This window comes from Miniopterus schreibersii, assembly GCF_964146895.1.
Source record: "Miniopterus schreibersii genome assembly, chromosome: 11".
NCBI classification, from domain to species: domain Eukaryota; kingdom Metazoa; phylum Chordata; class Mammalia; order Chiroptera; family Miniopteridae; genus Miniopterus; species Miniopterus schreibersii.
The window spans coordinates 60,278,792-60,350,880 of NC_138111.1; positions in this window are offsets into that span (position 1 = coordinate 60,278,792).

Consider the following 72,089-nt stretch of genomic DNA (forward strand, 5'->3'; position numbering starts at 1 on the left):
TATTCTTTCTGATCGGTGTTTCAGGCTTCTTAGGATACATTCCTAGAAGTGGGATCGCTGGGTCCAATGGCAGTTAAAGCTGCATTTTGTCGTTTGCCTGGCATGCCCTCCCACTTTGCCACACTTCCTAAAAACGAAGAAAGGGCACTTCTTCAGGGTCGTGGTGTTGGCAGTGAGACAGGTTCCCCAACATTCCATTAGACCGGGTCAGGGTCATTCTCCACTGTCAGAACTGGTCCCAGAGCCGCCGCCGACTTGGCATTCTGTGTCAGTGAGGAATGACAGGTGGCTGCCACATTGGTAGGTCGCAGAGCCCAGCGGTGACACACCCCTGCCTGCACACCGCGAGTCCTGGCGCGTTTCAGAGGAGGCTTCCACCAACGGACAGTCAGAGGAGGTCTCCCAGCTCCCCCGCTCTGAGGCGTGGGGGATTCGCCCTGGGAGCTGTGCTACCTTGTCCCTCCCCACAGGGTGACTCGTGAATAAAATGCTAAACTTTTCTGTAGAAGCTGCAGCTGGGTCCTCGGAGGCTGTTAGGGGAACACTGTCCCTGCTCGGGGCTACACTTACGGCTCTGCGGTGGGAGGAGAGGGGCTGGAAGCAGCCCACGCTCCGCGTCCACACGGCTGCCTGGCGAGCGGCCACCGCACGTGGAGGGAGACGCAGCTTTGCCTTCCCCGCAGGGCCGACTGTGCCGAGCCAGCCTTACCCTTTCAGTGCTGCGACCCCTCTCCCTAGTTCAGATGTGCCTTAAAACCAGCCAGGGTGAGCCTCCTGTCAGTTAGGTTAGTGTCGCGTGGTGAAAAGAGCAGGGCTCGGGAGTCTCCAAAACCTTCAACTAAACCCCCCTGAGCCACTCACCTGACCTTGGGAAACTTCAGTACAGCCCTGAGTTTAAGTCTGCTCTTCTTTACTACTCATTTTTTCAATTCATTTTTATTTAAGTATAGTTTTTATGCTGACTTATATGGGTTATATTAGTTTCAGGTATACAATATAGTGATTCAACATTTCTGTACCTTGCAATGGGATCGCCCCGCTAACTCTGGTAATCATCTGTCGCCGTGTAAACTGATCACAGGGTTGTTGATTACATCCCCCTTCCCTTTTCACAGCCCGCCGCCCCCTCCCTTCTGGTGACCATCCCTGTGGTCTCTGTTTCTATGTGTCTGTTTTTGTTTTGTTCAGTTTTGTTTTTTTGATTCCACATCTAAGCAAAGCCTTATGGTATTTGTCTTCCTCTGCCTGACTTGTTTCACTTAGCATAATGCCCTCTAGATTCATCCGTGTTGTCATAAGTGGCAAGATTTCCTTATTTTTATTGCTGTGCAATATTCCATTGTATGTACATGCCACATCTTCTTTATACATTCATCTGTTTATGGACGGCTAGGTGGCTTCCATCTCTTGGCTATTGTAAATAATGCTGCAATGAACATATAGGTGCACATATCTTTTTAAATTACTGTTCTTGTTTTCTTCGGATAAACACACAGAAGTAGAATTGCTGGGTTGTATGGTATATCTATTTTTAATTTTTTGAGGAACCTCCATACTGTTTCCCATAGTGACTGCATCAGTCTGCAGTCCCACCAACCATGCACGAGGGTTCCCTGATCTCCACATCCTCACAAACACGTTATTTGTTGACTTTTTAATAATAGCCATTCTGACTGGTGTGAGGTTGTATTCATAGTAGTTTTGATTTGCATTTCCCTGATGATTAATGATCTTCAAAGTAGGGATAAAAATGCAAAACTTGCAAGATTGACATAAGGATTAAGTTAAACAAGTAAGTACATAATAGATGTTCAGAAAATTTAACTTTCCCTTTCTTTCCTCTTGTAGTCTTTGTGTCTTTTGTATTACAGTAATGAACATTTGTATAGTGAGTTTACCATTCAATGAATTTTTATATACGTATCTCATTTAATTCTCCATGAAGTGCATGGGAAAAAGGAGACAGAGAGGAGCTGAGGGTTTACTTAGGGTGTGACCAGAATCTGGGTCATTACCTTATAAATTCCAATCACTTCAGGTTGGGATTGTGAAAATTGTTATACCTTGTCATAAGATGACATAAGAGCAACTTCACTATAATCACAGCACGCACCTGCACACAACACTACTCACAGCTCCCCAGAGATATGCCATTTGGAATTCTTAAATCTCTGTTGATGAAATCAGATGTGTCATGATCTCCACCAAGACCTCTGTCTTGTAAAGAAAAAGAAAAAAATAATGCAGCCATGGAGGAGGTCACCCTCAGTGAGTGACAAGAATCAATATTGGAGCGGCAGAGAATAGGAAATGTGTTTCCAGGTGTTTTTATATATTCAAAAATTATTTATTGAACATCTACTACATCCTCAACACAGTTCTATACTTCCAGGATATAGCACTGAGTCCAGCAAGGCGAAATATCTGCTCTTACAGACCTTATATTCTAATGGGCATGATGAACAATTAACAAAGTGACAAATATATATCTGGAGGCAATAAATTCTCTTAATAAAAATAAAGTGAAAAAAGAGAAATATAAGACAATAGATCCTCAGTGGGGCAGGTAGTGTGCTGATACAGATAAGGAGATCTCCAATAAATAAACATTCACATTATACCCCAAAACAAAAGCACCGCTTTGTTTTCTTTTAAAGAAAGAAAGAAAGAAAAAACCCAATCCAAACCAAACAACAAGCAAGCTCAGAATCTGAGCCCTGCCTTTATGTTCATAATTCCCATCTCCTATTACACTTTGTCCCCTGTGAAATCCACTAGCACACAGCACCGAGGTTCCCAGAGAATGAGACTTTCTTCCAAACCTTTCCTTTGTCTGAATTTTCCCATCGGGCCAACAATTCCCAGCTATGATATAACAGACATAAGAGCACAGCTCTCTTTGAATGTGAAAATCTTTGGGGACATTAGAAAATTTCTGTCATATTCAATTCCTCAAGAATACATTGGACATACTTTTAAGCACACCTTGAAACTTAAAAACCTGCAGCAATGCATAAACAGTACTACAAGCAAGTCAGAAAAATCAATAGAGAAAGATTTAGGCACTTTAATTTGTTTCCTCTCTCCACAAGGATAGCTTTTATGATGCAGAACTCTACATTAAGTTTTTTAAGTATTGAGCTGGATAATACCCCAGACACTCCTGACTCAACCCCCTCATTGTATAAGTGAGCATCTGAGGTCCAGAACATTTAATAATAATAGCTGCTTATATTAATGGAGGCCTATGTGCCTGGAAGTATGCCAAATGCTTTATTCTCTATATTAGTAAAGGTTCTTTAGAGAAATACAACCAATAGTGTGTATGTGTGTGTGTGTGTGTGTGTATGTGTAGAATGTATATTTTGAGAGAGAGACAGAGAGAGAAAGAGAAAAGAAAAGAATTTTTAAGGAATTGAATCCCAAGGAACTGGAACTTACAGAGCGGGCTGACATGCTAAAAATTCAGTTAGGAGTTGATATTACAGTCTTGAGTGTGAAATCTGCAGGCTGCAAACTCAGTTGCAGTCTTGAAACAGAAGCACTTATTCTTTGGGAAATCTGTCTTTGCTCTTAGGATCCTTCACCTGATTGGATGAGGCCCACTCACATTACGGAGGGTAATCTGTTTTACTCAAAATCTACACATATTAAAAGTACCTTCCCAGCAATATCTAGTTGTTAGTGTTGGACCCAACTACTGGGCACCAGAGCCTAGTCATCTTCACACCTGAAATTAACCATCACACTTCCTGTGTCTTATTTAGTCCTATCAACTTCCTTATGAAATCGGCATTATTATTGCCCACATTTCACAAAGGAGAAAACTTAGTGCTCAGAGATCTCAGGGGCTTGTCTAGGTTTCACCATTAGGAAGCATCCATGTGGGCCAGCCTGCCACAGAGCCCACATTTTCAATTATATGCTCTCCTGCCAGAGGTCTCTCAGCACAGAGGTAGGTCCAGGATCCATGCTTTCTGACTCTTATGTCCATGAGACTACACTGTTAACTCTCATTTGATAAAGACCATGAAGGACACTCCTTATTAACTTGTTACAGTAAGGTGGCCATACTTGAAGAGGAACCATGCATGAAGAGGAACCATGGGGCATCTACCAGCTAAAGAAAAACAGATAGGACTATTATGGGATGGAAGGTAAGTAAAAAGGAAGCCATTGCTTTGATAGGCTCAAAGCCAAGCAGGACTGTGTATAGATGATTTACATGAGGCCTGGGTTCAATACTGGACTCGGTTCTATTTCTTTGGTTACGACAAGTTCATATAAATAATGATAACAATAATAATAATAACACTGACAGAATAATTTCTATATGCCAGGCATTGGGCCAACCATTCTCCCCACATCATTGCATTTAACCCCATCAGAAGAACCCCATGAGATAAATGCCAGTCCTGCATTTTATGCAGGCCATTCAAGATTAGTTGAATAATATGTCCAAGTTTATTCAGCTCAAAAGTGGTACAACCAGTCTTTGAACTCCATCTGGTTCTTACACCTTAACCTAGCACCTTAACCATAAATCTTTCTATGGAATTTTCAGGCTCATGTAAGCAGTAGTGACCATATCCTTCTTTGTGCCAACTCTGTATTTTTATGAAGCTGTTTTATGGTACTACCTTCAGGCTATTAATTACTTTTTTACATCCCTCCTCCATGACTTTGTGAGGTCTTGAGAGCAGGTGTTTACTTGATATCTATCCCCAGTCCCTAGAACTGTTACCTACACACAGTAGAAAGTCAGTAAATGTTTGTGGATGAATAAAACATTTGTAAAGGGCCCGCTATGTGAAATTCCGCACAAATCACTGTCAGATATGTTGTCTGAAAACGAGCTGTGAAGGTTCATGTCATACCCAGGCAACAAGGATATGTGTCATCAGGCATCCATGGTGGCCAGGGGAGGAACTGAGCAAGAGAGTGGTCAAGCTCCAACTTAAAGGCGGCAGCACCACTCTGCTGTTGAGGGGTGATCCTAACATCCCTTGTTTATTCTGCTCAAAATCCCCCAGCTGGGCTATGGCCAGGGCTGCCAGGAAAGGAGCTGCCCCTTTCCTAACAGCAGAGAGAGAGAGGGAGAGAAACGGAGAGAGAGTCAGTTGCCCTCCTGAAAGCTAATCCCCACTAACACAGGTCCTTCCACCCAGTCACTCCAAATCCCTGTAAAGAAACGGAAGCAGATAGAAACGAACAGAAAAAGAAGTGCATTGCTCCTGCAGTGCTCCCTTCAGGGGCCTTTCTTCCCTGGGTTATGGGTGCTTTGTCTTTCTGCTGGGCGTTTCCTGCTTTAATTTAGAGCTCTGGGTTCTGATTGGATTAACAGCCACGGTACTTTGGAAGAGCCCCTGCTCAGCAATATGCGTCTGTCGCTTACAGGGACACTGTATCCCCATATACCATGTCCTCTCCTGAGCTATCTATTGCTTCACAGCTTATCCTCTGCACTAAAATTGGCCTTGGGTTCACAGATCTCATTTTGCAGCAACTGTTGCATTAATAGCTAGAAAACTCAGTTCAGCCAAGGGCCAGACATTCACCAAACATTGTTCTCATGCAATAAATAACCAGGTGGCAAGGAGTTATCTTTGCAGATTACACTTTCCTGACATTACTAACTCCCAAATAGAAAGACTGTCTGGGAAAATACATTTTGTCTGTACATGGTAAAAGAATGGCATTCCTTCACTGACACAATTATACTGAACTTATTCTATAACATAAAAAGGGAAAAGTATGTTGAACAAAACTAGCAGAACATGGCAGTCTATTTGAAAGATGGCATGGGATTGTACCCTGTCTTTCATTGACAAGACATTTTATAAGGACAAGAAAAGTATCTTCAAGCGCCAACTTGTTTTAATCTAGACAGTGTCCTGCAGTAGAAAGGGAATAGCTTTGAAATCAGATGCATCTGAGCTTAAACTTTAGTGTTGCCCTTTAGCAGTGATGTAACCATTAAGCAAATGACTTCACATCTCTAAGCTCAGTCTCTTCCCCTGTGAAATAAAGATATTAACTGACTATCTTACAAGATTTTGAAGAAGTGAAGAAGACAAGTCATACAAACTTCCTAGTAGCATTCCTGGCATGAGGAAGGTGTTAGATTAATGGGAAACCCTTTACACAGGAGATAGCATGCAGGAAAGACCTGAGGCACGGCTTGTCTGCTTATCAGCCACACGTCCTGCTGTTCTGCTTTCTCCCCTGACCGTTCTCCCTCCCAACAACCCTGTAGCGTGAATGACCGGCTCAGGCTTGAGGTCCTCCACTCAGGCTTAGAATTTGCTAACAATCTCTGGGCATTAAAGCAGCCATAGACACCTTAGTTATATTGAAACCCTTAAAGGAAGATTTTTAATACAACTCCTCCCTTCTCTTTGCCAATTCAGAGCAAAGACTGAATTTCACCTCCATGCAAAATGGCTTGACTTACTGAGCTTGTGGATTTTTTTCATTTCTCTACAAATTACTTCCTGCCACACAACCTAGTCTGTATTTACATTATCTGATGCTATTTTTTATTATTTCTTACATGTAATTAGGGCAGAATGAAAGTGGTTAACCTGTGAGTGTTGTCAGCATTTACCATATGCCACTCATGAGATCTTGGACTTGGTCCTTTTCAATCTCTTCCCTATTCTCTTCATCCAAGAGGAGACACACTTGCAGACCAGCTATGAGGCTTTTGAGATGGATAATCAGAAATACGGGAGGAGAAATGAGGAGACATACAAGAGGAGTGTAGAGAGACACTTCTGGGAGCCGGAGGAGATTTTCAGGAGTGCTGAGGAGATGGGAGTGGGATCGGTTGTAATACGAAGGGATTGAAATGAAGGGAATTTTAAGAAGTATTTCTAGAGCGTCTGGGTGTACTTGATAGTATTCAAGGAATATAAGTAGACAACTTGAGTTACTTTTAAATTCCTTTTGATGGCAAGGATTGTGTTCTTTGGAGCTCAACTTTGCACTTAATTTGAACAATATGGGTTATGGCATAACAAGTCTTATTTCCCTCAGCTTGACTATCAGATTTATAAGGGCAAGACTTTATCTTTATTTTATTGTGTTCTTTAAGCACCTAGAATAGTGCAGCACATGCTTCAAGCCCTTAATAGCTCTTTGTTCTCTTGAATTGATTCATTTTGATATTGACCATCAAACCAAACAGGACCTCAATTTTCTATTTCCTTCTCACATAGACGATAGATATATCCTTAAATATGGGTGAGATGATTGAAAGGTGCTGCTTCCAATGAATCCTAGTCTCTTAGCCCAGGAGTGTGTCCCTCTCTACTCAGAGAACTTGTAGACATGGCTAAATCACTGTCAGTGAACTTGAGGAACCCTGCAGTGGAAAAGAGCTCCTGGAAAATTGGATACAGGCAAGTGTCATTTGGATTTATAACAGAGAAAGAATGTGTATTTGTGAACCACAGACCACTGAGCTTGACATCGATCAGAGGCAAGATCCTAGAATAATTTTTTTAAACAATGGCTTCTGAGCACTTAGAAGAGGAAGTGGTAAACTCAGCATGCGCTCCCTAAGAATAGTCCTGTCAGACTAGCCTCATTTCCCACTGACAGAGTTACTACACTGGGAAATCAGGGAAATCGAGTAGAAATAGCATATCTAGATTTCAGAAAAGCCTTTGACAAGTTCTCATGCTACCCTTGAGGGCAAGAAGTGGGGAAGCAACTTGGATGATATTACAACTGCATAAGCTTATAGTCAATGGAATAGTAGTACCAAAAGGGATTAATAAGTCATCGTAAATGCAAGAAAACATTTTCATTCAAGTAACATTTTTTTCCAGCCTCTTATGTTAACCATCATATCAAGGGCTAGTGCTTTGATTATATAGATAAAGAAGGGAGGAAACAAGACTTGATAGCAACAACCTTCAGATGCTCCATTTGTGTGATTTGACTTTCAAACATGTCAATGGAAACCTGAGATGATGTCAGATGAGTAGTGTCTAAAATGAGTGAGGCAAAGCTTCTGTTCCTCTCTACACAGATCGTGCTCACCTGGAGCTTCACACACTAAGAGATACGCTGGATCTTATCCTGAAAAGTGTGATCAGAACGGTGACAAGACATGATGAAAAGTATATTGAGAAGACAGAATGAAATGTTAAAAAGAGAGAACCCTCAGCTACCTCAATGCCTTCCAAGAAGTGGAAGTGAGAGACAGAGTAGGAAATCCAGATGGGCTACTGGAAAGGGGCTGCGGTTTTTATAAACAGAGTTGCTTAAGTGTGGACTGGAAATACATATAGATTGAGTGGTTGGAAACTTCACCCCATTACTTTAATCTTAAAGTGTTGTTTTTTTTCCCCTAATCATGGATCTGTAATCTCCCAAAATAAAGATTCCACAATCTCCCTTGTTTATCTATTTCATAATTTAACTGTAAGCTACCGTATTTTTTCACTTTATTTTAAATCATGAAATACATTGAACATAATTTTTAAAATACAGAGAAAACTAGAACCAACACTCATATACCCACTACCCAAATTTATTTTATTTGAACATTTTGCCATTTGGACATTAAATTATTTTTAAGGAATAAATCATTATAAATATAGCTGTGTCTTCTTCCCCACCCAGAGATAGCATTATCTTAAAGATGGTATGTGTGTCTATACCTTGCCCACATGTTTTACTTATATGCTCTGTGTTTATATCCATAAATAACTTGTATTTAATGTATGGAAACAAATACAAAGGAGTCCAGTTTACCGGAGGAGTTAAGAAAGTTTCACAAAGTGGAGGATGCCTAGTGTTGAAGGTGAGACTGAGTTATCCAGGTTTTGCGGGGGAAGGGGGGCATTCCAGGTAGAAGAAACAGCAGCCTCCAACTCACAGAAACTGGAAGAAGAGTTGGAACTTTAAAAACACACACAACACTGCAAGGGAGTCTGTATCGCTTGGAGAAAAGGGAAGTTGGGAGTGTGAGAAGATGAAAATTGAGAAATCAGCAAGGACCCGATTATGAAAGGCTTAGTCTCAGAGAGGGCCACTTAAGCATTGTCGTTACAGGAACAATATGATTCGTAGGCAGGCTGGACAGGTAAGCCTGGTGCCATGTGGTTGGAATGGGGTGGAGGCTATAAAGAAAGGCTGGGAGTCAAGTTAGTGAGATTAGGGAAGTCCAAGAAGAGGATAATGGAGCTTAAGATAAATCAGGATGGGGAGGGCAGATTAAAAATTTTTTTAATAGTGATGTGTATACAAGGGCATATTTTTAATAATGGTGAGAGATATTTAAAGAATTTAGTGACCCACTAGATTTGTAATTACATTTCAGGGAATAATTTGTAGCATGACATATCTGAATTATTATAAGAGTATGCTGGATTATTAATACCATTATTAAATAAAATATGATATAATATAGCATAGTGTTTATAAATATTATGAAAAACTGTCATATTACCATGAACAACTTTTGAGTTTTGGTTTTGAAGATACCCATATAATCTCTGAATAATTCTTTATGTAACAATTTACTATAGTTCTGTTTAGTTAGTTCTTATACATAAAAATAAGTATACATTCTTGTCAAAAAATAAATTCTATCATTTCAATTATAATGTAAAACTGTAATTAAAAACATCGCCTGTCTAGTTCAGCCCTTTTGTTTAGCTAATTTCCTTTTCTCCCATTTGCCTCCACTCCCATGGATAAAAGGTTATGGGCAAGAACATAGTGAATTCTATTCTTTTTGTATAAGGATAAGATGGAAATTTGACTCCCCAACAGCTCCTAGAAATAGCTCAAAAGAGAGCTCCAAAATATTGGGTACTAGACACAGATGTCCTCACATTCACAAACCAAATTAGATTTCCAGGAACACTCATTTGATTAATTTGGTCAATCCAGTCTATTTAGTTTTCAGAAGAAACAGGTTGTTGTTGCTGTTGTTGTTAATGATGTTGTTTCACACTGTGTAACTCCAAAGTAATTAGTTATTTGCCTTTTACCTTTAAACCATTTAAATGTGTGCTGGACAGACAGAGTATACGTAAGTAACATTTGTTAAAAATGGAAGCTATTTCATTTATTGGTGCAGTTTAGAGACACAGACAACAATGGGAGGTTTAGTTGACTTAATTATCAAGAGGTATCAATTATGTAACTGAGCCTGGTGGTAAGTAAGGCATATTTTCCTTACAAAATTTTTACTTCCTTTGAGACAGTGGCTATTAACTTGTGCGTGTATCAGAGTCACCCATAGGGCTTGTCACAAAACAAACAGAAGACCCATCCCTAGAGTTTTCAATTCAGTAGGTCTGGATGGGGCCTGAGAATTTTCATTTCTAGCAGGTTCTCAGGTGAAGGGCTGCTCTAGGAAGATCTCTGACTCCTGAGACCGGGGACTTTGGTCGTCTGTGCTCCTCCCTTCCTCTCTCTGTTATCCCTCCCCTAGGATTACCACTCTCAAGAATGATGGCTGACTGACACTTAACTCTTCTATTTGACCTTGAGCTATGAGAAACAAGCACACTTCTAATTTAGCACAGCACCTCCCAGGGCAAGACACAGGGCTGGCGAAGAGTAGTAGATGGTTAATAATTATGTGTTGAATGATACTTGATTGATCATTAAACAAGTGAAAATGTAAGTTTTGAGAAAGAGACAAAATGTGTGTGTGTGTATATAACTTTATCTGTGACTCGAAGTATTCAGACAGTGATAAGGAAAATGCTGTGCATTCAGGAAAGAAACGACCGTTAAAAAGGCAAGACATGTCTAACCAAAGAAAAAAATAAGAAATTAGAATCTGAAATTCACTTTAGCTACTATAGTATATGATGGGAATAAAATATTTTAGACAGATCCCAGTAATGAAAATGTACAAATGGTTTCAACTTTGTCAGATGAACTATTTGGCCCACAGATGCCTTCTAATACTCCATCCTGTGTAGCTGGTAAAACTGAGAATCACCCCAATTTACCTGCAGTGTAGCCAAGGGCACACCAACGGTTAGAGAAGTCACCCGCATCCTAAACAGAAAAAGAGAATTAGGAGGAGAAAAAAATGGAAAGGACCTAGTAGGTCATTCAGTCCTAGTCTCTTAAAGTAGTGGAAGATTAAATAAAGTAACATAGAAAAAATTATGGAAATATACTCAAGAAAACTTAAGACTCTCTGATCCTCTAATTTTTAGTGCCTCATGAAGTTCAAAGGTTTATTGTCAACTCATTGCTTAAACCCCTGTTCAAAAAGAAGAGCATTTCTTATAATCTGCATTAGAAATGGAAATAGGAAAGGCAATGTAAAAAGTTGATTTTTGTGGTATTAAATGACTCGCTTTTCCTGTGCTCATGAATTTCTGGTTTGTAACTCTACTTATCCAAAATATTAAAATGACCTTCAGGCCAACCCCTTTACTTATGAGTGAATGGGAAAGAGAACATTACTAGAAGTTGACCATTACAGAAATTACTTGCAAGGCATTTTTCTTTGATAGCTGCAGTTTCACTCATATTATCATCTTTTTCTGTTGACAAGTCTCTGAGATTTTAATCTTGGATTGGAAATGTTACCCTATCAGAAAGGGCTTATATTGTCAGGAGCAGTGCTGTCGTGGAATACGGAATCGTGCGAGAGAGAGCTTGTTGTATTGAAAAACACACCATTGCTGGGAAAGGCATTTAAATGTTTAGTCGGCTTGCTCATAAATCACTTTCAATGTGCCCAAGTTCTTAGACAACATATTGAAAGCTTTCTTATTTCTTTTATTATAGCAGTGTCATTTGCATTGCTGAACTTGGGGTTATGTTGGCAATTCCAGATAAGCCCATGCTTGGAGGGTTTATAACTCCGATTAAATTTCACCCTGGCTTGGAATTCAAAGGTACAATTTTTGTGAGTTATTTTTTTAACCTAAAGTATATATATCTCATATTTTAAGAAATGGTCAGATTGACACTTTGGGTTTACAAAAGGAAGCAAGTAGCCTAAAGCACACAACACTGACGTGGGCATTGGGTAACCTGGGCACGCTTACCCAAAGTCACAGATTCGCTGGGTTGTTTTAGAAAAACATATTCAAAGCACTTTTAAAATTTCTAACTATTAACTTTACTGGAAATTGTTACTGTTCTTTTTCTTTTCTAATTTTTTAATTGTATGAATATCTTTCCCAGTCCCTTTAAGTCAAAATATTTGAAATTTATTCAAATATGTATGTAACCTTGAGCACACACACACTCAGTGCTTCCATTTCCGTTGCCTTATACAAAGCTAACACCAGTATCTCTGTCTTGCACCTACCACCTGGAGTTGTTCTAGAAATGAAACAAAACATCAATTAGCTAAGATTGAGAAAAAGAGAGAGAGAGAGTGAAGTCAGAGTACGTTGAAAGGACGCCTTTGAATTGAGCATGAAGCTGAGTTAGAAATATAAAAGATTTCTGAGATGCAGAATTTGAAGGAGTTTCAGAATAACAAAAAAGGAAAAAAAGATTAATCAAATTTTACTGAGTTTGAAAGGTAATCCTCGGCTTCTTCTAGATTAGAGAATGGGAGTAGTTAGGTCAGAGCAGCTAGGGGAAGGTGGTCTCTTAGAGATTTCTAGGAGTTACCCTCCAGTTCGCTCTATCCTTTTGAAAAACAGAAGCAAAAGACAACACAGACTTACTTGTTTTGAAGGGAAATGAGTCAGTAGTATATTAAACCTAAAGAGTATTCTACAGCCGAGAGAAATGCTTCTTGCATAAAAGGATGTGTTTCTTCTGTAACATAAAGGAGGGAAATTCTTGTTCCTGAGGATGCTCAACTCTGTGTGTTGGCTCATACCCACAGGAACTGTAGTTATAATCAGATTGGCTTATGTATTTGCAACTTAATGCAGGGCAAAGGTTTGAGCAGCAGTGAAGACCTGCAAACACCAGGCCATGTATGTGTAGGCTTGTGAAAACCACAGGGCCAGCCCAGAATTCCAGTGGACATAGAGACCACGAGGCAGACTGAGATGTTTCCAGGAACTTTCTCCAACAGACACACGGATGCCAACATCAGGTGCCAGTTGCAGGAGGAGACACCACCCTCCAGTAACAGCTCCACTCCAGTGATGTAAACAGACCTCTAATGTGATCTGATTTATTTACATTTTGGAAAGAGTGCTCCTGGAGGCAGTGTGCACCATTTGAGGCTAAGGCCTACTGGAAACAGATCAGTTAGGAGGCTGTTGTAGAAACTCAGGAGACACCACAAGAGCCTATGTAAGAGAGGACTTGGAAGTGAAAAGAAGTTATAATTTGAGAGATATTTAAGGGAAAGAATTGTCAGGAACTGATGACTGATGGGATGTGGGTTGGGAAACAGGGAAAAGAGAAAATTAAGGAAGCTCTAACCTTAAAGTATCAGGGTTATCAGTTTGTGTAAACAGAGCAAACACACAGGTAAAGTAAGGATCATCTCACAGTGATATACCTAGATTGGTGAAAATAAACCTGAAAGAGAAATGGAACTTAAGTTATACAGAGTTTATAGGGAAAGCATGACCCCAAAATGAAGGCAGGGTCATAAAGTCCTGCTAACACACGCGACCAGACTTCTCTCGGATAACCCACTTCTCTGCATGTGCTGGGAAACTGAGCATGGATCAGAAAAATAGGCCGCGCCAGTATTTATCAACAGGCACAGGAAGCACAATCACAGGGGGGAAAGAGGAAGGGGAGGCCTAGAGCTCACAGGCCTAACGGCTTCTGAGAAGCCCAGCAGCCTCTTCGGTGAGCTGTGGTCAGCATGGCTGTGCCACGTCGCCTGGAGACAGGGAAACACACCGAGCTGCACCTTTCCAATGGCAATCTACTCTCAAAACCCCCCAAGGAAATGATCGGTAAATGAAAGAAAAGTCCTATTGCTAACATAAGGCGTCTAGTTTAATGACTGGCTAGTCGGAGGTACCCAGAGCAAGAGGAGGAGACAGGAAGAGACGCAGAAGCAGCCGGAGGGGCGTTGGGTTTGGAGCATCTCTAATTGTCCATCAGGGGAGGGGGCGCGTGGGAAGGGAGCTGGGGGAGCGAAGAGGTCTGAGAACAGAGACCTCTCCCCTGCTCGTATGGAGAACCTCGCAAAGCGTTGGCATACTTTTGATACATGATATGTTTACAAAAATGCATCTCTTTCCTCTGTCTTTTAAAAAGCCAAAGACTTCTTCTCCCACCTGGGGGAATGAAAATGACAATAAAGAGCTGGGTGACTATTCCATCCTGCCGCTCTAAGAAGTCGAGGAGAAAGCACTCCGAAGAGGAACAAAGAGCAGCTGTTTCCAGCAGATTCTCAGGCTAGATGCCCTGATGGATTCTGACACTGAAAAAAAAAAAAAAAAACAGCTAACAATACTGGAGAAATAGAAATAATATGTACTAGCGAGCTGGTAACAAATTAAGACATTCTCAGGGGCGAAGGTGAAGTGCAAGAGGCAATGCAGGTAAGGAGAGCCCTGGCCGGCTCTCACCCGAGGGTGAGATGAGCGGGAGAAAGCTCTTTGCTGTGTTACTGTTCCTCACATTCCACACTTACTTTGTACACCTGCATTCATCGTTACTCTGCTGGATATTTCCAACGCGTCACGTCAGTTGCTCTACCTTTGTCAGCAATACTCTGTGCCCTGGGGAGGCTGGTCTTTGTGGACGGCGTCAAATTGCTGCCTTTCCTGTGGCTTCTGATGGCCTTCGGCCAAGGCAGCGGCTAGAGAGTGAGGGGAGGGGAACGGGGTGGACCATGCGCTCCCCTAGGTCTTTCCCCACCAGGGAGTCATGGGGTTGGCCCGGCTCCTCTGCCGAAGGCCCCAGCCCGTGTCAGGAGACCTCCTCTTTCAGCTGGGCAACGTCTAAAGGATGCCCTTCCCTGCCCCTTCAGACCTTCCTGTGGCAGAAGGGCAGGCTCAAGGACTTTGCAGCCCCCCTGAGCTTCACCATCCTTTGCTGTTTTCTCTAAACCCTGCTCACACTTTGTAAAGAGTCTCCCGTTAGCCCTCCTTAGTCACCCTACTGGGCAGTGCCATCTGTTTCCTGACAGGCCCTGACCAATGCAGCCACACAATGTTTAGTGGAGAAAATAATTCTCAGAGCAGGACCAGCGGCTAAAAGCGCAAATACTGCCGAGGTTGTGTGAGTCTGGGGCCATGGCAGTAAGCAGGTAACCGGGGACCTTGGCAAGCAGAGCGAGTTTCTGCGGTGGGGTCGGAAGCCCCTCTAGAGGAGGGGCTGGGGCGTGAGCAAGTGGAGTCGGGACAGGCAGACGGGTCTTTTAAGACGTTTGTCAGGGACAGGAGGGTAAATGGTTGACTAGTGATTTATGGGTGGGAGAGTCAGTATGTACTCACACACGCGCACACGCATGCATGCATACATGCACACACACACACACACACACTTGCATGCACACTTTTTAGTTGTAGGTTAGATAGAGAGAGGCAGAGATCGAGCCAGAGAAGAATTACACATCCAACTGTCAAGAACTGGTGGGTGCAGGCCTGAGAGCAGGGAGAGACAGGGTGATGGGGAAGCAGGAGCCTTTCTCCTCTGGAAAGAAGAAAAAAATAAACCAAAAATAAATAACTGTAAGAACACGCCTGGAGGTGAGAGGGATGGAAGTTTCAGGCATTTGCTCTTGCCCGTGGTTCTCCCCTTTGCAGCCGGAGCAACAAGGTTTCCTTCTGAGGCAGGGAGCACAGCGGGGCTCGAGCAAACCAGCAGGTTTCGGAAGAGCTCCTGTGGGCACTAGAAGAGGTTGTTCTACTTTTTATAAATCATCTTTTGACTCACTGTAGCCAACCCACCTTCAATGGGGGGAGTCGGGGACAGCTATCAAAGTGCCCCACACACGGGCTTCCTTAGCTTTCTGGGAGGACGGGTGGATGAATTTCAGTCGGCTTCCACTGCCGTGCAGCTCACAAAGCAACCGGGGCTCTTGCTGATCTGACACAAGGATTCCAAATATTCGTCAGGCACCCAACAGAGGACATGCGGCAGGAGCAAAACACGAGGGAGCAAATGAGAGGCAGCAACAGGAGGGGGAAAACCTAGCAACCAGCAAATCACAGCATCCAATTCATGGGGCGGCCACTGGTTTAACAGGGAAGCAAAGAAACCTAGGTCTGACGGGCCTTTGTGGCCTCCTAAAATGTCTTTGAGGACTGAGGAAACAATGCGCACAGGGTGTGTTGCATTCCTGCATCATCAAAGGCGCGGGGTTAATGGAAGCAGCTCTTCTTGCTCACGTATGCCAATGTATTCGTCACTATTTGCTTATATTCTGAGACCCAAGAAGACGGCCTTCGTCCCGTTGCCCTGCCAACCAGCCTCAAGTTCGAGGAGCGTTCGGCACCACTCGGTGTTTGATTGCTAGACGTCCTACTGAAGCTGACCTCGGTAGGAAAGCTCCCCGCTAATGACAGGAAACGTCAACAACGCGCACAACTCAGAAATGAGGAACAGGCTCTGACAGTCAAGCCCTAGATGCAAGTGACGCGGGCCTCAGACTTCGTGGTGAGCGGTGTTTGTGAGTAAATCTCATTTTCGACATGCCCGTGGTATGCCAGGCGCACTGCATGGAAGCTCCGTCAGCACAGTGGGCAGAGGCAGGGGGTCGCATGCAGAGCTCAGGCCCCTTCTCCCTGCCTGTCCCTCCCCGGCGAGGGCAGGTGGGCTTTCACATGTGCAAATAGGGTCTTCGGGCGAGACTGTGTTGGAGCAAAGGCTTTTCTAACTGAAATTTTTGAAAATCGCAACACTGAAGGAACGAACAATTTAAAGGAATCCTTTGGCAAATCTTCCCCTAAACCAAAGAGCTGTTCATTCCTCGTGCAAACATTTATTGGGTATCTTCTGGGTATGAAACTCTGCTCTTTGTGCTCTGATGGCATAAAGAGGGTAAAGGTAGAGGAGAGAAGGGGGGGCGCAGAACAGAGAGCAGTTCATTGATTTGAGCGTGGGCCTTGAGCAGGGCGAGCTGGAGGAGCAAAGCCTTGTCTACCACAATGAGAGGAAAGACACAAATGGTTGAGGGGCAGCGTTGACTAGCGAGGGGAAAAGCCCAAGACACGAGGAAATTGCTGCCGATGGGCGTTATTTCCTTTATGAATAGTTCTGCTGCATTCCTCCCACACTCACCAACCACCTACTATGTGCAGACATCATGCTAAGTGAAGGGTATGGAGATGCATAGATGCAGGCCTGCCCCTCGGGAGCTTGCAATCGAGCAGAAGGAGTGAAACAAGTAGGTGCATGGCTATAATTAAGACAGAATATGAGAAAAGTGGGGTAGAAAATAGGTAGCCTGTGCAGACAGAAGAGGCCACTTTTGACATAGGTGACCAGAGAAAATCAAGACAGATGAGGTTCACCTCCAGCTTTTGAGGATGATTATTAGGTTTTTAAGAGATAGAGACAGTGAGAGCTGATTGATATAGAAGAGTTCTGCTTAGTAACATGGTGATGATTGTGTAACACATACCACATACCAATGCAGCCTGTGCTTCTTAAAATAAGGTACAGCTGTCTGCCTAATACATTATCTCATTTCATCACCTCAATAAAAGTGCAAGTGAGATGCTATTGTCACCATTTAACAGGTGAAGAAAACATCTCAAGGAAGGAAAATAACTTGGCCAATGGCACATCCCTGTCCTGATAAAGGGCAGAGCCAGGACTTCAATTTAAAACTGAGCCCAAAGTCCCTGGTCTGTCCTCAGCACCAGACTGACTCTTCTCATACATCCCTTCCATCACACTTTTCCTGCTCTGCCTTCCCTGAATCTCAGCTCATCTGCACACGATCGGCAATCAAAATGCCTTTTGAAGAATAATTACATGCTGCTAAGGGACCTTTATCACCACAGCAAATGTGCACTGAAGGAACATACATTCTTTTGCACACTTCAATGGGTTCTCATTTATCATGACCCGACACCACCAGTTCTTTAACTGAAAAGCTCACTCTAGAGCCAAGTTCTCAGCAGGGCTGTGGTGTGGTTCTGAGCACCTTCAGGAGTCCATGCCTTACTCATTTGTGGATCTTTAGGACTTAACACAGTGCCTGACACAGAAGAAGAATCTAGCTAATGCTAACTGAGATGAGAGGAGTGAAAAGTGGAATATTCCCATTTGCTTTGAATAACTGGTCTGATGAAATTAAGTGGAGGAAGGTATCCTGTCTGGTCAACTCTCCATGAGTAAACCCATCAACCAATAACGTAACTCCAGAATACTAAAAACAGGAAGTATTTATTTGTCTCTATATATTGATCCTTGTGTTTCATGCTCCAACTCAAGACTCCTTTTTCCCATTTCCATTCAAATTGGTGTTTATTTCATTCTAATGACCACCTGTGCGTTCAGATGCATTCATCCTCATTTTGCAGCTGAAGAAACAGAGGCTCAGAGATCTTTTTGTGATTCCCATCAATTCACTCAACTATTAAGTGGTAGAGACAAGATTTTACCCCAGAATGTTTGATTCTGAGTCTGCAAACAATTTCCAAAGAAATCTTAGAAGAAACTTATTCCAAGGAGAACTAACCAACCTCGTCTTCCTAAGAGAAGAGTCTACGCCCACATGCCCTGCAGAGAACTTTGCTCTTGGCTTTGTCCATGGGACATAAGAAGAAGATTTTGTCACAAAGATAGTCTCTGTGAAGGAAGCTGGAAGACCCATGAGAACTGAGAAAATAAAACACCCAGGTTTAATTTCCTACCAATACATCTATCATTAATCTTTTAAATGGATTTTATAAGAACTTTATTACACATAACTCTAGTCCTGAAATCTCAGATTTACAGAAGGTAAAATGTCCATAAAATATAAAATGTGAATAATTTAGATTACATTCTACTGCACAATAAATATAAATCCCAGGCAGGAAGAGATGTATAACCTCATTTTCTTCCTGACATTCGCAGAGCACCTTTCCCTGGCCAAAAGCTTGCTGACTCCAGCAATTCGGCTGGAATTCTAGCAAAGCAAAGGGTAGGTCTCTGGCTAAAATGCCTTTCTCACCAAACTAGTTTAGAGAGCAGGCTCTAAAGTCAGGCAGGCTGGTTTTAAATTCCACATCTGCTGCTTATAATCTGTGTGACCCTGGACAATTTAGGGAACCTCTCTGTGTCTGTTTCCTCCTCTGTAAATTGGCCTAGGATTGTTATGAGACTCAAATGAAAATAATGTATACAAATTAATTAGCTTCTTTCTAGGCACATAGCAAGCGCCTAATAAATGTTAGTTATCATCATCATTTTAAATATATATTAGCATATCTTCATGTCTCCCAAAGCCTGCACCACATTTTCTACCTGTCCTTTCATTCTACTAGGTCAGTGGCAGGTGAGGCTCCATTTAAAGCAATGGCCTCCACATTGATGATCCTTAGAATCAGAGGCAAGAATTCAGAGGACTGGAAATCCTAACATATATTTTCAGTTCTCTAAACAAAAGCAGCTCCACAGCAAAGTTGCAAAATTAAAAGACACAGGTGTTTTAAAGTTACCATTTATTGGGTATTCACCATGTAACGAGTGCTTTGTATATATTATTGCAATCTATGTCCACAATCCTGAAATTCAAAATAAATTTCACAACTGAGGAAATGGATTCTCTAGGAAGTCATATTGATATTAGATGTTAGGAGGTAGAAGACCAGCTTAGGCCAGTCTCACTATAAATCCATGTAATTTCATTCCATCATCACATGGCATGAGTTACTCAACCCCTCTGCTGTGCCTGTCCTGCCATTGATAGCACCACTGTCCCGGAACCGTCTCCATCATGTAGTCTCATGGCTAACTTGAGACTCTGTCCCTCCAGCAGTGATCTGGACTTGACTTGCCTCCATTACAACTCCTCTCAACTCACCTGCACAGTGTCCTCTCTTCCCTTCTACACCCTTTTGTGAGAAGAGAGTAAATTCATTTTTGCTGGGATGTTAACAGACATGAATAACCTAATAGTAACTCTCTCGGAATAATGAGAATGATAGCTAACATGTCCTTGTATTTAAAGTGTGCTGAGCATATTCTCAAATCCTCTTACATGTGATCTCAGTTCTCACAAAGCCATTTTACCTAAGATGAAACTAAAATTACTTATCTTACTGAGTCTCACAAACTTAGTGACTGGCAGTTCTGAGGTTGCCTGGGACTGCCTGATTTCAAAGACCAACTTCCCAGAGTACTTTAAATTGTTGAGGCACCCATCAAAACTTGGGCAGGGGCCAGTGTGTTTGGCATGTGGGGATGTCAGAGGTGATTTCTTGGCCCATATTTAAGTTTACACAGCAGTTTGGGCAGTTTTTAAGTTAAACGGGTTTTATCATGAGCATAATTCAAGTTTTGTTGGGACATTTCCTTCCTGTTCTCAAATATTAACTCAAGCACTGAGCTCCCAAAACATACACTCTGTAAGATGAGGACACACCTGAAAACCAAGAGGAGAGTCAACACCCCCAGCACTCTGACAATTCCCAACGTCTAGGGCATAGTTTAAAGAGAGCCAATGTCCTTGGAATGATGGGAGGACATTGGGTGAATGTTGAACGATGAAATCTCACAGAATTTGTCTGATTTGTTTTTGTTTTCCAATTCTTTACCTAAATATAGAAAATAATATGGAGCAATTAAAAAAACAAACTGACACTACACGAAAGGGGTTAGAACCTTAAATCAACAGTGCAAACTGAGCAAGTCCCCAAAGACTCAGTGACAGTTTGGGCAGGATTCTGTCAGTGAACAAGAGCCACCTTTGGGGCTCTCTGAGGCAAAAGGATACAGCTGATGATGCTCAGGGGTTTATTTGCGCAAGGCATGGCACCTACTTGGGATAAGCCTACAAAGATGTTTTGATAAGCAACAAATTTTGTATTACAAAGTTGGATCCAGTGTGAAAAAACAAAAGCAATCCTGAATTTGTAAAACTTAAGAATCTTCTCCTCACTCTACAGCTACCTGCAGTAGGAACTCAGTCTCCATTTCTTCACGTGTCCCTATCTCACAGGTGGCTGAGAGCATCAAACAAGATGATGTATCCGAGAGTGCTTTACAAACTCTGAAACACCACACAAATGTAAGGAGTTATTGTTGTTGTTGTTGTTATAACAGCTACTATAGAGTCTTCCTAGGCAGGACCTTCAGAAGTCAGAGATACAGAATACAGGTTTTTATTAATTCATTTGGGCTTTGTGCCAATTGAATTCTAAGTCTAGAATTATTTCCTGCTATTATGATTGAGCAGTGCCAGAAACAAATATAGCTATCAAGTTCAACCACTTGTACAGAGAACAAATTAGTTCATAAAACGTATTGGATTTTATCTCCAAATTGAAAATTTGGCCCAAGTCAGTAACAGACACTAAGTCATTTGATGTTTTTCTCAGCAGGGCAATTTTGGCTAGCTGGCATTTTCAGAGGAAAAGTAGCCATTAAGAGTAAGGTAACATAATTATAAGGAAAATATATTCTTATATAGTATCAAAAAAAGAATCCATTTAAGGAATTAACATTTCCATCTGTTTTCTAAAGACTGTAATTCTATCTGGTTACTGGTACCAGTGACTCCAATACTTTAGCTTGTCAGAGAATCACCAAGCCTTACATCATACAGTTTTATTCTTTCGTCCAGGGCAGGGAACCAGGAGTTCTCCATTTCTAATAAGAATCATAAGTACTTTTGATGCAGGAAGCCTTCAGAATCGCTGTTAGAGATCAGAGGTTTGCAAACTCAAACAAGGCTCCTGTCGAGACCAGGGTAAGGCATGTGTCAGAAATGAATGAAGCAAGCTTGGTGGGGACCAAGTGAACAAAGGAAGCCAAACCTCTCCCTCGGGGTGCACTATGCACTTAGCATAAGTCAGTTTTTGCCCCAAAGAATGTATACACAGTTTTAAGGTATTTCAATATTTTAAGAGACTCCAAAAGCCTGAATTTTTGTGTGTGCAAAATACTATCATTTTTTAAATGTTAGCTCAACATTTAAAATACTGTGTGGATTAAAAAGCACATTTGCAAGCTACACTTACTGAGCGAGAGGCTTTCGTAGCTCTATTTTAGGCTAGACTTCCTTGCAGGTTACAGAGTATGGGCCATAGTCACGAGTAAATGAATGAATGAATGAATGACATGCTAACTCATCAGGATTGCTGACCTTATCACGCTGCTAAAACAAAGTCTATTGTAACACTTGAAGTAATTAAAAATGGCCATCCCATTGTTTTCCTTGAAGGGGACTGTCCAATAACACAGCTGTACACTTGCTCATTGTGGACACGTCCTTCCCTCCACAGTAACATTTTATTTTGTTTCGGGTGCCACTGTCTACCTATCTTTCATGGTGCAGCTCATTGCATTTTTAAAAGATGTTTCTTCCAGGAGCTAATTGAGCTTTATCTATGTGAGTGAGCTGGAATCTGTCACTGACAGCCTGCAGAAGGCCATTTCTTCAATTGCTTGAAAGAACTAAAGAGTCAGACATGACAAACTGCAGCTCGGAGTACCTGGCAGCAAGCCCATTAGTGCTGCTGTGCCAAGATGCTCTAATAAATTACTTAGAGAACACAGACTCACTTTATTTCCGTCATGAAACTCGCCACCCTAAAACCAAAGAAAAAGATTTGATGGGTGTGTTTTTTCTATCATAGTTTGTCAGAGGCTTTCGGAAACAGAATGCATTATTTATTTTTTACAAAACATAATTGCTGGCAAAAGCACTCCAGTCTGTGGAAACAGCTTTCTTTTGTTTCTTGTATGACTTGAGAAACAAACCTTAGGCTTTCTTTATATCTCTTATTGTCTGCCAAGAAGCAACTGTGAACATAGTAGCAACTGTAGCAAACAAAAAAATCGAACCCTGCATTTCTTTCCATTCTTGTTTTGTAAACAGCATCCTATCCCTTCAGGTTTCCTTGTACCCTGTAAGACAATTAACTTTTTTCCTACGGGGTGGAGCAAGAGTACCCATTTTACCAGAATGTTCTTATCAACCTCGGATTTAAAGGATTAAGAATAAGTTATGAAAGGTGTCTGCCAGTATCCTGGGGATTTGCTCTATTTAGTTTGGATCAAATCCTTCCATAGGCCAAGCAGGCCAGATAGGATTCTGGGTCTTAAATTGATGAGTTCCTCCCTAGATAACTTTCTGAATGGACTGATTCTGCTGTGCTCATCCCAGATCTAACGTTCACGTCTGATGAGATAGCGCTTTACCACCCCAGAGAATTTGGTGTTTATCTCTGTGTGGTCCTCGTTGTTGCTACGGCCCTGGCAGCGCTGAATTGCTGTGGCCAGGGGAAGGGAATTCTCTTATTGGCCAGCCAGGTGGGGGAGCCTTTTGAGGGACTATGTGAAATGGGGAACGAGTGGTATCCTAAACGAAAAGTAGGTTGTTATTGCCAGACGGTAGGAGATGAAATGCAAGCAGTGAACAGTCATCAATTCAAGTTCACAGATATTTTTGAGCAATGGAAGCCTCACAGGAATGGGTGTAGATTCCCAAGAGATCTTTGGCACGAGTAAGAATATTCATTTGGAGGTAAAATTTCTTTTAACAGTTGGAAACTGTAAATATTATCCGGTAAATATTGTCAAGCTGACAGAGATGGATGGGCTGTCAGAGGACTTGACGCTCCTCCGGAGCATCACTGGTCACTCCTGTGATGTAGTCCTTCAAGAAAATGAGCTGGACAATGAAGGAAGCAGCTGCTCCGCTAACGGCCTGAATCACAGGGACAGGCGTGAAGATTCGCTGGGCGTTCCTGTGCCCCCCACTTACCGCACTGCCCGAGCCCCTCGGAGTCATGCAACGTGTGCCCACCACCTCGGGCTGGGCCACGGTGAAGTCATGATTAGCAAGTTCCGTCTCTGTGTTTTGAGCTGCTCTGGGTTCAGGCTGGAATGGGAAGAAAGAAGTGAGGAAACACGATCCTGGTGCTCCTGCCTTTTGACACACTCAGAGGTCTCCTCATTTATTTGCGTCCTGCCCAGGCCCCTTCAGATCGCCTCGCTGCAGCCTTGAGAGGAAGGGCAGATGGGCCCACTCTCCGGGCAGGGCTGCGCACGCCCGTTCCCAATAAGCAGAGGCCTTCGCTCCTGGCTCCTCGGCCGTGTTCTCCACCTGGGGTCCCTCCTGCGAGAAACGCCTGCTTCCCGGTGCCACTTGCAGGCCTGTGAATCGGCAGCCACAGGACTGCAGCCTGAGCCTGGTATCGTGTGCGGGGCAGCCCCTCTCTGCTCGGGCGCGCCCTCTCCTAATGCGTCATGAATGTTTCCCTAAATGAGCAGCTCTAGACACTGTTAGCCTCCTAGCCATGAGTTCTGGGTGGGCGGCCTTTCCTACAGAAAACTTCCAGTTTGAACCTTCTTTGCATCATCGGACCCACACTGAGCATTGAGAATAAACAATGTGTTATTTAACTCAACCAACGTGTATGTGCCGGGGCCAGTTTCAATATCCTAGATTTCTCAGGAAATCTTTCCGAGAGGGAAATAGACAAACCAGAAGACACCACGACAGAGAAAGCAGAGTGACACTATGCCGAGCGCAGTGTGTTTGGGGATCACGGGATGGGTGCAGGAGCCGAGCAGGCCCGGAGGCGGCCACGGGCAAGAGGCATATTTCTTTCACTCGGGCTGAGTGAAATTCATGTTGCGGCCGTTTTTCCAGCGTCTGTCTGGAGAGGAAGGGGACATTTCATACCGGGGTGCTCTGGGGAGAGGGCTCCATCTGGTGCTACACACACATCTGATCACCCGGGTCCTCTTCGACCTCACAGCACCTTCCCTTTCACCCCCAGCCAAGTCAGCGCCTACGGTGAGGCGGGTTCCCGGGCCTCTCTCCTGCATCACCTTCAGGCTGACAAAATAAAAATAAAATAAAATAATCGCTTCTGTTGTTTTCATAAAACTAGTTGAAGTAAAACATGGAAAATGTCAAAATCTCGTCGCATCTGCCCCTGCGACTAGGATGCGTAGCTCATTCTGTGAGAGACTTACCGTGGAGAGTTTGCTCCCCTGGCTTTGAGATTTAACGCGCAGGGTTCTGCTGCATGAGAGGTCGGTGCAAGCGGGAGCCCGCTCTTTGTGAATTGCTTATGGTTTCCTGGTCTCCCGGGGACTGAGCCATCGCCAGATGGAGCTCCCGCTACCTCCACACAGCCCAGGAGCCTCAGAGCCACACCGGGGAATATGCCCTTGCAAACTTAGCGGTTTATCCTTGGGGTGCATCTCTGTGCTACCTGGGCAGTCTCGGGCCAGTGGATGAAATCTCTCAGGTTTAGTTTCTCTCCTATAAAATGTGAATTGCAGTGAGTTGAACGTGGCCCCCCAAAACGTATGTCCTTGCTCTAATCTCCACTACCTGTAAATATTTCCTTATATGGAAAAAGATGTGACTACATTAAGAATCTTGAGAGGGGGAGTTTATCCAGTATAGTCTGGGTGGGGCCTACATGTAATGATGTGCATTCTTATAAGAGAGGGGCAGAGGGAGTTTGGGGGACAGACACACAGAGGAGAAGACACAGGAAGAGGAGCAGTCAATGTAACCACAGAGGCACAGATTGGAGAGATGTGGCCAGAAGCCAAAAAACTCCTGGATTAGCCAGAAACTAGAAGAAGCATGGAATAGACTCTCCCCTAGAGTCCAGAGGGAGGGTGGCCCTGTGGGCCCCTTGATTTTAAGCGGCCAGAACTGTAAGAGAATACATTTCTGTCATTTTCAGCCACCAAGCTTGTGGCAATTTGTGACAGCAACCACAGGAAATGAGTGCAGGGACCATGGCCATTTTGAGAATCTATGAGACTGCAGGTGCCTGGAACAATATGGTCACTCCATAAATAGTAACTATTATTATTATTATTATTTCCTAACCATGAGGTACACATTCAAATGTCTAAGTTTTAAATATTGACAAAATAGGCCTAATTTTTTTTCATGCTTCCAAGATATGACTAATCAGCAAATGACCCCGATTCACCTGTCCAACTTCACCTCCTACGACACGCCTTACACTTTGGATAACTACATGTCCGGTTCGCCTGACATGCCTTGGTTTATGCCTGTTATCCCACTGTAATTATAGACAGTTCCCCTTTTCACTCTCAAAGGGGCTGAGTAGGACAATAAATACTATGGTCAGCCTATCTACATACCAAGCATGCTGGAATAACAATTGTCAACAATCAATGCATGTGTGCCACCATCCAAGAACCATTCTAAACAATAGTAGGAGTGCTATGTTTTCAAATCAGTTTTTAAATAAATTAGAGCAGATTCAAGATTATCTCTGCAATTACACAGCACTCACTTACCTGAGATTTGAGTGATAAGAGAAAGGAGGGAAGAGCTGCAGTGACGATGCACATACCCATAGTAATATGTGGTGCGTGGGACCAGGACCGAATCATGTCAGTTTCAGTGAGGAAAAAGGCTGTATATATTCATTTAATTATCACAAAGTTCTATGGATAAAAACACTAGCTTCATCCCTACTATGCCCAAGGGCACATAAATAGTGGGCAGCAGAGTTAATGTTGGTACTCAGACAGTCAGAATTTAGACCTAGACTACTCATAACCACTCTGCTTTACTGCCACTTTATTTCTTGATAACGCTCCACAAGGTATTCATTCTCACACCACTTTGCATTTACTGATGGGTTCTCAGCTGCAGGGCGAAGTCATTGCTACATATTCCAATCAATTATGAGAAATCTCATATGCTGTCTATTACTGACAATAGTATGAGTGCTATGTTTTCAAATTAGTTTTTAAATAAATTAGAGCAGATTCAAGATCATCTCTGCAATTGCACAGCACTCACTTACTTGAGATCCTCCGAGTAATAAGAGAAAGGAGGGAAGAGCTGCAGCGATGATGCACATACCCATAGTAATATGTGGTGCGTGGGACCACGACCGAACCATGTCAGTTTCAGTGAGAAAAAAGGCTGAGAAGTTTCCTCATCCTGCTCCCTTTATTGGACACATCTTCCATCAATCTCCTGCTGGATGTCTACTTTTTTCTCCAGTCTCAATTCGTTTGGCCATAATCACATCCCCAATCACCTATGAAGGACAAGCCATTCCCTCTTCAGAGTGCTCATTGTTGATAAGTCAATAAGTCACTTTTTGCCGTGCATCATACCATGCTATGTGTAGTGATCTAGGTGCTCGTCTGTCTCCCTAGCTTTGCTATATGACCCTGTGAGCAGAGATTTTATCTTTCTTTCTTCTGCACCTCAAACTTCAATCACAATTCTTTGCACATCGGACAGGCTCCCAAGATGTTAGTTTGTGAATGGGACTGAGTCCCTCTGCACCAGGAGCATTTCTTTAGCCTAGGCTTCCATTCCATAAACACTTTGTCCACTAAGCGAACAATCAGGGTTCATTTGGTGAGAGTGTGTTGAGCATCCCCTCTGTTCCAGGTAGAGAACTAGAAGCTGAGAATACGGACATGAACGTTACTGTTTCATCGCACTAGATGGGGAGTCATCCAGCGATTCCTGGAGGAGGTGATACCTGTGTTCAGTGTGCCAATTTAGAAGGACTTATCTACATCTATGATACTCGAGATGTGGTCTTCAGGTCAGCAGCAGCAGCAGCCACACTACCACCAGGGAGCTTGTTAGAAATGCAGAATGTCAGACCTCACCACAGACCTACGGAATCAGACTCTGCAATTTAACCAGGCCCCCGGGTGTTTCACAGCCCTTAAAGCTTGGTGAACACTGATGGAGACAGGGAGACAGAAAAGGCAAGAACGAACTACACGTAGCTTTCAGTTGGGCACCATAAGTTGTTCCACGAAGCTGGAGAGAGGAGGACAAATTCCAGAGTGGGGAAGGTAAGGCTGGAAAGACAGGCAAGGTCAGGTCTCGAGGGGCGCTATGTCATCCTGAGAGTTTGCATTTTATTGTGAAAGTCGTGAGGGTTCGCGGAGGATTGTACACAGGAGAGTAACGTGATCGTATATGACGTGGAGAGATCACTGATGGCTCAGTGGAGAGTGGTTTGAAGGGGGCAGTCTACAGGCAAAGATTAATTAGAAAGCGGTTATAAATTAGATTAACAATTGAAATTGGAGGGGCTGCAAAAAAGAAGAAAAGTTTTAATATATATAAAAAGAGTTGAGTTTTTATATTCATATTGGATGGTTCTTTAGGCTTAAACATTTTAATTTTATAGCCTTCATTTTGATTGTCACTATAATTTGAACTGTCCTAATTCTGGGTTTACAAAAATAGAGAAGCCATAACGCAAGCCCTGGAAAGTTTACAGACTCATAGAGGAGAAGGTAGACAAAGAGATCATTAGCAGACCATTGGTTAGGCAAGAACAAGTACTGCAGAATCACAGAGGCAGGCCAGAATTACTCAGTCCTGACTGAGCCAATACGGGAAAGCTTCAGGGAGGTGGTTATATATGGGCAACTGAATAAAACATGCTAAGAGGGAGGCAAAATACCAGTCAAGGTTCAGAACATGCATTCTGGAGTCAGACTGCTCAGGTCTAAATAAGCTGGTTCTACCATTTCTATGTACCTGCCCTATATGACCTTATGCAAAGTACTTAACCTTTCTTTGTTTCATCCTTAGAATGAGGATAATAATAAAAGTTTCACCTCTTAGGGTTGTCATGAGACCTAAATGAGATGTGTCAAGTTTATAGCACAGTGCCTAGAATCTGGTAGCACTCAAAACAGTGCTACCTATTATTACTACAATATATGAGCTGAATTTCGAGTGATAATAAGACATTTTCCAGAGAGAGAAAAGCTGAAAATAGTGTGAAATGTCTTATGCACAAGCATGGAGACATAAAAAGAGATCATTGAGCCCGGCTAGCGTGGCTCAGTGGTGAGCATTGACCTATGATCTGGGAGATCACAGTTCGATTCCTGGTCAGGGCTCATTCCCGGGTTTTGGGCTCGATCCCCAGTGGGGGGCATGCAGGAAGCAAACAGCTCTCATCATTGATGTTTCTCTCTCTCTCTCTCTCTCTCTCTCTCCCCCCTTCCTCTCTCTGAAATGAATAAAGACATTTTTAAATAATGAACAAAAGGGGATCATTGAGACTAGAGAATGGATAAGACATCCACAGGAGCTGGAGTGGATGGAGGGTGACCAGAGAAAGATGCTAGAGTGGGAAGTTTGGGGAATCTGGCAAAAGACCTAGAATGACATTCTCGGAAGCTTCCATTTTATTTTGAAGACAACGGAGATGTGGATACAAAAGATGATGGTGCTGATTTATCGGGAAGTACTGGAGATGGAATGAAACAAGAAGAACCTGAAAGCAGAGGGAACTATTAAGAATGTGCTGCAGAGAATCCAAGATAGCAGCAGAGTAAGTGGAAGCTACACTCACCTCCTCCCAGGACCGAACTGGAATTACAGCTAAACTATAGAACAATCATCCTGAATAACCTACTAAAGACTAGCTAAAGAGAAATCTTATAAGCAAGGGTTTTCAGAACAAGTCACATCTAGACTGCTAGGAAGGGTGGAAATGCAAGAAGAGCGGGCTCCAAGCCCGTGGGTGGCAGTGAGGTTCTAAGGGATATCTCAGCTGCAGGAGGTTCCTCCAGAGAAATGTGGGGTCTCAACCCCAAACCAGGCTCCCCAACCCAGAGCATTAGAGTCAGGAAGAGGCACCCACATAATACCTGGCTGTGAAAACCAGTGGGGTTTCTGTCCATCAGGAAAAGACAGGACACTGCTAGAAACACCGGTGCCCTATTAAAGGGCCAATGAACTAAAATTTCATCCACAGCCACTCAACAGGGGCTCAAGTGGAGGGAGAGTGGCGTGGACTACAGCTGCATGAGGAGAGTCTGAGGTTTGTGATTCTTGAGAGAGAGCTGAAGGGACAGCCACCAGAATCCCTGTGCTGAGTAACTCTCCCATACCACAGATGCCATTTTTCTTGAGTGAAGCACTCCCCCCAGGGTGACATCAGCCTGGAGAAAAGCAATCGCCCCACCCTCTGAGCTCCCTCTCATTCCACCCTGCAGAGCTTTCACCTTGCTGAGGAGTCTGCTGCCTTGGCCAGGGTGTAGAGGTCTGGGCAGACTCAGAGGGTGTCAGTGAATAAATTGTGTGGCTTTGAGATAGGGACCATTCCTCCCACTTTCCTATAAACCTGACTGGTGCTTCCCCCTCATGGGAGATCTGTTAGCCCCATCCCCCTACCTCCTGGTGGCACCATCCTGCTGAGATCTGTCTCCTCCCATCAGAATCTGAAATACACTGAGTTGTGTGACTCTAGAACAGAGGCCATTTTTCCTTCTCACACCTGATCAGGGCAGAGTCTTCCCTTTACATGGCCAAATCTTGCTCTGTTAGGGCCTGATAAACTCTGCTGGCCTCACTTGAAGGTTCCCTGAGACTCTCCCTCAATACAAGGTGAGCAAGCATCTAGCAGATGGCAGCTGGACTTAATATACGTGGGGACATTTGCTGAGAGGCCTCAGATCCAGCACTGACACCAAGTTTGAATCTATATCATTCTGGTGAACACCACTCGCCCTTTCCTGGTGACTAACCAAGAACCTACCTCATGCAACTCCAGTACCATCAGAGGCTCTTTCAGTGATTGAACCTAACAGGCAGCTGGCAGGCCGAGGCAAATCTTGGGGTGCCTTGGTGTTGTACACAGGCCCAGCAGAGGAAGCCACAAACTGTGGATTGCTTCTAGCTCTAAACAGGTTGCCAAGGCCAGTCACAGATGGCATCTGATGTTGGCCTGCACCAGATTCCCTCCCAAGAAGCCCAGAAAAAAACACACCCAGTGGCCAGCTTCAGACAACATCAGAACAGGATCCAATAAGCTTCACAAGTGGAATATCCAAAGAGAGATCACTGCATTCACCGTACCTGCTGAGGCAAAATCCACTTCATATGCTCAGCACCTGCAAAGCAGCTTGCACATCATGGTTGTATTGAGCCTCACAGCCAACCAGCCTGAGGGTCAATCCTAAGCACCAACAGGCCAATAGCAATGAAGACTCAATTACAGCAGGAGGGCCCACATAACCTACACAATGGACGTTCTTGGAGCACCCAACTCAGGTGATAAAAGAGACTGCACCACTGGATTCCATAGGACATCAACTACATAAGGCAGCCCCACAAGGACTGGGAGTCATAACAGATCTATATCATACATAGAACAAACACAAAGAGGCAGCCAAAATAGGGAAGCAAAAAATATGCCCCCAAATAAAAGAACAGGAGAGATCTCCAGAAAAATAGCTATATGCAATGGAGGCAAACAAGTTATCATGTATAGAGTTTGAAATAATGGTCATAAGGATGCTCAGCAGCATAAAAAAGAACATAGAAACCATAAAATAGCCCTAGCCAGTTTGGCTCAGTAGTTAGAGCATTGGCCCACAGCTTGAAGGGTCTTGGGGTCGATTCTGGTCAAGGGCACGTACCTCGGTTGCAGGCTCTATCCCCAGTCTCAGTCAGGGCACATGTGTGAGGCAACCAATCGATATGTCTCTCTCACATTGATGTTTCTCTCTCTCTCTCTCTCTTCCACTCTCTCTGAAAAGCAATGGAAGAAATATCCTCAGATGAGGATTAATAAAAAAACACCATAAAATAAAACCAGCCAGAAATGAAGAATAAAATATGTGAAATGAAGAATACACTGGAAGGAATAAATAGTAGGCTGAATGAAGCAGGGGTTCAAATCAGCAATTTGGAAAACAAAGTAAAAAAAAAAAAAAATCAGAGCAACAGAAAGAAAAAAGAATTAAATAAAATGAGGATAGTATAAGGGACCTTTGGGACAATATGAAGTGTAACAACATTCATATCATAGGGATGCCAGAAGGAGAAGACAGAGAGCAAGGTATCAAGAACCTATTTGAAGAAATAATGACCAAAGATTTCCCTAACCACATGAAGGAAAAAGACACACAAGTCCAGAAAGCACAGAGAGCCCCAAACAAAATAAACCCAAAGTGGTCCACACCAAGATACATAATAATTAAAATTTCAAGGCTTAAAGACAAGAGAATCTTAAAAGCAGCAAAAGAAAGCTAGTTACCTACAAAGAAGCTCCCATAGATTGTCTGCTGATTTCTCAAAAGAAGCACTTCAGAAGACATTGGCATGAAATATTCAAAGTAATGAAAAGCAAAGACCTACAACCAAGCCTACTTTATCCACAAGGCTGTCATTTAAAATTGAAAGAGAAATAAAGAGCTTCCTAGACAAGAAAAAGCTAAAGGAGTTTTTTACCACCAAACCAGTATTACAAGAAATGTTAAAGACCCTGCTTTAAGAAGGAGGAGGAGGAGGAGGAGGAACAGAGAAACATAGTTAAAAGAATAAAATGGCAATAAATACATAACTATCAAAAATCACTTTAAATGCAAATGGCTTAAATGCTCCAATAAAAAGACATAAGATAGGTGAATGGGTAAGAAAGCAAGACATACACATATGCTGTCTACGAGAGACTCACCTGAGAAATAAAAATACACAGAGACTAAAAGAAAAGGGATGGAAAATATATTTTATGTAAATGGAAAGAAAAAAAGCTGAGGTAGAAATACTTATATCTGACAAAATAGGCTTTAAAACAAAGACCATAGTAAGAGAAAGAAAGACACTACATAATGATAAAGGAAGCAATCCAACAAGAGGATATAACCTTTGTAAACATTTATGCACCCAACATAGGAGAACCTAATATGTGAAGCAAATCTTGATGAGCATAAAGGAAGAGATTGACAGTAATACACTCTTTGTAGGGTATTTTAATACCTATTACATCAATAGATAGATTATCCACAAAGAATATCAACAAATAAATGGTAGCCTTAAATGACACAATAAATCAGATGAATTTAATTGATATCTTCAGAGTATTTTTTCCCAATGCAGCAGAATATACATTCTTTTCAAGTGCACATGGAACATTTTCTAAGATAGTAATCAAAATGTACTTTAAAACAAATGAAAATGAGAACACAACCACCAAAAACTTATGAGACACAGCAAAAGCAGTTCAAAGAGGAAAATTCATAGCATTATAGGCCTATCTCAAGAAACAAGAAAAATCTCAAATGAACAGTCTAATTTTAAACTTAAAGGAACTAGAAAAATAACAGGAAAAAGACAAACAAAGCCCACAGTGAGTAAAAGAAAGGAATAAGAAATTTAAAAAATAAGACCAAAAATAGGAAAAGGCAGATGACATGATACTGTATATAGAGAACCCTAAAGATTCCATAAAAAAATTACTAGAACTGATCACTGAAGTCAATAAAGTAGCAGGATATAAAATAAATATCCAGAAATCAGTTCATTTTTATACACCAATAATAATAACTATCAGAAAGGGAAACTCAAAAAACAACCCCATCTATAGTCGAATCAAAATACCTAGGAATAAATTTAACCAAGAAGGTAAAAGACCTGTACTTGGAAAATTATAAGACACTGAAGAAAAAATTAGAAGATACAAATAAGTAGAAGGATATATTGTGTTCATGGATAGAAGAATTAACATTAAAATGTCCATAACACCCAAAGAAATCTATAGATTCAATACAATTCCTATCAAGATACCAATGGCATATTTCACAGAAGTAGAACAAATGTTTCAAAAATTTATATGGAACATATAAGATCCTGAATAGCAACAGTGATCTTGAGAGAGAAGAACAAAGTTAGAGGAATTATGCTACCTAATATCAAAGTATACTACAAGGCCATAGTAATCAAAACAGCATGGTACTGGCATAAAAACAGACACATAGATCAATGGAAAAAAATAAAAAGCCAGAAATAAACCCACCCATTTATGGTCAATTAGTTTTTGACAAAAGAGGCAAAACATACACTGGGGTAAAGATAGCCTATTTAATAAATGGTGTTGGGAAAATTGAACAGATACATGCAAAAACATAAACTAGACCACCTTCTTACACCATACACAAGAATAAACTAAAAATGAATTAAAGACTTAAATATTAGCCTCAAAACCATAAAAATCCTAGAAGAAAAGATAGGCAGCAAAATTTCGGACATTTCTCACAGTAATATTTTTTCTGATCTATCTTCTCAAACAAGGGAAACAAACAAAATTCAAAAAAATGGGACTACATCAAACTAAAAAGTTGTTGCACAGCAAAGGAAACCATCAACAAAATGAAAAGACAACTCACTGAATGGGAGAACATATTTGCCAATGATACATCTGATAAGGGCTTAATATTCAAAATTTATAAAGAACTCATACAACTAAACACCAAAAAACAAACAATCCAATTAAAAAATGACAAAGGACTTGAATAGACACTTCCGCAAAGAGGACACAGATGGAGAATAGATACATGAAAAGATGTTTAATGCAACTAATTATCAGAGAAATGCAGATTAAAACCACAATGAGATATCGCTTCACACCTGTCAGAATGGCTGCCATCAGTAAATCAACAAACAAGTGCTGCTGGAGATGTGGAGAAAAGGGAACCCTCCTGCGCTGTTGGTGGGAATGCAGACGGGTGCAGCCCCTGTAAGCAGTATGGAGTTTTCTCAAAAAATTAAAAATGGAACTGCCTTATGACCCAGGGATTCCACTTCTGGGACTTTATCAGAAGAAACCTGAACACTAATTGGAAAGAATATACGCACCCCTATGTTCACAGCGGTGTTATTTACAATAGCCAATATTTGGAAGCAGCCCAAGTGTCCATCAGTTGATGAGTGGGTAAATTAGCTGTGGGACATTGACACAATGGAATACCATTCAGCCATAAAAAAAACAAGGAAATTTTACCCTTTGCAACAGCATCGAATGACCTGGAGAACATGCTAAATGAAATAAGCCACTCAGAGAAAGACAAGCACCATATGATTTCACTCCTATGTTGAATCTAATGAACAAACTGAACTAACAAGCGAAGTAGTGAGGTCATTGCTCGATGTAGTGAGGTCACTGCTCCAGTCAGAGGAGATCCTCAGGGTAGGGGACCCAGGCAGTGACCTCACTTCCTACGATGGAGCCCAGCAGAACTTGGAACCCTGGTAACCAGGCAACCACATTCTAAAACTGCCCCTCCTCAGCTCATTTGACTAGAGACTTTCACACTAAAGGTATGTTCCGGTGCTGTTTGCCAGCGTCCCGGGGCCGAGCCCCGAAAAGAGCTAGCCGTGAGAGTCTGTCCCGCCGTAGCCGCCGCTGGGTCCAGTCTCAGTGCAGATGCCTGTGGCCTTTTTCAAGGCGGCACACAGAGGTAACACAGCGAGGCCCAGGGTAGTTTTGTTCAGGCCAGGCCACCACTCTGATCCCACCTGAGCAGCCCTATGTCCCCTCCGTGTGTGTGTGTGTGTGTGTGTGTGTGTGTGTGTAAGTGGGTCACATGGGGAGGGCCTGCCCTGAACAGTAATAGGCTGAAGGGGGGTCTGAAGTCCGGTGGGCCTGTCATGCTCACACCCCAGGTCAAGACTGGCTGGGTGGATGTGGACTGTGGGTGGCCCTATCTGCCTGAGGTTTATCCCGAGCCCTGGAGGTGAATCTCATTTCCCCTGGGAGGAGGTCTGTGCAGACACAGGGCTGGGCCTGATCCAGGACCAGAAGGTCCAGTGGGCAGAAGCAGCAGCAACTGGGGCCTAGCACGGCTTGAGGCCTCACTGACCTGCTACCGGTCACTGTCATTGCAGAACTCAACCAAGGACATGGAGGAGCAGCAGGTGGTCAGCAAAGACCCCCGCCCCATGTCCACCAGTGAGGGGCCTGTGAGCCACACCACCGAGGGCCAGAGCAGGCCTGAAGTGAGTGTGGCCACCTGGGGGTCCGGGGAACCGGGGCCTGAGGATGGCCAGAGAAGGGCTCCTCCCCTACAGCCGTCCAGGCTCCACAGGGAGCTCATGATGTCCGTCTCCATCCTGGAGCTCCGTGCCCAGATTAAAAAAATCCAGCCCGAGGACCTGGAGCTCAAGGAGGCAGAGCCCAAGGGTGAGGCTCTGGTGGGGGAAGTGGGGGCAGGATGTGGGGGGAGGTACATTCGAGCTTATGGGGAGGGGTTGGTGCCAGACACACAGGGAACACCCCCAGAGGCTGGCCAGCGCAAGGACCGGCCTCAGACCACCCGTCTGCTGGACTGCCAGCGGGAGGGCGTCCTGTGGTGGGTCCTGGCTGCGGCTTCCCTGGAAGGTTCTGGCTGTGATCTGTCTTTGGGGGGGGGGGCGGGGGGCACATGGAAACGCAGGCATGTGGATGATCTCTCCTCTCGCAACTCCAGCGCCAGCCCAGGAGGCAGAGCGGGTTCCTGCCGCAGCGCCCGTCATACAAGCTGAGGAGGCCCGTGGAGGGGCCGACCTGGGAGCTGCTCCGGACCTGGAGGGGGGTCCACCCCCAGCGGCCCCGCCCCCTCCAGCAGCCGCTCCAGCTGCAGCCCTGGAGCCGGGGCCCGCCTGTGTGGCCGCTCCTGACCCACCTGAGGCCCCAGCGCCTCTGCCTGAGGAGCCCTGTCCCCAGCCTGCCCTGGATCCTGACACAGAGGAGGAGCTGCCTCTGGGAGACGGACCAGCTCCAGAGCCGCCTGTCTTAGCTGCTCGCCCTCTCCCACCCGAAGAATTTGACATTTTTCTTTTATCTTTTTTAATTATGATGACCTTCTTTACCCCAGTGCGTGGTGGTTCGGTTTTTAACTTTTTAATTTTTATCATTAGGGTTTTTCCTGGGGGGCTTCTTCTTCTTTTCTTTTCTTGTTTTTTGTATTTATATAGCATGATTCGTCTTAAGTAATAAACACAAGTTTCTGTTTGCATTTAAATGCTGTCATTTCTGAGCATGAAGTACATTCACGATGCTGGGCAACCAACGCCACTGTCTAGTCGCAGAATGACCCATCACCCCAAAGGAAACCCTGGGCCAGCAGCGCCCACTCCCCACTCCTCCTGCCCCTGGCAACCCCGGGTCTGCCTTCTGTCTCTGCTCCTTCACCGATTCTGGACGTTTCCTATAAATGAAACCTTATAATAGGTGCCTTTTGTGTTTGCTCACATACTTTTTTTTTTCTGAGATAGCATGTTTGTTATTTCCAAGGGAAATCCCAGATGGTTTAGAGATCAGATGTAAGAAAAGAAGCCCCTTTAGTAAGTGTGGGCATTCTCTCCCAGTAGAGACATTGTGCTATGTGTGACCCCAGGGCCAGAAGCCAGTGAGGCAGTGGCTGGCTCTTCCTGTGCCCAAATAAAAACAAGAAAAATGCAGAAAGCTGGAAAGACAAACCACAAGCTGGAAAGCCTTCCTCACAGCCCAAGGCCAGAGAGAGGTGCCACATCCCTGTGGTGCGGAAAACTCTCCAAAGTCAGTGTTTCCCAAGGGGACAGAAGGCAAACACCTGCACTTCCAAGGAGAGGCAGTGCACAGGCCAGTACATGTCAGAGATGCCCGACCTCCCTGATGGGGACACACGCACTGTCAACACCGGGGGGAGAGCACCGTAGCCATCAGACTGGCAGGCTTCTGGTCTGGGGGTGACCAGTCCTGGGGACAAAGTGAGGAAGCGGAGGCCCCAGCAGATCCCCTGCAGAGAAGTGGGAAAGGCCCCCCTCTGGGAGAACGGAGCAGGGCCCGTCAAAGTGCCACAGGTGCCCCCTTCACCTGGCAGGGCTCACCCTAGAAGGTCACCCCACAGGAGTTCTTACAAACACTTCAAAGCTGCATTTTCAAGTCTACCCCTCAGAGCACTGACGAAATGGCAGGAACTGGGAAGAACACTAATGTCCATAGAGAGGGGATGGGACCCACCAATTCTGGTCCACATGGATGGGAGAAGCTGAGCAGCTGCTAAAGTGGGTGCAGGGGTTTCTATGTGCCAACAGACAAAGATCTCAGGGGTCCTCTCATGTGAGACATGGGGACCAACTGTCTGCATCCAGGATCCAAGCTGTTAGACACCATATATGTGATTTCAGCAGGCAGACACGCAGATGTGACAATGTGTGTGTCTGTGACAGAGACAGACAGAATGAGAGAGGCGGAGCTGAGAGGTACCCATCAGGCCAGTCATGACGGTCCCCTTGGGGTGGGACTTGCAAAACTCTATCTTCTCCTTGAGGGGATGTCTGAATTCTTTATATGCATGACCTTGATAGTTCTAAGCATACTGAAGTCATGTGTTCAATGTTATCCATGTATCACTCATCTGTTTTTATATTCATCACATCATTCAGTTTTTATATTTAAAGGGTTTAGGGCAAAAGAATAAATAAAGTTTATTGTAGCACCATAATGAATGCTAAAGGAATTCAGAACCAAGTAAAGAACAAAGTCCTTCCAGGGAGGAGAGCCCTGACAGGGGTGTTCACCGTTCCAATCCTTTCCATGTGTGTGCACATAGTGTTGGCCTGTGCACGTGTGCGCACCTGTGTTCCCATGCTCACACGTGCATGTGGGGGTGCCAGTGAGTGTTCACATGTGTGCATGTGTGTGTACACTTCTGGGTGATGGGTGGGGAAGATTCCCAGACCTGTGCCCTTCTGGAACCTCATTTCCCCTGGGGGTGGGCACTGCCAGTCAGTCTTCTTCCTCCTTGGCATTTTCTGTGTCCCCACATCAGAATTTCTGAAGCCCTACTGTGAAATAAGGGGCCATTTCTGATTTTTTACTCCCATCATTGTGCTGAAGGGAACATTTGCACCCATAAATCTTTATTTATTTAGGACAGGTCTCTAGAAGTGGAGATTCTTGGTCTAATGTAAACATGATTTTAAGGATCTCTTACCCTTTGCAACAGCTTGGATGGACCTGGAGAGCGTTATGCTAAGTAGAATAAGCCAGTCAGAGAAAGACAAATATCACATGATTTCAATTATATGTGGAATCTAATGAACAAAATAAACCAACAAAATAGGAACAGAGTCATAGATAGAGAACAGACTGACAGCTCTCAGAGGGGAGGGGGCTCTGGGGCTGGGTGAAAAAGGTGAAAGAATTAAGCAAAGACAAACAAAAAAACCTCATAGATACAGATAACAGTATGGCGATTACCAAAGGGAAAGGTGGGGGGGGGGGTGGAAAAGGGAATGGGGGGATAAATGATGATGGAAGGAGACTTCACGTGGGGTAGCGAACACACAATGCAAGATACAGATGACGTATTATAGAATTGTACCCCTGAAACCTGCATAATTTTATTAACCAATGTCACCCCAATAAATTAAATTAACACGTAAAAGAAAAAGAGTGTGCTACAACAATCTTGGTAAGAGACATTGGTCAAAATAATAATGTTAGTGATAAAGAGGCGTATGGCCAGATTCAAGAGACATCTCTGAATTAGAACTCCTGGGTTTCAGTGAGCAAGTAGGTAACAGGGTGACTATGAGTTTCCTGTTCAGCATGACAATAATGATGACGGTGAAGCACCTCACCCCTTGTGTCAGTTAGGCTTAGGGGGCAGCTACAAACAACAGGAAATCAAAACCAGGAGGAATTAGCAACATAGAAGTTTATATCTCTCTCCAGTAGTAGTCCAGAGCCAGGCAATTCAGGACTGATAAGATGCCCCTCGGTATCAGGGACCAAGGCTCCTTTTACTTTGTGGATCCTATGCAAGGACTCCCTTCTCAAGGTCACCTCATGATTCAAGTTGCTGCACCATCTCAGCTTCAGCCATCATGTGCTTCCCTCCAGCCATCAGGAGGGAAGAAATGAAGTGCTGCCGAGTGAAGTCATTTAAAGAAGGTTCCCGGAGCTGCTACAGAACCGTTTCACTTACATCTCATTAGAAAGACTAACAAGGGAGAAGCAAAAGGTAGGCAGATAGAGCCCTGGCTGGTGTGGCTCTGTTGATAGGAGCATCGTCCTGTACATGGAAAGATTTCAGGTTCAATTCCCAATCAGGGCACATAGGTTGCGGGTTTGATTGCAGGCCCCAGTTGGGGCGCCTGCAGGAGGCAACCTATCAATGTTTCTCTCTCACACTGATGTTCCTTTCTTCCCCCATCCCCTAAAAAGCAATGAAAATATCCTGAGGTGAGGATTTTAAAAAGGTAGGTAGATAGATATTATTTTGGGTGGCCATTTGCCCACTTAATAGTTAGAGATTCTATTACTATGTTGGAAGATACAGTAGATCCTGGGAAATGAGAAGCAATCTCTGCCACGACCAAATAGGAAATGGGAAAGGGAAAGCAAATTTAACTCGGGGGAAAATAAATTTTGACATTAAGGTACTTACAGGAACATTCAATGAGAAACTGAGAAACACCCAGGAGACAGTTGGAGGCATCTCTAGAAGTGAGGAGAGAGGTGTGAAGACGTCTATAGGAAACTTCCTTTCCTTTCCTCCTGCTACCAGTTGTCGTGAAATAAACCTTCGAGGCTCTGCAAGTAGCCTCGTTATCGATCCACAGAGAAATTTCGTTGGCATGACAATAAACTTATAACAGAAATTATTACATTATGATTGTCAAAACATAAAGTAATTCACAAGGTTCGCAGGTAAGAACCTTCTCCCAGGGTTGCTTAATAGCTCTGTTACTGATGCCTATGGGCTGGTCATATTTTTCCCAGGTCAGGTTTTGGAGCTGACATTTTGCTTCATGATTTTCAGGCAGTGAACATTCAAAATCCCTTATAGCAACTTCTTTCAAACAAATTTCATATCCCAGAGCTTATGTTTTGTCAGGAATAACATTTATTTTCATGACTCTATAAAATTATAGGGTTTCTTTTGAGAGACAGAACTCTTCCTGGATTTCATGGTACCTGGAAAGCATGGGTTCCCCCAGCCTGTCCCCTGGTGTGACACTGTCAACAATGTCCTCAAGTTGACCTTGTATTCTTAAGGGATTCATTGTATTTCTGTGAGTTAAAATTTAGGACCCCAGCAATAAATCCATATATTCTTTCAAGGAGGGAAAATAATAGATTTCCAGAGTTGATTAGTCATAAGTTAAAGAGACATTGGCAACTGGAGAAAGTCCAGAGAGTAATTTATATGACAGAGGGTCTGAAAACCAAGTGCATGTGGAACAGTTTGAGGAATCTTGAGGAGAGGGAAGCTTAGCAGAATTGTGAATTTCAAATATCAGAAACATGAACAAGAAACACACTTATCTATGAAATGGGACCAAAGGAAGCAGATGGAGCCTCAAATTAGGCAGCCTTCCTAACACTTGAAAATGATCTATGGAGACAATGTTTTAGTAAAGCAGGAAAACAGGAAACATGTTTGATGTAGTAACGGCTACAGGACATCAATCAACATCTTATTTAGCAATACACACGAGGGGCATTGCCATTCAAATCAGAAATAAACAATGATAATTATTATTGATACTATTGTGTGACATTATTCTATAAATTGTAGAGACTGAAATGTGACAATAAAAAATAAGATGTATAACCACTGGAAAGGAGGTGATAAGAAGTCATTATTTGCAGATGATATGATTTATATCTTTACCCAGAAATCCCAAGCAAATAAACTGAAAAGCTATTTAAGCTAATAAGAGTTTAGGAAGATAGCCAAGTATTAAAAAAATGTTAAAAATCAAGAGCTTGTCTATATATGAGTAGCAATGAATTAGGATATATAATGAAAAATGACCCCATTAGTAGTAAAATGGCAGATGCCAATTTCCTATAACATACCTAACAACTTGCTGTGCTAAGTGCAAGGGCACATAAGCAGAGTGAGAAGAATCCACCTGACTCCCAGCTTTCATTATCCCAATGAGAGCCATGCTTAGGCTGGGCTGGGCTGGGCTCCAGGAGAGAGGCCCTGGCCTGGTACCACTTCATTTATTTATATGGAGGAGGAGCGGGTGGGGGAAACCAACTGACTGTGCAATGATGTGATCTATATGTGCTCACATATAGAAAGAGTCTTATTACAAAAGGTAGCAAATTGAGGTGTCCTGAGCTCAGCCAGGAGATCTTGAAAGTCAACACTGTCTTTATTGGCCAGAGATATTGCTGTCCTACTGTTGAGCAGCCCAGGCCTACTGATAGCTCATAGCAAAGCCACCAGAAAGAAGCAGAGGCTGCCTCCACGGCCACATAAGGGACAAAACTTCTGTTCGTCTTCACAAGTAAATTGCAAGACCTCAGCGAAAAAGAACATTTTTTTCTATGAGGAGTTAAAGAATATTTTAATAAATATATTCATGCCACTTACTCATTCACTGAAAGGTATTTTTTGAGAATCTATTCTACAGGCCACTGTCACAAGTGCTAAGTATTCAATGGAGAACTCTCAGGGAGCTTGCAGTGTAGTGGGTAAAAGAGTCAATAGACAAGTAATCAAATAAATAAATCTATAATTAAAATGATGTCAAGCACTAGAAATCAGGTAAATGGAGGGCAGTGCTAAAGAATCATCAGGGGATGGGGCAAGGAGGTGGACTCTGTTAGGTAGGCTGGTCAAGCAAAGACTGAGAAAAGGCCGCATTTGTGGTGGGGCTTGAAGTATCCAAAGAACGAGGAGCTCTTTGGATGATACTTCAGGAAGAGACAACATGAGCAGAGTTCCTGATTTCAAACAGAGCTAGAAGTGTTCCAAGAACACACAAAAAAAAGGCCAAGTTCATTAGAGTCCAGTGGGCAAGGCAGATAGTGGTACAAAACAAAAGTGGAGACATAAAAGAGTGTGGCCTTGGAGGCCACATAAAGGAGTTTGGATTGTATTTAAAATGCAATGGGAAGTCAGCGGTGGGTAATAGACAAAAGAGTTACATTATCAGACTTATGTTTGTAAAAATATTACATTGGCTTCTGCACGCATGATGGGGTGCAGACCATTAAGGACAGCGTCAATAAAGTACAGGAAAGGCATAATTGTCACCTAAAGAGAAGGGCTAGCCATGGGGATTGAGAGGTTGAATTCAAGTAACATGTAAGAAATAGAATAAAAAGAAATTCTTCAGGATTATATGTGCAAGGTGAAAGAGAAAAACATCAAGGAAGACTTCCAGGTTTCTGGCTCAAACAACACAGGTCTTGTGGAAGTGGCTAAGACTAAACAGGGAAGCGTGTAGGGAAAGGGAGCCCAAGAGTTCAGTTTTGAACACAGTATATTTAAGGAGGCTGTGAGGTAGCTAAGAAGAGCCGTCAGCTGTAAGAGCCTGAACTCCAAGGAGAGGTTTAAGTTAAAGCTATAAATGGAACTGTCTGCAAGCCAGCTCTTCAAGCCAGGAAATGAATGAAATCGCCAAGGACAGTGGTTCTAATCTGAGTCATGACATTTGCCATATCTGTGTAGAGCTTCTAGAAATCAACTAAAAATGTGCACTGAAATCCCCACTTTAATCTCTTTCAAAGCTAGAGTGTCTGTGAAATCTCCTGTTTAACATGATAGATATATTCTAGTTTAACAAGCATCTAAAATCAACTTTGATTCCTTCAGAAGAATGAATATCATAATTCGGGAAATGCTGACATTAAGAAGAGGAAATACTGAAAGAGAATATAAGAGAACCTGGGACTGGGCACAGGAACTTGAACACTTAGAGTTGGGGAGAAAAACCTGCAAAGTATTGCAACAAGCGCACAGACCGAGAGGAAGCAGGTAAGCCAGGGGAGCGGGGTGTGGTGGGAGCTGCAGGGTGCCACCCAGAGCCCCCTTCGGGACTGTAGGACTTATTCTTTCCACCCAGGAGATTGCCCAGGGCTGCTCTTTTCTAGTTGGGGGGCAGAAATTTAAAAGGCTACTGGAACCAGGCGGGAAGCGTAAGTGAATGAAACAGGCCAACACTGAGAATGGAAAGCACCTCCCAAGTGTCTGTCGATGAGGCGGCTACAGTTCAAACCCATGAGTCTTCCCAGTTTCTAAAGAAGCTGGATGCAAAGACTGGTTTCCTGTGAAATGACTCACTCTGTAAAGTTAGCAACTAATTCACTAAATACACAAATACACATATATGTACCCATGCACACACACATTCATGCACACACACACACTGCAATGTACAAACAACAAAACTCACCTGTGGGCTCTTCTCTGGGGCTAACCCATTCTCTGCACACCTGAGGGCAGGCCAGGTTGTGTGGTTTAGCTTTAGATCAGTGATTTTTAACCGGTGGTCTTTAAATCTAGGGCTGCTGTTGTATGTTTATGTCTTATGTTTGTTAAAAGAAATTAACCGTAAAAAATAAGTTTGTATCAGTTTGATTTTTGATATTAGGATTAAAAAACAATCAAAGCTGTTAGCAAGAGGACTTCAAGCCTCGAGGATGGGAAGCAGGGGAACAAAGGTGAAGACAGAAAGATGCCTGATAGTAAACAAGGAGTGTGTGGACAGAAAAGGAAATTAACCTGAAAACATGTTTTGCTCCAAGTGAGTTAGCCTGTTGAGGTTGGCATTTATTTTTATGTAAACTATTATCTTTATTGAGATCCACATACTGAGGCTGGCTAATTTACATATGACCCAAATAAGACCAAAAGTCTTACAAAGGAGAGCAACTTGCCAACCTGACAGCTCACTAAACGGGCTTCCAGAAGGGAGACAAAGGAGAGCGATCTTCAGCCTTCACACCAAGACAGGCTCCTCTGCACAGCTGGACTGGGTGATGGCAGGGCGGGGACAGGCGACAACAGTGAAGCGCCGTGAGGACCCCTGAGCAGCGTGGAGCCCATGCCTTCTGCCTTGCTGCTCCCTGGCGCTTTGTTTAAAGGCATGTGGACCATGATGATTCTTCTAGCCACGATTATTTTAAGTTACTCGAGATTATTCTATTGGCTATTAACCCCAACCCTTTTGCTGGATGTTTAAAATAGGTTCTAACCAGCTTAACACATTTGTGATTGCCATTGATTTACCTGCTTTTGATTTTAGAGGTGACCAAACCAAAATAAAAGTGGTGCCATTATAATAAACTGGTTATTATTTAGCGGGAAAGGAGTAAAGGGGAGACCAAATAGTATAGGCATGCCACGTAAACAGCTTTGCCAAAAAGTTGTACTTAACACTTTCCAAGACTGTTGCTTGCTGATCCCTGGGAGAAGGGGCTGGAAGGAAGTTTGGACGCATGCCCAGTAAGGTCTGAGTGACCTGGGAAGGTGCTTTCCTGTCAGTCACACCTGGGAGCCAGTCAGTGGCCAGAATAGGCTTGGCCCCTGCAAGGGTGCGACACCTGAATATGGAAACTTCTGAACAAAGGAGCCTCCTCTCTGGGGCATGCGGGGTTCCTGGCTCTCCTATGGCTGCTGGCACGCTCCCCTCACCCACTTGACTCATGGCCATGTGGGACCCACACACGGACCAATGGACTTTAACTTGGATGCTGAACTACACCCGGATGCAACGTGGAACAGAAGCTCCGGACACTGGCCTTGCTTTTGGCTCTGCTGGAACCCCAGCTGCACCTCTTTCAGGACTGGCCTATGGGGGATGGGACTTGGGACCCCAAGAAATGTAACTCCACACAAAGAAGTCTTTTATACATCTCATTCTCCAGTGGGGCTTCTGAAAAGTCTTATGTCAGTGGTGCCCCAGGAACCTTGCTCTCACAAGCGATGGGGAAATTTGATTCCCTGGTATCAAAAGGATCCATTCACCAGGCGCCTGTGTGCCGGGCACTGGCCACCAGAGATCCAAAGCCATGAAGACACGACCCTGTCTCGGGGAGCTTCCGTGCTAGCTGCCGGGTGTCCCTGTAAGCACCCCAAGAGTTTCAGCGCCCACCTCATCACTCCCCCAGTCCCTGTGTCCCTCCAGTCAGAACCAAACCTGGGATTAGTTATATGTTTGTGATTCCCAAACCCTGAAACTGGAAAGATAGTTAATATAGTGTCAGCCTCCCCATTGTGCCTAAGGAGGTTTGGATTCCTAAAGGGTACACAAACCTATATTTAAAATAAAAATCTCCTGGCAGGCTTCTTGTGATCACCCCGGCTGGAGCAGCCTGGTTCTCACCCCTCACTTCGCTCTCCATCCCCAAAGCCCAACTAGTTTTGCTGGTTACTGAGCTGCCAGCCTCAGGGCCTGAAGATCATAACCGCGGCCTGACACAAGCTCTGTTCACAGAGGCTGTTCAAAGCCATGGCATGCTCTGGCTCTTTCATAATTGTAATAGATAGTGAAACGAAGCACATTCTACTCTCTCCACAGGGAGAGTTCTTTCTTTTCTCCCCTTCAGTTCAAAGACTCCTGCTGGTGCCCTCATAGCATAATAATTTGCTTTTCTTTCCTATTTATGCATGCTTGTGGACACAAACTCGTCTGTTTTTGTCCTATTTCAATAAAAATTATTGACACAAACCTTACAATGAATGGCTCTGATATAACTGATTGTGCTCCCGTTGAGTAATAATACTCATAAAAAGAAATGGGAGGCACGAGAGGAGCCAGAGAGTGGGCAGAAATTGGAATCGTAGAGGGAAACTGTTTAGCATTTATAACTTCCATAAACTTAACCTTGTATTTGTGTCAGCTACTTTATAGTTTTCCAATTTACTTTTTAATTGAGTCCTTTTTTTTAGCCATGTTTGGAAGATATAACTCTAAGTCGTCTTTCAAACCCTTACCACTTTCGTTAGGTTCAATTGATCGTTCCCTGTATTTATTATTCTTGGGTCCAACATATATCACTTTCCATTTGGCCAACTGCAAATGCAATTTACCATGCGCCAGGCTACTCACACAGCAGATCTGTTTTATTTAGAGGGACCCTTTCAGTGTTTGCTGTTAGCCCTGGTCAGTGCCACCTACCATATTGTATGAGTTACAAAGGCGGAAGGAGTGGGTCCAGCGAACGATTTACCTGCTGACTATATAGTTTAACCACATGATGTAAGGCTGTTACAGAAGCATAAATAAGAGTTAAATAAACCAACTTTGGTCCTAGACTCTCCAAAAATGCTACAAAAATGTAAAAATTGTCCTTCCAGGCTTCCTTTCCACGGTGGTCTCCTGGGGAAAGCCTGGAGTAGAAAGGTCCAGTTCCGGCTCTGCTGCCCACACATTCTGTGACCTCAAGCTCTTTTCTCTAACTTTGCCTTCTGTGTGCTCCTGATCCCGGAATGCTCAGAGAATGCTTCTTAAGGAGAAGTTTCACTGTCATTTTCTGGAAAAGTGAAATCAAGAAAAACTTTGACCATGCAGATGGAAGTTATCTCCATTATTGTTGGTATTGTTGAAATGATCCCTGTCCTGATTCTTCCTGCTAGAAAATACTAAATTCTTCTGAGGTTTTTAAAGTGCTATTAAAATTGTTTTTGCCACTGGGAAGCTACCATTTGACCAGTTTCACAGTTTTCTGGGATTTTATTCAACCATTCATTCAGTTTATAATTCTAATGCACTCATTAAGAACATACAACTATTTAACCAGCTTTTTAATTCTCAGTTAATTTCTACATAAATTAAACAAATATATTTAAAAGATATATCTTACCTGAAGACACCTCTTATTTCTGTTTATATTGGCAAAGTCCTATTTGGACTTATTCATTCTCCCTGTATGTCCTTAGCACTTTCCACATGTATCTATTATAGAGATTATCTGATTGTATCAGTCATTTCTACTAGCTCATGGAGGACAATTATGTGTTAATTGTTTTTGTGTCACTGGCACAGTATGCAATTACCAAGCACCTACAATGTGACAAGCACTGTGGAAACTACTGGAGATATGGAGATGTACAGCTGAGTCTTTTCCATAGCTCAGAATCAAGTGAGACAGACATATTTGTAAATAAATAAATGCAATAACGTATTATGGGCGGCATCATTTAGCATGTGTAAGGCTGCAAGTAACAGAAAAGTCAACTCAAACTGACTTTAAAAATAAAGATATTTCCCTGCCCTTTCCATCTTTATTTCCCTTCTCAACTTCCATTCCATCTCATTTTGCTCTCCCTCCAGCTGTTGGCCTAATATTCTTGAAAAAAAATGCTGGTAACTGAAGAAGCAAGGCAATGAGAGCGTGCGGCATGGAAGGGGCAGAGGCAAGAGGTACTTGAAGCTTAGAAATTAAGCAAATAAATTAATTGAGAGGGAAAATACCTAAATATATTGAGGATAACGGGAGGCAAGTTTCTCAAGGTCTGAGAAGGTATTTTATAAGTATGGAAAAGGGGAGGCAAGAAAGAATCTTGAAATGTTAGACTGGGGTGTTAAGCCTCAGTATGAACTTGTGGGATTTTTAATATATATACTCAGATAAACTGGAATAGTTGTTGATACAGGTGTGTGTATGTGTGTATCTACATATATAGATATAAACACACATACATTTCCTAACTCTGTCCTCTGAGAGGGTCTAGATGTAGGAGCACCCTGGTAGCAAAGATCACATTGAATATCTAGATGGTGGTTTCTAAACTCCATCTTTCATTAGAATCTGGTCACAAGAAAATACGAGGCAGACCCAAATTAAGGGTCATCCTGTAAAATGAAAGACCTATATTCTATAAAAATTTTAAGGATGCGGAAGAAAGAAAAAGACTGAGAAACTGTTCCAAATTGAAGAAAACTGATGAGACATGACAATTAAGTGTAAACATGTTCTAGTGTAGGATTCTGGAAGGGAAAAAAACAAGAAGTATTATTGGGACAGTTGATGTGTAATAAAGTTTGATCCTAATTGATATTTAAAGATTCAAAACTAAGACACCACTAACTCAACTGTTTTTAGCACTTGCAAATGTCTATTTCCAAAGCTTACATTTTCCCCAAATGTGTTGCCTTCATTTAGATGAACAGCCAATAAAGGATTCGTAAGTGACGCATCTGGTTTCAGAAAGATTGCTCTGTGAACATTGTACCAAAGCCTCACTTCTAATGATGATAAAATGAGGTCACATTTATATTAACACCAAATTACAATGGCTTAGTATCTCCATCTGCCACATTGCAGCTCCCAATGCACACACCTACCTTTTCTTCTGAGTCTCTTATGTCCTCTGTGTTCTAGCTTTTCATCAGGCCCTGGCTGTGGCCCGTGGAAGTGATCTGCCGCAGCTCCGGGGCCACACTGGAGGACTGGGAAGTTGTGTTGCCACAAGTCCAAGTCTGAAAAAAAATCCTCCCTTGATTCCCTACAGCATGACTGAGACCCTACTTGAATTGCTAGCAAATTTAGGCACAAAAGAAGAAAATAATATTTTATCTAGTTATGTATCCTTGGTACTAGATGTGATGCTCTAGGAGCCTATGTGCCCCACACTTACACTCCATGGTGTCTCCTCGAGTGTCATGCTGCCCAGTTCCCAGCCTGCCTCTGAAAAACCGCCTCCGCCTCATCTCCAGCGCTGTGGGCTCCATGTGCCCCTACAGCCCAAAGACCAGGCCCATCTGAAGCCCATCTGTGCCCTGAAGCTCAGAGAGAAATGAGACTTTCCCTCTTTCCAACTGTTGGCCTGAATTCTCGATTTTCTTTATTGTCTCTGGATCAGTCTCTTCCAGAATAGCGGAACTTGCTACCTGAGAAACCCTGATCATAGTCTTAACCTATGGCTCCGACAGAATAATTGCAAAATAATATGCCCTGAAATCTCAGTAAATTCCAAGTTATTACATCTGAATAATATGTAGGACATTGCTATGGGCCGAACTGTGTCATTCATATGTTAAAAAACTATTCACATGTTGAAGCACCTCAGAATGTGGCTCTATTTGGAGACAGAATCTTTAAGGAGGTAATTAAGATGGCATCGTTAGGGTGTGTCCTAATTCAACATGACTGGTGTCCTTACAAGGAGAGGAAGTTGGGATAGAGACACAAACAGAAGGAAGGTGATAGGAAAACAGAGAGGAGACAGCCACCTACAAGTCAAGAAGAGAGACCTGAAAAGGGCTCTTTCCTCAAGACCTTCAGAGGGAACCAACCCTGCTAACACCTCAATCTCAAACTTGTAACCTCCACAGCTGTGAGAAAATAAATTTCTGTTGACACCCATTCTGTGGTGCTTTTTACACCAGCCCTAGCAAACTGTTACAGACATTAAGTTTGAATGGTGTCAGGCTAAGTCCAGTTTTTTTTCTTTTTCTTTTTTCTTTGTTCCACTGGTAGGGAGAAGATAAACCTTTGAGTCTCAGTAGTTTCCCATTTTTTGCCAATGATTACTAACAGAAAAATGGACTTTTCCATAAGAAATAGTTCATAGGCACAAATCATTCTAAATCTGAAATTTATATATAGAAAAAATCATTTCCCTACCCCATTCCCTTCCTCCACCAAGAAAATAAAAGCCAACAAAGTCTCCAAGATATGCTGGCTCAACCATAAATAACCATTTATATTTCCAGACAAAATACTAATCTTTTCAGTGTAAATAAATCTACCTCATAATTGTAAGCAGTACCTTTACAAACAAGTAGAATATAACAAAGGAAGGATATGCCCCAGAGAGAAATTCAAATCTCCATCCCTTAACAAAGATAAAAGTCATTTAAAATTTCAGAATAACAACGGAGCTCACATTCCACCCCTCAGGGAAGAGCTGAACTTTATTCAGGGCACGCCCCCCAGTTCCATGGTATATCATTTGTATCCAAATTATTGATGAATGAAATAAGTGGAACAAAGAAAAAAGAAAGGAATTTATTTATTTTGTCAATCCTCAACCAGGGATATTTTTTCCATTGATTTTTTAGAGAGAGTGGAAGGAAAGGAGGAAGGGGTGGGGGAGAGAGAAAGAGAGAGAGAGAGAGAAACATCGAGTGGTTGTCTCCCGCACAAGACCCCACCTGTGCTGGGGATCAAACCTGCAACCCAGGTACATGCCCTTGACCAGGAATCAAACCCATGACCCTTTGGTGCATGGGCCAACACTCTAACCACTGGCCCACACCAGCCAGGTCAGGAAGGAATTTATTTTCTTCTCTGTTAAGGCAATGAAGCTGCACGACATGGGAATCCAGCTTTCCTAAGGGCCAGCTTATTTCTTTCTGTTTGAGGACACCCTTATTCCTGTCTTCCCCTTATCTCAGGTTGTATGGCATCTTATTCCTCAGGCACCCACTGCTTTCCCATTTCTCTCCCCAGCTTGCATCATTGCCTCTCCCTTCCCCGCTGCTGTGTGGATGACATACCTCTGTTCTGAGTTGGAATGCTCTGTTTCATGCCATCAAAGTGACAGAAAAGCCATCAGCACCCGGAGCAGTAGTGTTCAGTGTGGTAGATGGACCAGTGGTGGCAAATGAGGCCAGGTCAGGGAGTCTACAAATAAAATTTTAAATTTTAATAGACTTTTAAATTTAAATGTACATTAGAAAATATAGAACTGGCACATCACATCTTTAAATCCTAACATAAATGAGCAGATGGAAGAAGAATTTTGAAGCTTAAGAGAGTCTTCCAGGTGACCTTGAAATCAAATCACATTAGATTTTATAAACCTAAGTGCTTTTTCTGACACACTCAGCCACTGAAAAATGGTGCAGATCTCCTTGCTATGAAGTCCCAGAGCACCGTGTACCTCTCCTTTACAGCACTTAGCCCAATTACAGCTCATTCTTTGTGCAACTGTTTGTCAAGTGGCCGTCTTTACTACCAGCCTGTCAGCTCTGAAGATGGTCCCATTACACGTGCTTACTCCATCCTTTGCTCTCAGGACAGTTCTGGTACATATGAGCATCCCTTAGGTATTTGTAGAATAAATGCCTAAAGAAACAAATGGGCAAATAAAACCTGACTCTGATTAGAAGATATAGCCATCACTTTCCTAAGATTTCTTGGCAAAAGAAGAAAACCATAATTTGAGAATTAGTCCCACTTTAAAAAAAAGAGAGAGAGAAAGTGAATTAAGTGCATAGTGTAGGAAAAAGAACAGTGGGGTCAGAGTTGCAAGACTACAGTCTGAGCCTTAACTCTGCCAATAACCAACTGGTTGAGCGACTTCTATTTTTTATCCCTGATGTCATTTCACCTCTAGTGATCTAGTTTCCCATGTGCAGAATGAGTGGATGGTCCCTAACACATGTCCCCATTGTAGGTGCTATGCAGTCAATTGACTATAGTTCAAGAGTTCCCTTAGGCTGTACCTTTCTTTTTCTCTCCCTGTGCATGCATGTTTTCAGTGAATTAAAGCTTCAATCAAACAATGCTATTATCATGGAGATTATGTCAAACGCCTGGCTAAACAAAGAACATTGAAAGTCCTGTATTTTCTGCCGGTAGGAATATAAATGGAACAGCCACTGTGGAAAACAGCCTGGCCCTTCCTCAGAAAGTTAAACCCAGAATTAATGACCACATGGCCCCAGAATTCTACTCTTAGGTGTACACCCAAAAGAACTGAGAACAGTATTCAAACAAAAACTTGTACATGGATGTTCATAGTAACATTATTTACAACTGCTAAAGGTGAGTACAATCCAATTGATAAATGGATAAATAAAATGTGGTTATATCAATACAAGGGAATATTATTCAGTCATAAAAAGGAATAAAGTACTGATTCATGCTATAGCATGGGTGAACCTCAAAAACATGCTAAGTGAAACAGGCATATACACAAGGTCACATATTGCATGAGTCCATTTACATAAGATATCCCAACTAGCTACATCTATAGAGACATAGAGCAAATTAGTAAGAAGGAAAGAATGGTGAGTGATTGTTTTACTGAATACAGGGTTTTCTTCTGAATGATGAAATGTTTTAAAACTAGAGGTGATGGTTACACAACCTTGTGAATGTACTAAATGCTACTGAATTATAGATTTTAAAATGGTTAATTTTATATTATACAAATTTTACCTCAAATTTTAAAATCCTATGGGTTCTACTTTTTTTTAAAAATGTACAGTAATCTTTCAAAAAAGGTAACTTGATATCAAATAAAATGTAACTTGATATCAAATAACCTTGATATTTCATAAACCTATGAAAATTGATGGCAAGAATCTTAGTCAGGGATAAACAATCTTCCATCCATGCCTGTAGCTTTCTGAGCTTTAAGGTGTGGCCCTTGATATTATTACAGCCACCAAAACCCCAAAATATTCAAGTATACTAATAATAATTCCTGTTAGTTAGTCACATGCATGAATTTAGAAAACCTTTTGTGAGCTGAGTAATTCCAGCCAACTCTCTTCCATGAACTACAAATGCTATATTCTATGAGTGTGGCTAATGTTAATATTAAATTAAAAACTAGATTTAAATGATCCAAGAAACTCATCACTTCTTTCATAAACACAATAAATAAATAGTTCAAAACTCCAAATTGGTCACATAAACCTCCAGTGGCAGACACACAGGAGGTCTGCATTCAGAGCCCTAAAAATTTACATGTAGTTTGAAAACTCCAAACTTAGAAAAGTTATGCTTCTGAGTGTAAAGAGAGTTTTGCTTAAAAAATAGCATACACAGAGGTTTCCTCCATTTTCCTTTCTTTTGACAATGCCACACAGTACTCCTAGGACCAGAGCTGCCATGGTTTCCAGATGCCAACAAACTACATGGGTGTGAAGAGACAGGCGAGCATGGACACGCTCACTCGCCGGCTTACCAAGCACGCCTTCCCATGCCCTTCAAGACCAGCATTAAAGACAAGCTTCACATTTTACCGAACCTGAAGACAAAAATCCCCTTTTGACCTGTTTTCTCAATGCTTGGTAAAATAGCTCATTTAATCAGCCTGCGAATGTCTTTGGAAACAACATCAATGTTTTGCCACATGACACATAATGTCACGATGTGGTACTTCAAGGGTCAGTTCATGAAATACCTGCTAAAGAATAGCACCTATATTACACTCCATATTTTCTCCTGTTTCTCTTCCTCTCTTCCTTTCTTGCTTTTTTATTTTTTAAATTTTTTTGTAATTACAAAAGCAATGCAGGTTCCTATCAGAAAACTTGGAGAAAATAGAAATATTGGAGAAAGAAAAATCACCCAGAGTCCCACATTCCAAAATGAATCTTTATTAATATTTTAACCTTTAATTTCTAATGTATGTTTAATAATTTGGTAAAGTTTGATATACATTTTCCATTTTACTATTTTTCTCTGCAACTGAGGTAAGTTTTCTCGGGTAATAAAACGGTAGTGTTTTCATTATCAGACACTAGCGTTTCGGTTAACTGCTCAATAAAACGTTTTTGGGAATGCTGCGTGCCCTTTAGATATAAACAGCCTTGTCTTATAATCACCTCTTTGCAAGTCCCAGCTTATATGTCACCTCCACAGGAAAACCCTCCTACCTCTCCAGCCAGGCTAGACCCCCACTCATGTGCTTTCACAGCTTCCTTTGCTTTTCCTTCATAGCATCTATCACGACTGACCCTGTGGATCCTTATCAGCTACTTTTCTCAGCTAGAACATGGAGCCCTGGAAGGAAGTCACCGAGTCTGTCTTATTCTCTGCTGTTCTCCAACAATTAAATGAGTTTTATTACGTAAAAGATATTTAGTCAATAGTTGGGTGGGTGGGTGGGTGGGTGGGTGACTGGATGGATGAATTAATAAACCAAGGGAACAAACCTTCTCAGGGATGCGATCTGGGAACATGGCTGACTGAAGAGATGAAACTAGCATGGCAGTGCATTTCCACGAAAAAGAGCTGAATTTATGCTGGATGAGTTTATACATTTTTGATCCTCTGTCTCAGACACCAGGACCCTGAGGCAAAGACCCTGCTAGGAAAGATCTTGTTCAGGGAACTTACCTGCTGTGATACATGAAGCATTGACTTCTGCTAGTGGACAAGACAGAATCATAGGAATTGGATTTACCCTTCCACTTGAAACAACTACAAAAATATATATACATGGTTTTCAGACATTGGACATGGGGCAGCATAGGACAGTGATCCTTGAGAGGTGGAAACTGATAAGGTGAGCCCTGTGAGTGCCCTCCCCCTTATTGCCTGGAGAGAGTGTTCAGGCTGCCATACAGGAAGGGAGAACCCAGCCGAGGTACCAGCGTTCTCGAGTTTGTTAGTGTGCAATCTCTGAAGTTAGCCAGGTGAAAGAGGCAACTGGCCCCCATACTCAGGGGGCAAGAAGGAAAACAAAGAGGCGCGCCGCTCCAGATTGGTAGGCGGCAGGTTTAATAAGCAAGAGAACTCACACATGAGGCTTGTCTTGGGTGCTGCAAGGCAAGTAGATCTCCCACCTGCCCACAGGAATCTTAGAGTTTATGTAGAGGCCTTAATGGAGTTCGGTCACATATACTATCAGATGGTCTCAACAACACACTGCTCTCTTTAGGCCACGTCCTTGAAATGGCTCCTTTTATAGGAACAGTGGGCAGAACGTACATTCCAAAGACAGGGAGGGGGCGAAGAAGCTCCAGTTGCCCAGGTCCAGGTGTAGGGTCATCCGGCGCTCATGTCCTTTGGTTGACCTTCTCCGACAGATTTGAGGAGACAGAGCTTGTTGTTTAGGAGTGTCACACAGTCAGTGTTTACAGGGCTGAATACCAGAGAAGAAAGAGCTACACAAAGAGAGAACTCCAGAGATCTGCAAAAGGTCCCCCTTAAGTCTTCAGCCGAGTCCATGCAAGTAAAGAAACTACCCGAGGCCATGGAAAAAATCACCTAAATGGGTCAGAAAGAACAATTCAGGGTGTTCACAAAAGACAAGAAATCATTCTCTTCTCATGGGTCAAAGTAGAGAATCTTCATAAATCATGGGCTTTGGGTAGAATATTCAGAAAGATAATACTTCAGTAGTGGCAGAATATAACCCTGGTCTAAAGACTGCTCTGGTCCTGCCATACCCAAAAGATCAAACCATTCGAAAGTAACTTCATTATGTACTATAACAAAGCTCAATGATATTTATAAAAATACAAAAATATCCAGCTTCCAACAAGTTAAAATTCACAATATCTGGCATCCTATATAAAATGATTTTGGTATGTAACAAAACAGGAATATATGACCCATAAGAAAAGAGCAAGGGGAAAGAGAGCATTGGACGGAAGAAACAAAGTGAAATCTAGAGAGCGTCTAGTACTATGATTAGAGACAAAATATGGTATGTACGCTGCAACAAACATCCAGATTTGCAAACCATCTCTATCACTAACTAAGTAAATCTGACTCAAAAACTTGTTTTCATAACCACTGGCTCCTCTTCTACTTATTTATGCTCTTAGAAGGACAAAAAGAATTGGAATGTGTGTACATAGAGAACTGCTTAAACAGAGGCGACTCTAGATTTTGTGTTTTGGATGGCCAAGCCATCAGCACCTCTAAGGCCCCTTTTGTAAACCCAAGAATATAAAAACTAACAACTTCTACCATGCTAAGGGAGGAGACTGAAAATTTAAAAGAATTACTACAGTCTAATCAGTATTTGCTTTCAAAGCTTTCACCCATCTTTCCTTCATTTTGGACTCTTTCTCTTCTTTCCTGGCAATCTTCATAACAGGATTTAAGTAGAATGGATTTTTCATCAATTAAGTGACATATCACATTACCCTAACTTTATAAATTTCATAGATTTCTCAATATCTTGTCACAATGAACCAAATTTAGCAATATTATCAGACTGTGGCTCTATATATCAAGATACTTAATGTTTGTGCCAATAACTAAAATTTATAGTGTCTTGAATTTAATGGACCCAGTGCCATTGCTTCTTTCAGATTGTTTCAGCAGGGACTAAACTTTTTGATGTCAATAAAACATTTCCTGTCTTTAAAAATAAACTCCAACTGTCTTCTCTTAGGTTGCTTTCATGGACAAAATATTGCTTCTCACCTCTTGCAACTTGCTATTTAGAAAAGGAATATTCTTCGGATTTTACTCAATAAGCAATAAATAAATCTCTGAAATGGTCCTAAGTATGACAGATGAATTACTAAAGTCAAGGGTCCAAAAATAACATACGACAAAAAATATTTTTGTCTAAGTGAAAAATACCACACAAAGTTCTAGTGCCTATTAATGTACCACTCTTTGGGGGGTCAGATAGCCCAGGAATTTGGTCAAAGCAAACCATACCTTAGACACTTTGGCTGCTATGCAGCCAGGGGAAGTCATTACAATCACAGGCAGCACCAGAGAACAGGAGATTCAGCATAGTGGAGGAAAGGATAAATGAAGAGAGATTGAAATCAAAGGTCTAATCAGTGAAGGAATGAGTAAACCAAAAGCAGGAGCTATGGGGAAGGTATCTGTATGCATCCAAAACTGCAGCATCAGGGAGAGAGAAAAAGGGAACAAGTACAAGTGTGACTCTCCCATGGCTCTAAAGACCTTCACAGCCAATGGACTCGATGAAGAGGAGAGGGCCCATATCTTCTGCCATGGTCCTGACAGACTCGAGTGAGGGAGGGGTGTGGGGCCATCATTCTGACAACACATGGGTTAGATAATATCTAATCAGGAAGGCCATAAAATGTTTGCAGGACATCTAAAAAGCAATTAAAAGAACAAATATGGATTTTGACAGAAACAGGTAAAAACAGAAAAAAAAAAATCCAGCATTTGTTAAATCACAAAAGGAGCAAAAAAAGGAGAACTCACACATGTGCGAATACATATATACTATACTAGGGAAGACAGACCTTAAGTTGAAGACCTACTGGCTGTTAAAATTGGCATTTCATATAGGATCTTCTAAAATCTTATGTGGGAAGGAAGTAGCCTGAGTCAGAAGAGTTTTTATTTTGTTTTTTGTGTGTTTTTTTGTTTTTGTTTTGTTTTAAAATATATTTATTGATTTCAGAGAGGAAAGGAGAGGGAGGGAGACATAGAAACATCAATGATGAGAGAGAGTCATTGATTGGCTGCCTCCTGCCCACCCCCCCACTGGGGATCGAGCCTGAAACCCGGGCATGTGCCCTGACTGCTGAGCCACACCAGCAGGGCAAGAGTTCTTATTTTGAAAGTCACATATGCCAATGTGCTTATATCTCAAGAGATGGCCTTTTCCTCTGACTTTAAGAGACAAATTAAAGAATAATTCAATGTAGTTAGGAGAGAGAGAAAGGTATAAAAGTAGAAAACAAAATATTCCTCACATTTTATTATCTTTCTCTTTCACTAGAGAGTAAGCTCCAAATGGTAGAGATTATGATTTTTTTCTAACCACTGAAGTGCCTAATACAATGAGCACTTATTAAATAAAATAAATAAACAATGATGCAATGCTATAGAGCAACAGAAGGACATAATAAAAGCCTAGATCCTCAAGGTAGAAGTAATATTGGACACTGACTTAGAATTAGTTTATCTTTGAGTAATAGAGAAATTCAAAATATGGGAGGCTTAAACAGGATAGAATTTTATTTTTCAAGCACATTTTTTAAAATGGCAGGAGGTAGTCAATTCTGGGGATGGTATCGTGTTTCCATGAAGTGGTCAGGGACCACTCCAACACTCTCCTCTGTATCCCTTATATCTGGCCCTATCCTCAAGGTCCAAGAAGACTGTCAGAGCTCCTGTCACCACATCTTCATTCCAAGGAGAGGCCGAGGATAGAAGGAAGGGAAGAGACAAGAAAGGCACATCCCTTTTATTGATATCCACATAATACTTCTCATTACACTCATTAGTCAAAGCTTAATCACAGTTAATGTCAAAGGGAAGCTGGGGGATTTAGTCTGCAAGACTAAATTTAGTCTACACAGCTACAAGCTGTGTTCCAGTTTCTTTTAAGAAAAAGAGGGATAATAGATACTAGGCAGTATTCACCATAATTTGAGTATCAGTTAAAATCTTCTCTAGGGTGTATGGACAGAAAAGAGAAATTATTTGGCCTTAAGACTTTTCCCTGCCCTGCCAGGGTGACTCAGCGGTTGAGCATCGACCTAGGATCCAGGAGACCACAGTTCGATTCCAGTCAGGGCACATGCCCGGGTTGTGGGCTCGATCCCCAGTAGGGGGCGTGCAGAACGCAGCTGATGTAAAATAATTAACCAATTGACATACCTCTCAGCTAACAAAAGATGGAAGAAGAGAAAGAGATTTTTTTTCCTTTGTTCCATTTTTTTTAATACTGAGCAAGGACTACTTGAGCTCCGGAAGTTGCCATTGCCATGTTTTTGTTCCCATAAATCTGGGGATCTGTCAATTTGGTGGAAGCGGACCCCAGCCATCCCTGCCCCCAGCAGTCCTTGCCCACCCCTGCACCGCCTCCACATGACTCAGCTTGACCATAACCACTGCCTACAGTCCAAAGGTTTGGGTACAGAGAGTAAAGATTTGAAAGTGACATTCTTCAAACCCCTTCTCCTCATCACCCTAGTTACCAGGGAAAACAGAAACCCTAGGTGGATTACAGTAACCAATCAGATTTCTTCTTTTTCTTTTTTCTTGCTATAAAGACTGTAAAACCATTAGAGACTTACAAACGCCCTGCTCAGATTAAAGGTCAAAACTTGCTGTGCTCAACAGAAGGGTGGCTGGGTGGAATAATAGGAACAGTGGATGGACTTTCTAATTCGAGAATACATAAACTCAGAGGGTTAGGATGGGAGACGAGGGTCTTAAACATTCAACCCCGGGGGGCCTCGTCCAAGGGTGATATTCAATATACTTAGCAAATGGCATTGCACAGGCCACAGGCCATCAGAAATACACAGACCAGGGCACAAGCTCAGGGACCTGGAGCCTCCCTGATGTGCCATGTATTAACTCTTTAGTTTCTTGATTTTGTGAAGTCACAGGACAGGGAAGAGGCTCAGGTCATCAGATAATTGCCATCAGTATTTTAACAACATGTGGGACTGTCCTGGGGCAAACCAGCTGAACAATCAGCCCCAGTTCCACTCCTCCAGGCATTAATGAAACCAGGCCCATGACCATTATGCCCACACCCTTTCTCTTCAAAATCACCCCATTTCAGAGGATCACTTAGCTCTTGCTGCTTTGTGCAAATGGCCACCCAGTCCTGGAGAGAACATACAGGAGACACAAACCCTGCCTCTCTTTAGATTCCTTAACCATAGACACACTGAAAACATCAGGTGGGGAACAGGAATTTCCACTTAGCCTTTGGTGTCCCATAATCACTCAGAACTAAACAGCAATACAATTTGAAAGTAAACTCAGAAAGTTGAAATGTTTAGTCTTGCTTTAATCATGCCCTTCTCTGATTACACCTTGGTCTCCCCTGGAGAGGTAAATTAGATTGGAATATGCGCTGTGTCTTCAACTGGCGCACTTAAATCAGTGTCACTTTAATTCTCACTTGTGGATCTGTGTGAATGAGATCATGAAATTATTAAGAGGGGAAAAGCACTTAACAAAGGAAGGCTCGCTGGTGACACCGATCATAGCACAGGATAGAATGGCTTGTTTAATCATTGTCAGAAAAAGCAGGTTCCCTTTAATGGCCTTCTGTATTTGATGTTTTCTAATATACAGTAAATCTTCCTTTCTTTCTCCTTGTGGATTTTCATTTTTAATAAAAGTCTTCTTATTTGAAGACTTTTGGAAAGAACAACAGCTAAAGAAATTTAGTCTCTCTTCTTGTTCTACAATCAATGGATGTATTATTAGGTCCTTGGCTTACTCTTTCATTCCTCATGTTACCTCCTCTTCTTTGGCCTAAATATCTTTTATCTGAACGTGTTCCCTGCCATTCATTTGCTTTTCTATTGAGGTAAAATTCACATAACATAATATCATCATTTTAACCATTCTTAAGTGTATAATTTAGTGCATTCATAATGTAGTCCAACCATCACCACTATGTAATTCCAAAACACTTTCATTACCCCCATGAGATAAAACCTGTACCCATTAATCAGTCACTCCCCATAGTCCTCTCACCTCTCCCAGGCCCTAGCAACCATGAATCTGCTTTCTGCCTCTCTATTTTTGCCTATTCTGGACATTTCATATAAATGGAAGCATATAAGATATGGCTTCTGTGTCTGGCTTCTTTCATTTAGCACAATGTTTACCGGTACCTTTTGTGGCTGAATAACATTGCATTGTGTGGATATACCACATTGTTTATCCATTTATCAGTTGCTAGACATGCGTGTCATTACCACCTTTGGATACTATGTCTAATGCTACTCTGAACATTCATGTAGTTTTGTTTGACACCTGTTTTTAATTCTCTTGCATATATATATATATATACCTAAAAGTAGAATTGCTGAGTCATATGGTAAGTCATTGTTCAATTTTCTGAGGAATTGCCAAACTGTTTTTCATTGCTGCTACACCATTTTATATTTCTACTATAATGCACAAGGGTTTCAATTTTTCAGCATCCTCAACAACACTTGTTATTTTCCATTGGCTTTATTTTAATTGTAGCTATCCTAATAGGGGTAAAGTGTATCTCATTGTGGTTTTGATTTGCATTTCCTTAGTGACTAATAATGTTAAGCATTTTCTCATGAGGTTATTTGCCATTATTATATCTTTGGAGAAATGTCTGTTCAAGTTCTTTGCCAGTTTTCTTAATTGGGCTGTTTGCATTTTTGTTGTTGAGTTGTACCTCCCGATCATTTTGAGACAAAATGTTGGTCATTACCTTTTCAATCCAATAACAAGGTTGCAAAATGGACTGTACAAAGTACAGGAAGCCTAGACTACTTGCCACATTCACTACAACACACACACTCACACTCACTTTTGGGGCTTCGATTTTTGAATTTTAATATTCCCAGCAAGGCAACAGAAAGAAGTTATTTCTAGGGGAAAATGAAACTTTTTCAAGTTAACAGAAAGGAAAGTAATTTATTCAAGTATATGTTTATTCAACAAATATTTACTAGTCATTCTGTTGGGCATTAGGATGATTAAAACTCTTGTGACGACACTCTGGGTCTTCAAACCTTCCATCCCAATAGGAAGATTCATTATAAAGGGGTTTGTATAAAGAAAACATGTAGAGTACAAGGAAAAACCAATGCAGGGGAAAACTTAGTTCAGCTTATTCAGAGATTAGAAGAAAACATAATTCCCAAACAGCCTAGAGACAGATGATCTGCGTGTTACCATCCCTTACAAAATACACAATGTTGGAGAGGAACAATCTCTCCTGCACCATACACAAGGATATGTCATCCAAACTCACCCATTCAGGGCCTTCAAATTGGTAGGTGTTAACAAGGAGGTACCAAATGTGTACTGTTCCTTTTGATTGTCAAGGATAGCTTGAGGAAAAGTCTGCAGAAACTTGGAATGTCAAGAAGAATTTGAACTCAGATTAAGCTCAATGGGGGGAAAACGGAGGACATCTGTAATATTTTCAACAATAAAGATAAATTTTAAAAAAAGAAATGTGATTTCAAGTTGGCATTTTTGGATAAAAGTCTAAGGAAGAAATCTACGAAACAAAAGATGTATCTCCAAAGGGTGAAAACTGTATTTTCTGATTTGTAATGCCTGAATTTATAGAAAACTGAACCATCCAATGACTAAAGTACACAGGTGCTTGGGACTTGGTAAATGAGAGGTGGAATATAAACATAAAATTAGTCGTATGGAGTAGTGACTTAGAACACAGGCTTTAAAATCAGACAGATCTGGATTTGAGAACCTTGGGTCACTAACTAAATTGTTCATCTCAGTTTCAGATGCATCCTTTTGACTCAGCTGTGTGCTGCTGAGGCTGGGACTCTGTGAACCACCTTTCTGCTTTGGGCTCTCCTCCCTGCGAAACCTGCCAACAGGGGGCACCAGAGGGAGACTGACCCTTAGGAGGCGAAAGAAGAAACCTGTGTGTTCCTGATCCCTTTCGGTTTTCTGTTACTGTCAGTGTCATCCTAACAACACTTTGGAACCTCAGAAGCAGCAGCTGTTCCAACAGCAGAAGTTGAATGCAGATAAATCCAGTTGGCAGGTTTTATGAACAGTTGCAGACCAGTCCTATCAAATTCTCTCAGAGACACAAGGATCAGCTGTCTGTCACCTTCTTTCTCCTCAGAGGCTTGTGTTGGAGCCCCAGAGAGACCATTCTCCAAACTTGTAGATTTAAATAAAGCCACTGTTTTCCTTTATTTCCCAAAACAAAAGCAGGTAGCCAATTCCCTCTGTTGCTTGTTTCTGTGTATCTTAGTGCTCTGTTTGCCTTTCAGTTCTTTAATACCCTCTAATAATTGTTTACATTCAATTCTCTCTGTTAATATTAACTGGAGTGGCTTCTGTCTCGTACTGGACCCTGACTGACACAGTTCCCCAGCTGTTTGCCTTCTGGTCCAGTTTCTCTCCAAGAGAACTGGGAGTTCTCAGAGGAGCTGCCGAGAAGCTGGTCGCCACCACCGCGGACCAGTAGCAACCACTGTGTCAGTATACTAAGAAATCTGATCTCATGCATTCTCCCAACCATTATGTGAATCGGAGTGACTCAACTCTCCAGAAAAACTACCCTCTGAAAGAGGCAAATCAAAAAGACATAAAGTAACTAGTTTTGTCCTGGGGTTGGGAGTGGAAGCAAGGGCTGAATGCAAACAGGTACAGGGATGTTTGGGAGTAATGGGAGCGTTCCAACACTGGACTGTAATGACGGTCTGTAAATTTACCAAAAATCACTGCATTGTACACCTAAACTAGGTGAACTTTATGATATAAATTATACTTCAATAAAGCTGTTTGGGTTTTTTTAAGTCAACCTCTGAAAACTAACAAAGGATCCTTGTGATCAGGGCCTATCATGGGGCAAGTGAGAAGATCACTTAGGCCAGGATTTTCCCTCATAACAGACCTCAAATTTAGGCCTTCAGTGTTATTTTCAAATGAGATATTACATATAGTCATAGAGATACACTGAGAAAACTGAAAGAACATGTTCATCACCAACATTAACTGTTACAATATAACCATAGTTTTTGTAGCCCTCAACTTCTCTGCATTGGAGGTATTTGTCTTCAATGTCCAGTAGACATCTATTAATGGACTAGGACTTCGCTCTTTGGTGTCTGAGCTCATTTCTAAGATGTTCCAAGTCCAAAAACATAGGAGGGGCATTAACACATATTAAGCATCTACTGTAGAATAGGCGCCCTATTCTTTGCTTTCCACCATAATCGAGCTCATTTTTTACAGTAAACGTGGAGGGCATTCCAACCCAACCATTTGACAGTGAAGAGAAGTGAAGCACTTACAAGTGAAATAACTTGCTTAAGATGATATACTTACTATAAAGGATAAGTTATACTTAAAATCCAGCTTTTCTCACATAAAATGGTATTTCCATTAAAATCATGGTGCCTCTTTTAGTGAGGCATGTCAGAGGGTCAAGAAAGAATCCTACAGGGTTATGCCTTTGCATGAACAAGGGTTATCAGTTAAATCAACTTAACTAGCACATTGTTGTTTAAGATGGTATGAATCATGAAGGTAGGAATCCTTAAGGAGCTCTCAAAGGGTAGGGGACCCACATTGTATTTTACACAGGTGTAGAAGGTACATATTTCCCCCTGATTTCTTTAGGTTTGTTTTTATTCAAATGATTGGCAACACTTTATATTCTGTTGTTTTATGATGTTCTCTGCTAAAAAGTGGTAAACTCTGAGAAAACACATTCCTTTTATTCCAAGCCTGTGAAAGCAGGAGTGTGCATTTTCTCTTGGGTAGTTCCTATGGTTATGACTACACATTAGCATCTGGTGTTCCCCTGGAGTCGCCCAAGCAACACCATCGACTTAAAAAAATATATCTGAAGATAAAAATGCTTCTTTTCAATTGAGAACACCTACAGAAAGCAGAAATAGTGTATTTAGAAACACACACGCACACACAATTTTTATTTATTTATTTATTGTTAATCTTCACCTGAGGATATTTTCTCCATTGCTTTTTACAGAAAGTGGAAGGGAGGGAGGAGGGGGGAGGAGAGGGAGAGAGAGGGACATTGATTGGTTGCCACCTGCAAGCCCCAACCATGGCAGGGATAAACCTGCAGCCCAGATACGTGCCCTTCACCAGGAACTGAACGTGTGACCCTTCAGTGCACAGGCCATCGCTCTCACCATTGAGGCACCGACCAGGGCACACACACACACAATTTTTTAAAAATTATTAAGGGAAATCATCAGAGCTTGTTTTATCTTTTTTCTTTTTTGCTTGAAATGAACTTTATCACCTTTTAAAAGAGACAAAAATCTGCTAAAGCAATGAATATTTCAAGTCCAGCCATGACAAAATTTTAAACAGAAATTTGAATACACGTCCTCAATACCAATACTTTACAATAATGTGAACAGTTTTAACATTTTACCACAAAAAAAATTACATTCGTCTTGTTAATATAGATATCCTACAATCTGATCAAAAACTGATGTTAAAATTAAATTATCAGCCTGTGGCAATAGCATGAAGGCCAAATCTGCTTGGTGCTTTGGGTTTTTTTTGTTTTGTTTTAAATATGTCTTTATTGATTTCAGAGAGAGGAAGGGAGAGGGAGAGGGAGAGAGAGAGAAAACATCAACGATGAGAGAGTCATTGATCGGCTGCCTCCTGCCCCCCCCCCCCACTGGGGGTCGAGCCAGAAAACCTGGCATGTGCCCTGACTAGGAATCAAGCCTCGATCTCCTGGATCCTAGGTTGATGCTCAACCGCTGAACCACGCCAGCCCAGCATGGTTTTTAAATGAGCTTGAAAAGATCATTATGACGGAGCCTCAATGTTATACAATACAAACATTCACGTTGTCCACCTGGGGTGAGAACGTAATGGCACAACTATAGTTGTGAGATTTTACTATGGCTATTGCCACTCGAAAATAAATAACTTTTTAAATAAATATACTGTCATTGGTTACCTCAAAGAAGTTGGCTAAGAGGTTTGAGAGATAAAGGAATTTTTGTTTTTCATATATTACCCTGTGCTTAAACTTTAATGAAAGTGCTGAAACTTATTTCCTCATGGGCATGCATTGCTTTGTTAATAAAATAAGTAATTACTTTTAAAAGGATACTGCAAAAGAAGAAACAAAAATGACAGGAAAATCACTGAATTTCTGAAGAAATTTTCCATTACAGATGAAAAAGGCAACCCCAGGAGACACATGATGCCTCCTGGGGTAAAACTGCAATAAAAACAAAACAAAAAGCAGTTTTAATGCCTAGAGGAAGAAAATACAGCAGGCAGCCTGTGGGCTTTGAGGAAACCAGTGGTACGCAAAGCACCCATCTCAACAACATCAAGAAGCTGGTTCCAGAATATAAATTAACATGCTGCTCCCTTCTATGAGAAAGTGTCCTAAATAGATCAGATAAAAAGTGTGCTTAATGACTAGATTGACTGACACTCTGATGCAAATTGGTCACAAACAGGTGAGCAAACAGAGACCACAATTTTATTAGCACTGAAGACTACACACTCCAAGAGTATTGGAAGGAGAAAGCGGCAGCTTGCGATTCAGTCAGGGTTCACTGTCAGCAATGGAAATCCCACTAGACATTTCAAGCAGAAAAGGAATTAATGCAGGGAATTCAGTGCACGTGGAGATACTGAAAGGCCAGAGCATGGGCGTCAAGTCAAGAAGGCACCAATTAGCCAAGTTGAAGACCTTCCACCGCAACACAATCCAGAGATCAGGAAGTTATTACTGTCATTGCCACCACTGCTTAATATTCATGGGGCTGGTAACTAGGCGGAGGAATGCTGAGTCTGGTCAATGCAATAGCCTCCAACCCCCTTGAATTTGTTCGCCCTCTGAAAATGGCCTCCATCCCTCTTCTGCCTTCCAAATGTCATTCTAGTACACCTCATTTAAACAATCTATCTTGCAACCAAAATCCTAGCTTCACTGAAGCCTGGCAAATGTAGTCATTTACTGTTTAGCCCCTAAAGGATAAAAAGACTTATGGAAGAGTGTGGAAAAGCCGATCCAATAGTAATTGATTATATCTAACCTGAAAAGGAGATGTCTTGTAGGAATAGGCCTTCAAACATAAACAGGACCTTTGCAGAAGAATAATTGGAATTATTGTGAGTAGTGCCTGAGAACATGCTAGCACTCTTGATCTGCCCGGGTTCATCTCCTTAAAGGGGCGCTCACTAGAACCCACATCTTTGGGTTGAGATCACTCTGCTTGGTGTATGTTCATTCTGGGGCCCAGGTTGAAGAAACAGTCGCTAGCCAGGCATGATCACCTCATGGTGAGCAAGCCAAACTATACAAGTACATACAAGGCCTGCACTCACATCACATCTACCAACATCCCATTGTCAAAAGCAAGTTACATGGCCAAGTCTAATATCAGTGGAATGTACAACTCCACCCACAATGGAAAGGCACGGCAATATTACGTAGCAAAGGACACGGGTGTACTTCACAGGGAAATGGAGAATTGGAACCAACAACCCAGTCTATGACAACGGCCAGTCTTTTTCACTGCTGCAGTTCTGCATTCTGCAATTTTACTATGGAGATTTGTGAGTATGTGTGAACTCCCTCAACTCTTCAGTTACTCACTTTCTTACCTCCATCAATTCCCCAAGAGACCACAGACCACTAAGCTCAGCCAAGACTGTCCTTTTCTTGGCCCTTGTTATCTCAAAGGAAGAATTACCCCTCTCTCTAACCAAGACCCATTCCCAAACTCTGTTCTAAATTTCAACCCCAAAGGCTCAGAGACTTTGATTGATCCCTATCTCCTCCTCTTGCCTCCTAAATCTCCACCCTGGTTCCTTTACCAACATGCAATCAAGCATTTGGCCTGTGATGTTAAAAATAAAAGCTGTCCTGTGGCATCACATCTCCTCTATCACTCTGCAGCACTCTGAAATCTGGCCAAAACCGCTCCCACAAAGAACACAGAAAGCATATTTGCCAAGTTTACTGTTTATTGTTGCAGGGTTTGATGAGGCACAGTAAATAGCACTCCTCATCCCTGCTTGAGTTCCACAAGAAAAGAGATAAAAGAAAAAGGGATGAAGCTAATACTAAAGAAATATGGCTTTGATGTGACAGCCAAATGCACCTACAAACTTCCTATGCCCTCAGGACCAGTCAATCTGAGGATAATTTTGTCTTCAGGGCCGAAACACTCAACCCAGGTTTCTGCTTCACTATTCTCGGTGGGAGAGGAAAGAGAAACTACAGATCCCATTCTACCCTAGTGACCAGTTTTGTTAATAGATAAGCTGCAATAAAAAAAAAAAAAAAAATGGACCAATAGCAATTACCTAGGACCCAATGAAGATACGTGGAAATAGGTGTAAAGTACGTGGCTGAGCCCTTCCAACAGTTACTTTATTGCTCTTTAATTTGCTTGAGCAATCTGGGGTATTTTCACTGTTGTTCCTTCTGAGATATTTACACTTCCATTCCTCTAGAAAGCTTTTTTCCCTTAAATTCCAAGAAACCCCCTTCTCTAGGTTTTCCTCTTAATACTGTGATCTGCCCTATTTTATCTCCTTAATGAGATAATGGTGGGGGTACTACCCTGACTGTTTTCCCAGTCTGCAGTGTCCCTTGGAAATCCCATCCACTCCTATAACTTTCACAGTCACTCACGTGCTGTAGATCCATATAAGTAGATATTTATCTGCCTACCAGGCATTTCACCTCAACGTTGCCCATATTCATCTCAAATGCAAAATGTCAAAACAGATTCGGCACCTTTTCCCCAAAGCAAGCTCTCTCCTCTGTTTTCTCTGCCTTTGCGAGTGGCACTAACATTCACCAGTCTTTCAAGCCAAAATCTTAAGAAACACCCTTCCTCCTCTCTCACCTCTCCCTCTCTGCTCTCTCTACATTACTAGGTCCAGTGAACTTATTTCCTAAATATCTTTCAAATCAGTTTCTTCACCTCCGTCTCTACTGCCTTGCCTTGGTTGGAACCCTCAATAGTTCCTCAACTGCTATACTCAATTTCAACTCCCTTATAGTGGACATCTTTTGTTTGGAGTTATTTTTTTTCTATCTAACATCAATTACCTCTTCTTTTGTTAGCAGCACCTTAATTTTGCTGAATACATATAATGTGCCAATGTGTATTTTCTTTTTAAAAAAATTATTTTCAGTTGGTGATCTCTGTGTGATATATAGGGCAGGGCCCCATGGACTGAAATAGCTGAATACCCCCAAATTTTCTACTGCTTAATAATGTTAGTGAACAGAAAAATCACAGGATTGTTGAGGGTCAGGGAGTTAGAGAGCAATAAAAAGGATTTCATAATCAAATTAAATCCATCCAAAGAGAGGATCAATGATTCTTTGATTTCTCCCCCCTGGTTGCTAATAATATTTTAATATCCTCAGAGCTCAGTTGTATAGCTTCCGTGGGTTTTGTTTTAAGTGAACATGGTTCCTTTGAGCGGTACTCCTTCTGAAACAATATCCAAGTTAGTGAAACCCACCCCATGAGCTTATGCTATACAAAATTGTGCTTTCATCTCTGTAACTCCCCCTGAAACACTTTTCTATCAAAGTAACAGATACCTTAGATGTGTTCAAACCCACCTAAACATAAAGCATTCGCTTTAGTCTGTCACACAGTTTCCTCCACCTTATATACTGGAGGGAAGTCCTTTGGTTTGAAAGCTTTGCTAGTGTTTGAGAAAGTAAATCACTTTCAAGTTCAGGGTGACTATTTTCAAAAGGATTTTACAAAGGGTTTTAATCACAACACAGTTTTTCTCGCCCCCCCTCCCCCAGCTTAAACTTGGTTTTGAACTCTAAATTCAACGCCAAGCTTAGATTCTTAGACTGTGAGAGCTGAAAAGAATCTTGGTTTCTGTCTCATCCCCACCTACTCATTTTACAGTCAAGGAGACAGAGACCTGGAGAGAGGAAAGCATTTGTTCAAGGCCTTGACATGTTGGACATGATTCAGATTTATTTCCCTAAAAGTCTCAGGATTTTTAACAGCAGTGATTGCAGTAACCCTCAAACTGTGGCACCTGTCTTGCCTGCTTCCCTGGCCTATGTGCCACTCATGATCCCCCGTAAAATATCCATGTTGGCCACTTTTTTTTCCTTAAACCTAAAGAGCTTTCTCCAAGCCTCTCTCAGAGGGAGGGAGGAGCCATGGGGTAGAGATGGGGAATTTCAGCAAAGGATGAGCAATCGGCCGCTGCTTCTAGTGGCTTATACTTCTCAGAAAGAACAGTCGCGATATTAAGACGGTGGCATAAGTAACAGCTGTCCCTGCCACCTCCCGCAACCACATCAAAATTACAATTAAAATACAGAACAACCATCACTCAGAGCCTTCTGCCTCCTCCTGAAACCACATCAAAATTACAACTAAAACACAGAACCACCATCACTCAGAGCCTCCTGAAATCTGGCTGAACAAAAGCCCTATAAGGAGGAAACTGAAGAGGCACTGAGACCCGTAGGAGGGGAGGAGATGCGGGCAGATTGAGGCTGAATCGCAGAGACACGGCCGCAGGCCCACACCCGGTGCCAAGGTTTAAACCTAGAAGGGCATCTCGGCGGTAGGGTTTCCAGAGGAGCGAGGGGGTCCCAGCCCCACATCGGGCCCCCAGCCCAGGGCTCCAGGGCCGGGAAGAGATGTCCCCACAGCTTCAGGCTGTGAAACCAGCGGGGACTGTCTCTGAGGGTCGCGGAGGCTGCGGGAGCCCCAGCAGCTCCTCTAAAGGGCCCGGCACGGACTCACTCGGACGCTCCCTCTGAGCCCAGCGCCGGGAGCAGCCGGAAAGGACCTGGGACACTCGGGGAGGAACTAACCTGCCTGAGATCCGGGCGAGGGGCGGAGGGGCGGCTTCCTCCCGGGCAGAAGCGCTGGCGGAGGCCATGGCTCCTTGGGTGAGTCCTCCCCGCACAGCCGGCAGGCAGGCGCCATGTTTGAATTGCCAGCACCTGGCTCACACCTTTAGCCCCGCCCCCTGATTCCCGGAGGCCGCGCCCCTCCCCACCTGCAGCTCATCCAGGCCGTTTCCAGGGGCTTTTCTGTGCAAGTGGTCTCTCGAGCCCCATGCTTAGGACTTTCCTAAGATCCCTCAAACAAGCAGCAGCGGGCCCCATACAGCTTGATAAGGGGCCCCAGGCCTGGCACTAGCGGCAGCTGCATTGGCTCATAGCTTGGCCTCTCCTGGGCACCTCCAAGTCCAGCACAAGTAGCAGCCAACTACGGTTTGCTATGTAGCTCATGCTGGGTGGCCCTGGGCACGGCACTGGCAGAGGCTGACTCTGCACCTCCTGGGAGGCCCCAGAGACAGTGCACCTGGAGGTCAGACTCTACCACGCTGGATTACAACCCTACCACATCCACGAGTGACACACTCAAGGGGCGCACTTGGTGAACACCAAAGCTCCACTGAAGTAAATCCTGCTCCATAGGGGTGTCTCCAGCACAGCAGCTCTCTGGCTGTAGTTGCAGCTGGTCCTCACAGCTGATTGGCCTGGGGGTCAATTCCTCCCAGTGACGCCAACAGCAACCAAGGCTCAACTACAACAGGACAGTGCATACAGCCCACACAGGGGAGCACCTAGAAGGCCCAGCTCAGGTGACTGGGGAGGCTGAGCCACTGGACCCTACAGGACACCTACTACACAAAGCCACTCTACAAATTCCTGGAGACATAGCAGCTCTACCTAATACATAGAAACAAACACCAGGAAGCAGCCAAAATGTGGAGGCAAAGAAATATATCACAAAGGAAAGAACAAAAGAAATCTCCAAAAGAGGAACTAAATGAAATAGATCCAAGCAAGCTAACAGATACAGAGTTCAGAATTTTGTTTATAAGGATGTTTAAGCAGACTATTAGGGAAATAACTGAGAAAATCAATGACATAATAAAGTACCAATTTGAAATGAAGGGTACGCAAACTGAAATGAAGAATAACTTACAGGGAGTCAACAGTAGAGTAGAGGACACTGAGAATCAAATCAGCAATTTGGAACATGAGGAAACAAAAAACACCCAACCAGAAGAGCAAAAGAAAAAAGAATCCAGAAATATGAAGACAGTGTAAAGAGCCTCTGGGAAAACTTCAAGAGGCCCAACATTTGTATTATTGGAGTGCCAGAATGGGAAGAACGAGACCAAGAAATTGAAAACCTATTTGAAAAAATAATTATAGAAAACTTCCCCTACCTGGAGAAAGAAATAGACTTATAAGTCCAGGAAGCACAGAGGGTCCCAAACAAGAGGAACCCAAAGAGGCCCACAGCAAGACACATCATCATTAAAATGCCAACAGTTAAAGGCAAAGAGAGAATCTTAAAAGCAGCAAGAGAAAAGCAATTAGTTACCTACAAGGGAGCACCCATAGGACTGTCAGCTGAT